Source organism: Megascapheus bottae, chromosome 1 (assembly GCF_031878675.1).
Source record: "Megascapheus bottae isolate mThoBot1 chromosome 1, mThoBot2.hap1, whole genome shotgun sequence".
Lineage (NCBI taxonomy): Eukaryota > Metazoa > Chordata > Mammalia > Rodentia > Geomyidae > Megascapheus > Megascapheus bottae.
In genome coordinates, this window is record NC_143509.1 from 76,399,170 (window position 1) to 76,471,258 (window position 72,089).

Genomic DNA, 72,089 nt, shown 5'->3' on the forward strand with positions numbered 1-72,089 from the left:
TTGACCTTGGAAGCTGTCCCTGATTTTTTGTGCTCAAAGCTAACTCTCTATCACTTGAGACACAGCTCCAATTCCAGCATTTTTTGTGGTTATTTGGAGATAAGAGTCTCACAGATTTTTCTGCCCTTGTTGGCTTTGACTCTCAGTCCTCAAATCTCAGGCTCCTGAGTAGCTGGGATTACAGGCATGAGCTAATAGCATCTCATTTATTCTGGGATTAAAAATAATTATTGTAATGTATAGAGGGGTTACAGTTACATTTGCCAGATAGTAGGTTCATTACTTCTCACACCACACTTGATACCCCATCTCTTGTTTTTGTCTCCATTTCTCTCCCTCAATCCCAATCATCCTGCTTTTCCCCCTTCCCTTCCCTATTTCAAATAAACAAATAAAGGTATGTACAATATGCCACATATCTAAGTCAGAAGGGCAACAAAAGAGAAGAGAAATAACATAGTTCATTAAGAACAACAATCACACAAGATAAAACTCATTTCCATGTCCTGAAAATCCTTTCATTTAGACTCATCCTATATGACCTATGTATCTAGGTTTTGTGCTATTGAAACCCTCTTCTAGTTTTTTTTACACTGAAAAAACTTTATAAACACTACAGAACAGAATATCTTTTACATCTTTTTAGAACTGCTAGTTGTTTAATGTTTTTAACCTACCACCACAAATGTAAAGGTATAAATCATTCCTTGTATATTAAATAACTTGTAGTATTTTTAACCTTGATGATCAAATAGACTTTGTAGATGTGATTAATGTTATGAAATTTTAGATGGCTTTTAAAAGCAAATAGTTAAAGGATAGAATAGGGCTGCACAGTGATTACAAGTGTGAAAAAGGCCTGGTCCATTGTGGCTTGAGGATTGAAAGTGTCACACCTTAGGTTTCCATCAAAGGAAGGTGTCAGAGGCTGAGAAAGATCCTGACCTAGAATTCAGTTACCAGCTTGACAATAGCACACACCCAGCCTACTAACAACTCAGTGAGCGTAGAAGCTGTGTTACCTGCACACGATAGCATTCTGGAGACTGCTAGATTGATTTTAGTTAGTAAGAACATAAAGGAAAAAAATCAACTGAGCTCAAATGCACTTCTAAAGAGTAAAAATATCTGACTTCAAAAGCAAAAGAAGAACAAGCAAAAAAGCAAAACTTTACCCCTGAGGATGTAAAGAAAAGATAATTCTTACACCTTTTGGTGGAGGCATTAATTCAGAAAGCCAATGTGGAAAACAGTGCAAGAGAACATCATCACAAAGTGTCCTTGGGAAAGTGGTGTACTTTTATTTCCATTATTTTTTTGTAATTAATAGAAGGGTTACATTATATTCACCAGATAGAAGGTGCATTATTTCAAATACATTGATACCCTCTCTTATGTCTTGGTCCCCATTTCCCTCCCCAACCACTGCCCTGTTGCTCCTCTCTGGGGCAGCAACATGGGAATGGGGAGGGACACACAGGGCCAGCCTGTAGTCCCCCAGGAGCCAAGGGAGATGGTAAGTGTTGATGACCCAGCCCTCCCCCAATTACTGGGGAAGAAAAACCATGCTTAGTCAGAAACAGTGTTAACCATGAGAGCGCATCAGATCTCTCTGCTGATCTCTGCTGATCTGATCTGCTGTTCTCTCATGTTCTCTGATGCTCTCATGCCTTTATTGCGTCAGACAATTAGTTATATACTGTTGGGGTAGGAGAAGGTGGGAACTGGGAAGCTAGCCAATAGGAAGGGGGCCTCTGTGCTACAACTAAGGGTCTGGGTGGGGCTTTCAGGTACTGGGCAGGATAGATGCAGGAAGCGCCCAAGATCTGAGCTGCTGCAAGACCCGTGAAGCTGCAGGGGGTTCAATCAAGTCACATACACAGAGATGCCTTAAGAGAGTTATGCAAAGGACCGAATGCCTGGTCAAAGCCCTTTAATTGCCGCTGAGCCAGAATCAGGCCTCAGAGATGGAGGTCAGGCCCCAACACTGCCCCTCATCTTGTTTTCCCTCCTTCTCTATACTATTTCAAATAACCAAATATGCATATATACAATATATCAGATAACAAGGTGAAATACTGTAACAATATGACAGAGCAAAGGAACAGCAAAAGAGATGAAATAACATAGTACATTAAGGACAACAATCACTCATTATATGGCTTTTGTTTCTATATCCTGGAGGTCCTTTCATTTAGTGTCATCCTGTATGGCCTTAGGTATCTAGGTTTTGTCCTATTGTAAATCTCTGCTAGGAGAGCCCATGGTTTCTACTGATTACGGTTAATGAGGGAAAGCATTGAGCCGATGTTCCTTTGAGTCTGACTTACTTCACTTAATATGATTTTTTTGTAAGTCTTTCCATTTCCTTACAAATGGGTCCATGTCGATCTTTCTGACAGCAGCATAGAATTCCACTGTGTAGAAATACCATATCTTGTTGATCCACTCATCAACTGAGGGGCATCTGGGTCAGTTCCATATCTTTGCTATGGTAAATAGTGCTGCAATGAACATCATTGTGCTAGTGGATTTAGTATGCTGTTGTTTCTGGACAATTGGATAAATGCCAAGTACTGGAGTTGCTGAAATAGGGAAGTTCTATGTTAAGTGTTTTGAGGAACTGCCATATTTCTTTCCATAGTGGTTGAAGGAGTTTGCAATCCCACTAACAGTGTAGTAGTGATTCCTCCTGGCCATATCCCAGCCAGCATCTGTTATTAGTTTTCTTGATCCTGGCCATTCTAACTGGAGTGAGGTGGAATCTTAGTTGCTTTGATTGGCATTTCTTTTACAGCCAGAATTATCGAGCATTTCTTCCTGTGGCTATACACCATTTTTGTTTCCTCTTCAGAGAAGACTCTCTTTAAGTTTTTGGCCCATTTTTCAATGGGATGGTTGTTACTTTGGAGATTAGTTTTGGAGTGATTCAAATTTTTGAGCTGTTGATATATTTTAGATATGAGGCCATTGTCTGTTGTATGGTTAGTGAAGATCTTCTCCCATTCTGTAGGCTTTCTACTTAATTTGCTAGCTATGTCCTTTGCCATACAGAAGCTCTGCAGTTTAATGCAGTCCCACTTATCCAGACTTTCTTGGATTTGTTGTGTTTCTGGGTCCTTGTTTAGAAAGTTTTGACCTTTGCCAAGGAGACCTAATGTGTCTCCTATTCCTTCTTGTAAAGTTTTCAATCTATCTGCTTTTACCTCCAAGTCTTTGATCCATTTGGAGTTAACCCTGGTAAACCCAGGGTGACAAAGAAGGATGCAACTTAATTTTTCTGCAGTTGATTAACTAGTTCTGCCAGCACCACTTGTTGCAGAGACTGTCTTTCTTCCATTCTATTTTTTTTGTCTCCCTTATCAAAGATTAGGGGACCATAGGTCTGTGGGTTAATATCTGGGTCCTCAGTTCTATTCCACTGATCTTCAGGCCTGTTCTTGTGCCAATACCAAGCTGTTTTGGTCACTATAGCTCTGTAATAGAGTCTAAAGTTTGGTATTGAAATTCCTCCTGCACTGTTCTTTCTGCTAAGTATTGTTTTTGCTATACAGGGTATTTTATTATTCCATATGAAATTTTGGATTGACTCTTCTATATTTTCAAAGAATGACATTGGGATATTGATGGGTATTGCATTGAAATTGTAGATAGCCCTTGACAAGATTGCCAAAAAAAAGAAAAGAAAAAAAGAAAGAAAAGTGTCTTTGAGGATGGGCAAGATAAAGATGACGAAAAGAAAAAAAAATATATATATATATTCACTTGTAATAATGTTGGTATGAGTTTAGTTTGTTCACCATTAAGGACAAATTTCTCCTCTACATGATTTAGTATTTTATACTTGAAAAGTACATTAATTAAATTACTTTATAATTATTTATGTGAAATATTTCATTCCAAATAATACAAATTTATTTCTTCTTTATTAAGGGTTATTTGCGCTAATAATTATTAGAATTTAAGGCATGCAATGATAAAATAAAAATGTACCTTGCTTGCAATTGTATTAGATATGTAGTGAATATCCCCAAGTGGAATTAAAATAAAATGATAATTTGTAGCATTTCAAGCCCTGAGCTTTTTTTATGCTTCTAATTTACGACTAGGCTTATGATTTGTTGTAGCACATTATCTGTTAGAATGGGATGTATTTAAACTAATTTGAACAAGATTTAAAATAACATTTAGAATACTGTGTAGATCGTTAAAACCATGCTTTTAACATGTTCATTAGCAAAAGTCCCTACAGTCCCCTTCTTTCGTGACAAGACCAAAATACCTGGTTGATGCTAATCTGGAAGGACATTCACAGCTCATGAAAGAATCATCACTGCTAATCAAATCAGAGAGAAAACCCACCACTCTGCACCACTGGAGACACTTCATATACTGAATATTTCATAAGAAGGGAGCCCTTGCTGATGGTGAAACTCTCAACAGCTTCAGGTTGCGTGCAAATATTTACTTAAACATTTCAGCGCAGTCCAAGTGGTGCAGCAACAGCACCAGGGAGCTGGGAGTGATCCTTATAAATTATGGTAATTACTTGTGACATGCTTTTTGCTAGGTCACAGAAGCTTGCCTTGGTCCCTCTTGCTTTGCCAGCAATTCTCATCCTTGCATGATTAAGTGGGCAGGATGCCACAGGAAACCGGATGCAAGCAAAATGACAAATGTCTGTTTTGACTGCTTAAAATGGAACTTGATTGTTAAGCTGCAGAAACATCAAAACACACTCAAGGACTGAAACCAAGCCCCTGAGTCAGGAGAATTGGCATTGGGTTGTACTTGAAGTTCTTGGAAAGGCTCTAAAAGTTTGACAAATATTGCAACATTAATTTTCTAGATATGCATTTCTATATTGCTGCTACTTATTTCTGTACATTTAAAGAACATTTTTGCCTCTACATATATGTAGAGAAATGTTTAACGATTCAGAGCAAAATAAGAAGTTTGTTTTCAAAAATAATTGTTTAGAATTTTAATTAAAATATTGGAATAGTACATGCAGTCGATGATTGAAATCATGACTTCAGACAATTGTAATTTTGATGAATTCATTCACATAAATATTATCAAGTAAGCCAACTTTTATTGCTAAATTTTAACAGTAAAGTCTACCTCATAATATTTTCTCACAATTCATTTCTTTTTTAAAAGTGATACTCATTGCGACCTACCATTATCAGAGTAACAAATAGAAGTTATGTGTGAATTATTTGTGCATTGTGGATTGAAATGAGGACCTGATGCACACAGTGAATACTATACTTCCAAACCACACTCCCAAAGAGCTTTTCTTCTGTAATTTTAGTTCCTTATATTAGCTCTCAGTGGCTATGCAATGCAGATGCCATTTAACAAAACAGTTTATGAATACAATGCAACTTGACCAGTGTCACCCCTTAAACGTTCTCACCTCTTGTCAATTCATGTCTTCCCTTACTTTTCTTAATTTTACTGTGTATGCAATGCATTCTTGATCGCGCTTTTCCCTTTCCCCCCTTCATTCAGCTCCTCTCCCCTTGCCACCCTGATCAAGTTTCACATGAACACCTTTCCTGGTGCTTACTTGGTTGGGCTTTAACCTAGTCTTTCTAAAACAATAAATATTATTTGAGCTCTCCATAGAGCCTACTTTACTTGTAATTTACTTTTAAATATTTAAATTTACTTGTATACATGTGCACAGCACCCAATATGTTTACTTATATAAGTGTATAAATACATTCTACCACAAGTGAAGAAAACACAAAACCTTTGTTTTTCTGTGTCTAACTCACTTCACATAAGTTTTTCCATTTCCTTTCTATTTTCGGTACATGTGGCAACATGTCATTCTTCCTAGTAGATGAGTAAAATTTCATTGTTTACATGCACCACATATAAATCCTCATATATCACGTTACCCCAACATAAATTCAAAACCCTAAATTGTAAGACCATAAGCCATGAAGCTATTACAGTAAAGCGTAAGGGAAAACCTAGAGCTCCTAGCCACAGGTTGAAACTTTCTAAGTAAATATCCAGAAACAACAAATCAAAGATTGCTTTGATAAATAAGATTGAACCAAACTAAAAAATTTCTGCAAGGCAAAAGATGTAACTAACAAGTTGAATAGAAAGCCCACAGGATGGGAGAATACTTTTTACGAACTATATATCAGAAAAGGAGCTATTAATTAGAAATGCTATTAAATCCTCAAAATTAAACCTATAAAGAAACAACCTAATTAATAAATGAGAGAAGAATTAAGAATGTCCAATAGATGCATAAAGAAACGCTCAGCATCTCTAACCATAAAGGAAATGGAAATCAAACAACCTTGCCCCATTATCAAGGAAACAACAAATGATTGCAAGAATGAGATGAAAAGAAAACTCTAATACAATGTTTCTGGGAAGGTAAACTTGTTCAAGTACTTTGGAAAGCAGTGTAGGGGTTCATCAAATTACAATGAAATAGTAATTCCACTCTTGGGCATCTTTTTTATGAGTGGATGAATTTAATTACATATAAATTAATTCATAACAAAGCATGTAGTGGGCATATATATATATATATATATATATATATATATATATATATATATATAAAGTGTGTGTGTGTGTGTGTGTGTGTGTGTGTGTGTGTGTGTGTGTCTTAGGGACTCTAAGAAATTAAGTTAGTTTAATTGTTGGATGCTTAGAAGTTACAGGAAAATGTGTGGCTTACTGAAGAGACAATGTGGGATTTTTAACCTACATCTCAGGGGTAAAAATTCCAAAAAGTCTCCTTCATTGAAAGAAGGGCTAGAGACTAGGAGCAGCCAGGGTTTGGAGAGATGAGATGAGCAAGGAAGGAAGGAGCCCAGGCCCAGTGGGTTGTGCAGGTCTGAAAGCATCATTCGGACTTATCCAGGTTCACTGCCATAAGGGCATTTTTTGAGGAGTCTAACAAGAGATTCTCAGGCAAGTTGGTCATGAACACCAAGCAGCAAATTTTTCATAAATATCAATTGGGTGATTGGCTGGAGGGATGGATGGATGGTTGGATAAACGGGATGAAAGGCTTAGTGAATGAGTGATTTTTCAACTCCTATTTCATTGTAAATATGTGGGGACCACATGCTGACCCCACATTCAGTAAGGTCCACTCCTCTTGACATAATCTGTTACAGCTCCAGGTGCTTCTCCTTAGTCCCTTTGAGCTTTTAGATCTTCTAGGGCAAGGTCTTGGTTCAGAACTTTAGCCTGGAAGCCCAGCAGTGAGGACCTGCTTCACTGGCCCATGTTCGACTAGAATGAGCAGGACCTACAGCTGAACATTCATCTTGGGCATTTATCCAGACAAGGTTACAACAACGCCACTAGCATAACCAGGCTCATGGCAGCACTGTTGACCATAGTCAAAGGATGAAATCAGCCCAGATGTTCATTAGGTTATTTTATTCCTGAGATGCAATCTTGGTAACTTTTCCAGAGCTAGCCTCAAACTCATGAGTAATTGGGATTAGAGACTAAATTGTGTAATTGTTTACACAAGTCATATGGAGTTCATTGTTCATTTTTGTACTTTTTAATTCCTTGTGACTTAAGTGTTATAATTCGGTGCTCAGCCTAGAAATAAGCTCTTAATTATTACTAAGAAGAAAAACTGGGGAGTGACTTGCACAGAAAGGAAAACAATATAGTAAATGGTGTGTGTCTGTGTGTGTGTGTGTGTGTGTGTGTGTGTGTGTGTGTGTTATGCCAGACCTGAGACTTGAACTCAGTCATAGTCACTGTCCCTGAGCTTCTTTTGCTCAAGGCTAGGTAAATATAAGCTAGAGAGGTAATAATAATTGTGGTTGTTATTGAAAAGATTTAAAATCAGACTGTCAAATTATAAGTTATTAAGAATAAATAAATTGTAAAAATGGAAAAAAATAGTTAGTTATACAAATAGGTTTTTGTCCAACATGTCAGTAAATGCATACAATGCATATTGATCAATGCACCCCTTTATTATGCTTCTTTTCATCTTGACTATTTTATAATGAAATTTACACATTTTACTATTTTGTGAAAGAAAGAGAAAACAAAACCACTAGGACAAAATACTATATCCATAAATATTTGCATAGGAGAGAAAATAGTGTTTTTTAAATATAAAGCTCATTTCTTTCCCCAACTATACATATTTTTTTGCCAGTCCTGGGCTTGAGCTCAGGGCCTGAGCACTGTCCTTGGACTTTCTCAAGGCTAGAGCTCTACCACTTGAGCCTCAGCACCACTTCCAGCTTTTTTCTAAATATGTGGTACCAAGAAATCGAACCCCGGTCTTCGTGCATGCTAGGCAAGCACTTTAACCACTAGGCCAAACTCCCGGCCATCAAATATACATTTTTTGCTTGTGCTGAAGCTAATACATTACAGTGAACCAGAAGTCACGGTAGGACTAAGAAAGGACCAATGCATCACTATTATATTTTGCAGCTACTATTTGGTTTGGTTTGGTTTTCGGTGGTCTGGCTATAAAGACAGTTGGGATAATTTTTAGGCAAAAATAGAAATCTTATACCCCATTAAAATCCTTTCATACCAGTTCTTTTCCCAGATTTCACACAATAATGAATTTCGTCTTTATGTGGAAGCCTCAGGATAACAAATGAGTGCATGTAAGTATGTATTTTACAAATGCAGAAAACAATCAACATATATTATTTATGTACACTTTTATGAACCCTGTAAGAGAAACAATGACTAGAAATGATTGTTTTTATTTGCTAGACACAGTTTCATTTACTACTGGATTTATTTCTGGACATTGATGATTATGTATGGATTTTTAATGTATGCATATGAGCTTGCCTGCATGCCTGCATATGTATGCAGAAAAAAAGATTTTATGTCAACACATAAAGCACATTTTTGCTTGTTGAACTACTGTAAATGCTTTAGATGTTTGGTTTTAATATTTACTTTGATGGAAGCCTCTAACCATATGTCCTGGGTGTGGTCTTGTTCAATATTTATACTGAAGACCTAGAGTTCCTGAGAATAAATGCACAGATTAAAAATACCAGTTGCAGGTAGAGTAAGGTGCAAACCTTTCCAAAAGCATAAGAAGAAAGAAAAAAATCAAAACAAAACAAAACAACCATAGCTATAAAAACTTAGAAATGAGGAAATAGAAACACAAATAATTACACGTTCTATGGGTATAAATGAAGACTTCAGCAATTTCTTTTCAATAATCCATCAAATGTATTAAAATTATATATAATGAGAGTGAAACAGTGCTGTGAAAAATGGGTTAATGATCCTTTTTAGATTATGACTTAGTAGTATTATATATTTGTTTTAATTATTCAGCTGAAATTTAGAGGATAAATCTCCAGGGTTGAATGGGATCTCACAGAATCATCTAACAAAGGGAAAACAGCATCCCTGTGGTCAATGTTATTAATCTACTTGTGAGAGCCCTAACACCAAGATAGGTCTATTTCTATTAGATGCAGGACTACTCCAAATCGATCATTCTACCTCATGGCTCTTACCTCAGAACCAAAAGCTTTCTATTCATTATCTTAATTCCTTCATTGCCTACTTAGGTTAATAAATGATACATGGTCAAGTAGTTTCCATTTCTTACAGAGAATAATGAAAGCAAATTATCTTGGGGTCCTGAACACAATATGACTTGTCTCTGATACACAATAATGGGTTGCTAAAGAAAAACTTAGTAAATGATGTGATTCATAAATAACAGCAATTAACCCATTTGGAGGCTAGAAATTCTGACATGAAGAATGAACTCTGTCTCTATCTTAAAATCAGTTATTGGTTCATAGATGATCTTTTACCCTGTAACTTCAAGTGTAAAAAGGAACAAAGTAGAGCCTAGCTTCTCTTTTGCAATGACATGTGTTCTATTCATGAACTGGCTCAAAAGAACCTCCTTTAAATCACATTATGATGGCCTTGGCCTGAGCTATTCAACATAACAATTTTAGGGAGCACAAATACTTAGACTAACATCCCACAAAATAATATTAAAAATAATGTTTCCCAAAGCAAAAATAATAATTAAAATATTTAGGAAGAGACTAACATAAGCAAAGTTATAGAATGTTTCTTAATATGTGTTTGTGTACATGTGTGTAGGTATTTGTGCTTGATAACTGTGCCAAGTAAAATTATTACAAACTGAACAAAACTAACTTTCATGAACACCTTTGCTATAAAATTTTATGAAGTGTTCATTAAAAGTGGAGATTTCTTTTCTGTACGATGACATTTTCTAGATGGTCCTGAAGTAAAAATGATAATAACTTGTTCATTTTTATCTACAGTCCATGGTCAGTGTCAAGAAACACTGTTCAAAAGACAAGCTATTTCTTTGTGAATTTTTTGAAAACTCATACTAACAAACCATGGAAAGAGGTAACAATGTACAAGAAACAATGTACCAAATATCTCACGAATGTAGCTATAATTTCTTCTATACATTATCTCTACAATAAATTACAGTGCTAAAGAAAGTTAAATTGAAAGAAACATTTTTGGAAACAAATTGTTATATTTTTAAAATAAAGTCCCAGTTTTCCAGCAGGATAATTTTGAAATCCCAGAATTCATAAACGTATGCACCCCATTCATATTTTTTCATATATTTTTATTGTAATTAATAGAAGGGTTATATTATATTCACCAGATAGAGGGTGTATTACTTCACAAACATTGATACCCTTTCTCATGTTTGTGTTCCCTTTTCACTCCTTCAACCACACCCCTCATCTTGTTTTGCCCCCTTCCTTATCCTATTTCAAATAACCAAATAAGCATATATACAATATATCAGATAACAAGGTGAGATACTGTAACAACATGAGATAACCAAGGGATAGCAAAAGACATAAGAGTATCATAGTACATTACGAACAACACTCATTATATGGGTTTTGTTTCTATATCCTGGAGGTCCTTTCATTTAGCATCATATGGCCTTATGTATCTAGGTTTTGCTTTATTGTAAATCTCTGCTAGGAGAGCCCAGGGTTTCTATTGATTATGACACAAGGGAAAATATTGAGTCTATCTTACTTTGAGTCTGGCTTACTTCACTTATTATGATTTTCTCTATCTTTCTATTTCCTTACAAATGGGGGGCTATCTATCTTTCTGACAGCGGCATAGAATTCCATTGTGTATAAATACCACATCTTAATCCAGTCATCAGCTGAGGAGCATCTGGTTTGGTTCCATACCTTCGCTATGGTAAATAGTGCTGCAATGAACATCATTGTGCTAGTGGATTTAGTATGTTCTTGTTTCTGGACAATTGGGTAAATGCAAAGTAGTGTAATTGCTGAGTCAGAGGGGAGCTCTATGTTTAGTGTTTTGAGGAATTGCCATACTGCTTTCCATAGTGGTTGAGTGAGTTTGCATTCCCACCAGCAGTGTAGTAGTGACCCCTCCCGGCCACATCCCCACCAGCATATGTTAGATTTCCTGATCATGGCCATTCTAACTAAAGTGAGGTGGAGTCTCAGAGTTGTTTTGATTTGCATTTCTTTTATGTCCAGAGATATCAAACATTTCTTCATGTAGAAGAATTTGAAAAATAAAGGCTTACGCATTTTTAAGTGTAACTTGCAATATAAGAAGTCTTCCTTGTAATTATCTGACTTTGTTACCTGGTATATTATACATATGTTCATTTGACAGGGAAGGGAAGGGGAAAAACAAGATGATTGGGGAATAGAGGGAAATGGGGATAAAACATGAAAAGGGGTATCAAAGTGTGAGAAGTAATTCACCAACTGCCTGATGAATGTAACTGTAACCTCTCTATACATTATCCCACCAATAAAATGAAATTAAAATATAAAATAAAATTATGAATAATAAATAGTGGACAAGGTCTGTTGAGTGATAGTAATGATTTACCAGTTAATTAGGACCTTTATTTATTAAAAAAAAGAATTTATTAACATCGATTTTTACATCATATTTCAAATGACAAGTTTAACAAACAAGTGTTCAAGAAGGGACTCTGTGTACAATCACTGGCACTTAGTTTTTAGAACTTAATCAAAATTAGGCTAAGGGTTTGTATGTCATAGATACATATTAGTTTTGAAATAAAACATTATGTCTATAGAGTCATAGATTTTTATGTCTATATAGTTACGTTTATATTTCCATTAACATGTTCTTAGCATTGGGTATGCAAATATTGAGTCCTTGCTCTTGTTCTCTTTAGATCTAATAGCCACATATTAAGGATACCATGCATAATTAGGACCTTTTTATATTTCTATTTATATACCCACACAATTAATTTTATTTATAATGTATATAACTTCTAGGGCAGAAATTGTTCCTTCTTGTGTCTTTTTATGAGATACGTTCTTTAGTTCACTTATTTAGTTTTGTTTATTTTTCATTAATGTCCTGTTAAATGTATTATCATTCAAAAGTAATAGCAAACAAAAGGAAGAATACATATTAAGGTGAAAAGTCAAATGCAAAGAGAAAAATAAGACAATGCACAAAGAATAGCATTGAATATATAAGTAACCAAAAAAAAATTCACAATTCTAAACAAGTCATTTAGAATAACATCTGAATTATTTTCCTGTTTTTCCTCTCTACTTAGACTTCCACAAATTTAAGTTATCATTAGTCCATTAGTCTGAGTCCTTCATAGTGATTTTGTGATAACATTTATTTATTCACTGTAATTTATGTAATTCTTTTTATCACAAACTGTACAAAATTAACTTATGTTTTTCTTTGAGAAGAATGTTGATTAGCAAATACATTGTTTGTGTCTCAAATATTTACTGAGTTTAGATGATTAAAAAGTAAGCTTTACTTTCAGGTAAGTCTGGTAACTAAAATTTCTCAGATAAATAAGCTTATCAAAGGAAATTATCTAGTTTGCCAAAATACTGACAGTACCAGCATTGAAAAATTTTAAATTATTAAAAGTTCATTATCACAGAAGTTTTAATTACTCTACACTTGTGATGAGTTCAAAGAGAAATGGTTCCGTAAGTTTTAATAATAATTTTTAAAGTTGTTCAAAAATAAATTATGATTAAAATTCTTGTAGCTCATTTTATTTGGAGAATTTGTTTTGGAGCACTTTTTCCTCTATATTTTTTGAAATTGTAAAAACTGAAAATATTATATATACCACCAAAGAGTTTCCCGATACAGAGATGTATTTATCCAAGAATTATTTGAAATATAGCCAATGATGAATATCCTTACTTCCTTTTCTGTGTATTGCTTTAGGAACTCTAAATTACATCATTTAAAAAAGTTGGAGGTTGGTTTCTTTTTTTTACATTTTTATCTTATATTTTTCCATTTATTTTTATTGTAATTGTAATTGATAGAAAGGTTATATTTTATTCACCAGATAGAATGTGCATTACTTCAAATACACTGATACCCTTTCTCATGTCTTGGTCCATGTTTCCCTCCCCCTCTCCCCCCCCTCATCTTGTTTTCCCCCCTTCTCTACCCGATTTCATATAACCAAATATGCATATATCCGATATATCAGATAACAAGGTGAAATACAGTAACAATATGAGATAACCAAGGGACAGCAAAAGAGATGAGAGATAACATAGTATATTAAGGAAAACAATCACTCTTTATATGGCTTTTGTTTCTTTTTTCATATATTTTTATTGTAATTGATAGAAGGGTTACATTATATTCACCAGATAAAATGTGCATTACTTCAAATACACTGATACCCTTTCTCATGTCTTGGTCCTCATTTCCCTCCCCTATCCCGGCCCCTCATCTTGTTTTCCCCCATTCCCTATCCGATTTCAAATAACCAAATACACATATATACAATATATCAGATAACCAGGAGAAATACTGTAACAATATGAGATAACCAAGGGACAGCAAAAGAGATGAGAGATAACATAGTACATCAAGGACAACAATCACTCATTGTATGGCTTTTGTTTCTATATCCTGGAGGTCCTTTCATTTAGTGTCATCCTGTATGGCCTTATGTATCTAGGTTTTTGTTCTACTGTAAATCTCTGCTAGGAGAGCCCATGGTTTCTACTGATTACGACTAATGAGGGAAAGCATTGAGCCGATGTTCCTTTGAGTCTGGCTTACTTCACTTAATATGATTTTTTCTAAGTCCTTCCATTTCCTTACAAATGGGGCAATGTCTATCTGACAGCAACATAGAATTGCATTGTTGATCCACTCATCAACTGAGGGGCATCTGTGTTAGTTCCATATCTTTGCTATGGTAAACATTGCTGCAATGAACATTGTTGCACTAGTGGATTTAGTATGTCCTTGTTTTTGGACCATTGGGTAAATGCCAAGAAGTGGAATTGCTGGGTCATAGGGAAGTCTTTTGAGTAAGTGTCATATTGCTTTCCATAGTGGCTGAGTTTGCACTCCCATCAACAGTGCCATAGTGATCCCTCCTGGCCACATCCCAGCCAGCATCTGTTGTTATTAGATTTCCTGATCCTAGCCATTCTAACTGGAGTGAAGTGGAATCTTAGAGTTGTTTTGATTTGCATTTCTTTTATGGCCAGACATGTTGAGCATTTCATGTGTCTATAGGCCATTCTTATTTCTTCTTCAGAGAAGGCTTTCTTTGGCCCATCTTTTAATGGGATGGTTGTTTCTTTGGAGATTAGTTTTGGAGTGATTCAATTTTTTAAGCTGTTGATATATTTTATATATGAGGCCGTTGTTTGTTGTTTAGTTAGTGAAGATCTCCCACTCTGTAGGCTTTCTAGTTAATTTGCTAGCTATGTCCTTTGTCAGACAGAAGCTCTGCAATTTAAAGTAGTCCAACTCATCCAGACTTTCTCTGAATTGTTTTTTGGTCCTTATTAAGAAAGTTTTGACTGTGCCAAGGAGATCTGGTGTATCTCCTCTTTCTTCTGGTAAAGTTTTCAGTGTATCTTCTTTTACCTCAAGGTCTTTGATCCATTTGGAGTTAATCCTGGTGCAGGATGACAAAGAAGGATGCAACTTAATTTTTCTGCAGGTGCTTAACCAGTTCTGCCAGCACCACTTGTTGAAGAGACTGTCTTTCTTCCATTCTATTTTTTTTTTGGCTCCCTTGTCAAAGATTAGGTGACATAGTTCTGTGGGTTAATATCTGGGTACTCAGTTCTATTCCATTGGTCTTCAGGCCTGTTCTTGTGCCAGTACCAAGCTATTTTGGTCACTATATCTCTTTAACAGAGTCTAAAGTTTGGTATTGAAATTCCTCCTGTGCTATTCTTTCTACTAAGAATTTTTTTTGCTGTAGGGGGTAGTTATTATTCCATATGAAATTTTGGATTGCCTCTTCTATTTCTTTAAAGAATGACATTGGAATATTGATGGGTATTGCATTATATTTGTAAATAGCCCTTGGTAAGATTGCCATTTTCACGATGTTGATTCTTCCAATCCAGGAGGATGGGAGGTTTTCCATTTCCTCAGTTCTGCTTTAATTTCTTTTTTCGGGGTTTTAAAGTTTTCATCAATAGATCCTTTACATTCTTAGTTAATGCCTAGGTACTTTATTTTCTTTGAGGCTATTGCAAAAGGAGTTGCTTTCCTGATTGTTGCCTCTTTCCTCTCATTGTTGGCATATTTTAAGGCAGTTGATTTTTGAGGGTTAATTTTATACCCTGCTACCTTGCCAAAGTTTTGAATCAGCTCAAGCAGCTTGGGAGTGGAGTCTATAGAGTTCTTTAAATACAGAATCATGTCATCTTGTTGCTTGGTTTCTTATCACAATTTTTCAAAGCCAAATATATTGTACCATTCTCTGAGTGCTGTGTCATTAGGTAATACCTGATCATTTCACAATGTTTGAAAAGGACATGTTGGTGCCATGGCAATATCAACAGATTTCTTAACTAATTTGCAGTACTATTTTGTATAATCAATAGTCTTTATTTTTATGTAATAACATCAGTCTTAGTCATGTCTTGATCCATAGTGAATCTCTAAGAGCACTGTATTTCTTAACGTATATATATATATATATATATATATATTTGGTGTCAAAATTTCATGTATCTGCAATTTAAAAGATGTGCTTCTTTCATAATCTTTTTACATATATAGAACTGACATCTCTTTCTGAATGGCTAGGAATAATTTTAGCAGTCAAGTTATTTTGCATTCAGTCATATTTTGGAACAAAACAACTGAACTGTAAATAGAACTAAACCTAAATTATGGGTTTTGTCAGAATAAGGGGCTTCTCCCTGTTTGTGCCTTTATGCTCATTTGATTTCACATGTTTTCCCAACATATTTAAATGAGCTTCACTGAGAAATTTGATTATGCTTGCTATGGAAGATTCTGTTCTTAAAATCAGTATGAGTATATATCTCTATAATTTAAATGCTGGAAACATAATTTTCATTTATAAAATAGTGGCAAAGTTCATGACATATTAGGAATTTAGCTTTATTTTAGCTATATTGTATTTTTACTAGGGCAATAAATCAGATTTATTACAGACTGAAAATAGAAGGAGTAAAATGGACAGAAACAGAACAAAATGTTGTTTAGTTCATATTTTACTAGCTACAGGTACATTGGAAAAGATTAATGTATTTGAGTAGTCTAAAATGACAGTTTTTCAGAAAGCATTTTGGCATAAATATCCATTTGCAATCATGTATGGGTCGTCTCTAAAACTAGTTGTGTGGATATATAATAAATTAAATTATAAAACTTAATTGTTTAATGATAAATGTATATATATACATATATTATATGTACACACACATATATATGTATATATATATAAAATCATAGGGCTTGAATTATGTCCTCTGCTCTTTCCTTGAACTCTTTTGCTCAGGGCTAGCACTCTATCACTACAAGCTACAGCTCCATTTCTGATTCATGAGTGGTCAATTGGAGATAAAGAGTCTTACAAGCTGGTAGGGGAGACCTTTTATTGTAGGGAAGGCTCTGAACTGTGATTTTCACATTTAGGCCTCCTCCTGAGCAGAGAAGATTATAGGCATAAGCTACTGGTACCCAGCACTGAAATATCTTATTAGGTAATAATATGTCAAAATTTATAAAATATTACAAATAAAAATAGTGCATGAATTGGTTAGAAGTAAGTTTGAAGGTCAATTAAAAGTATTCACTCCCATCTCACATTTTTATGCTCCTTTTCAATTTTTTCCCAATTAGCATAGTAAAACATGTCATATATGAAATAAAATTTTTAGGAAATGGATCACCTTAAAAATGATAAATATAATACTCCTTGAAAATGTTTCCATTTTATAGAATTTTAAATTCAATTAAATTTAAAATAAAATTTAAATTAATATTGTTTTCATATAGACTGATAATACAAGGATGTCCTGTATCATTGTATGACAAATTTTGTAAAAAATACAAATTAGTATTTGAAAACATAACTAATGTGTTGATTGTCTTTCTCCAAATGGATATTATATGTTGGACAATAATCATTATCACTTTTGTTCATTTTAAGTATATAAAATACTGAGAGAAATAACTTGTTTATAGTTTTAAGTTGAATGCATTTATCACACTTCATTGGTTGCACATTTTATACTTAGCAAAAGTGTTAAGTCTTTTTTTTTATTGATTCACAGCCTAAGCAATTTCATTTTTTTGTTTTGTTTTCATACTTTGACCTATAACCCCAGGATCCATTAGGGCACTACAATAGCCAGTTGTAGACACATCAACTACAAAGAAATAGAACTAAAATGACACTGTCTCCTGCTTGGGATGCATTAATAGACCTGAGAATTCAAACGTAGAAAAGGCAATTTTTTCCTGCTGGGAAGTGAAGCTCTCCAGAGAGCCATCTGAGACTGAAGAACATGATATGAAAATCAATAAAGGCCCTATTGTGCTACTGATGTGTCCGGTAAGTGTCATTTTATATCTTGCTGGCGGATATCTAAAGGAAGTGAAAGCTGCTTTGCTCATTGTAATTGAACGACTCCTCAGTCATCAGTGGTCTATTTTGCTAGTCCAGGCAAAAATAAAACACACTGTGTGGTCCAGTTTGTATCAGGAAAATAAATATGAAAACTGTTTTTACTTTCACAGATGTAATAATGGATTGTGGATGTTTTCCTTTTTCAAAATTCTTGTAATTACACATGAATTTAAATGGATAACTGTAAATACTGAGCTAATTGACAGGAATTGGTTGGGGAATCATCATATTGGTTAACCAAGGAAAGGAACTTAAAGGCATCAGGATGATTTGTGCAATCTGAAGGGATCAGCTGATTAAGTATGTATTACATCAGACTGCAGAACTTACATGCTTAGAAATCATTTTGAAATGAATTATTGGGTCTTTTTCTTTATTATGTATGTGACTAAATCCTATATATTTTTTCAGATAGCTAAAATTAAAGTCTGGTAAGTTCACTGGTAACTGTCTTTGGTTCCTCCAAAGTCACCTGCCAATTTTACCTATCGTTTTACCTTTATTTCATGAAAAGGTACTATATGATCTGATTGTCATAATTTAATGGCTCAAAAAAGTTGTGCAAGAGAAATTATTGAAGCTTGAATTTTTAAATATTGTGATTGTAAACGTTTCTCTGTCTTAATCTGTAGTTTATTCTACAAAACTCTACTTCTTTCAATAGCAAAATAGCTTTCATTTAATAACAGTTATTGTCATGCCAGATAATAATTTTAGCTTATTTTGGTTTGCAATCCAACACTAATTTCTCAATTTTATTTTTAACCCTCTAGTGCTAGACATTTACAGTTTCTTTGGTTTTGAAAATAAGATTTAAATATGTAACATATATATAGAGAGTCATTTTTACTTTTGTAATAAAACTTTGCTATGACTTTATTTGCCTTGCAACATATATAGAGATTCCTACATCCAAACTGAGAATAGTGAAAAGTATAAGTGCTACAGCATAATAATTCCATTACTCAGTACCTGAATATAATTAATTTTCTAGTGAATCTTATCTTTCTCCCTTCCTCCTTCTCTCCCTCCCTCCCTCCTTTCCTTCGTCTTATCTTCCTTCCTTCCTTCCTTCCTTCCTTCCTTCCTTCCTTCCTTCCTTCCTTCCTCCCTCCCTTCCTTCCTTCCTTCCTTCTGTTGTTTTTTCCTTCTTTACTTTCTCCCACTCTTCCTCTCTCATTTTGTCCCTTCCTATCTCCTTCCCTTCTTTCCTTTTTTCCTTTTTCTAGTTTCGTTTCTTCCTTGACTCTTTCCTTATTCCCTTCCTTCCTTTTTTCCTTGCTGGAGCTTGAATTTAGAGACTGAGCACTGTCCTTGGGCTTTCTCAAGGCTAGTACTCTACCACAGGAGCCACAGCACTACTTCCAGCTTTTTTTCTGTGTATATGGAACTGAGGAATTGAACTCAAGGCTTCTTGCATGCTGGATGAACACTCTACCACTAGACCATTTCCTTTTTTATTCATCCTCTTACATAACTTTTAATTTTTTTCAGCTAGTTCATTCATCAATCTATGCATCTATTCCACCATTCATCCTTTTGTTCATCCATTTTTCCACTTTCCCTAACTCCTTTCCTCCAACTACCTGTGAGGCATTAGGCATTAAACTTTCTACCTTCAAAAATACGGTTTTGTCAGGTGTGGTAGTTCAGGCCTGCAATCCTAGCTCAGAAGGCTGACATCTTACGATCGTGGTTCAAAGCCAGCCCTTGCACTAAACACCACGAGATTCTTACCTCTAATTAACTTCTAGAAAATGAAATATGTGCTTTGGCTCAAGGGGTAGGGCAGTAACTTTGAGCTGAAGAGCTGAGGGTCAGGGCAACTTAGAAGGGTGGGGGCCAGGGAACTATTTTATGTTTTGAATATTATTTCATTTTATAATAATTTCAATGACTATATAGAAATTATCACTGTAATAAAGATGAAATAAATTAGACATATAGGATTATATTTGATGTGGAACAAATAAAATAAGTAGTGGGGACTTGAAAGACAGAAAGGCCTTTGTATTGAGCTGGCCATGGTGCATCATGCAGCAATTAGAGCTATTTGATAGTCAAAAGCAGTTGATAGCAATTCCAGGGCCAAATTATGTGAAGTTAACAAAACTCTGCCTCAAACAGAACATAAACATAGAAAAACTATATTTAAGTGCTTGCATATCAGAAAGGAGAACATGGGTTAATTATCTGTATTGCTAAATGGGATAAATTAAATAAATAAATTATGTTGAATATCACTGGCTAAAGCTGAATTCTCACTTTTTGAAATTGTGCTTCTTTAGACATGTTAAGAAAGTATTATAAATTATTATTGTTATTATTTTTTTACTCCTTGAGAATATCTCAAGGTATTAATAAATTTGTCATCCCTTCTGGAAGTATGAATACCAAACTTAATCCTGTTGAGTAAGGCATTAAATGTACTAAATGCACTTTTTGTATAATATTAGGAATGTTTCTTTAAGCCCAGTGCAGGTGTCTCACACTGGTAATGCTAGCATCTCAGGAGGCTGAGATCTTAGAATCACGGTTTGAAGCCAATGGAGGTACAAAAGTCCCAGTGAGATGCTTAACTTCAATTAAAATTAACCACTCAAGTGGCTCAAGTGGTAGATCTCTAACCTTGTATACAGTAAGGCTCAGGGACAGCACCCAAGCCCTGAATCCAAGCCTGCAATACACATACACACACACACACACACACACACACACACACACACACACTCACATACATATGTATATGTACATATATATGTATATATATCACTTTAAAATAAATCTTCAAGTGTTATATTTGTGCAATATTAACTTTAGAAACTCAAGTTTTACTATCCATAGCAATAAGATGTCTTGAAGAGTTCACCACTATATTTAACATGTGAAAATGAGCTTTAAAAGTTAATATTTCCTTTGTAGTAATAAGATTATGTGTCTAAATCATAATTATAGTTCAGTTTGTGTCATCTTAAGCTATTCAACTGAATACAAAATTATAGTTTCTATTTAATAGAAACAACAAATAAAAATAGCACTGCTCCTGAGCTTCACAATATAGCAATTTATCAGGAACATTTGGTAGACATGAAAATCATTTATCCAATAGAATTTGAGTAGAATATAGGTTACTTCTCTTGTCAGTGTTTATATCAAGTAGTCAGGAAGAAAAATACTTTGTCAATTGTTCAAGAGATGTTTTTATTCATTATTGTTAGGTTATTGAAAGGTGAGTAAATATAGAATCTTTTCAAACACACACACAAACACTCATACATGTTTTTCTTTAATGGCTCTGTGGTTTGAACTCAGTGCCTTTCACTTACAAAGTAGGAGTTCTACTACATGAGTCATGAATTAGAACTGCTATATATATTTTTTTCAAAAAGACTCTATCAATTTTTTCTGAGCCTATTTATGAACAAAGACTTCCTACCTATTTCCTGCATAGATAAACTTGGTGACTGAATTGATGTTTACTAAATTTTAGCTGCACTATCTTTGAATCAATCTTTGAATCTGACCTTTTTTTTTGTTATTAGATGAGTTTATAAATGTGGGCGACCATTAATGTTTTGGGATTTGTACCCAACATTGGTGGTATACCAGATCATACATTAGACTTCAGAGAGTGCCCACACAGGTTTTCATAGTGGCTGCAGCAATTCATATTCTTATTAACAGTGATAATTGCCACCATCCTCATTATTTGTTGCTACTTGTGTTCTTGATGGTTAACATTCAGACCTTGATTGAAATTTTGATGTTATTTTATCAGAAATTCCTTTACCCATATATTGCTCATCCTTTCTTTTATCTAGCATTGTTTGTTTTATTTATTTGTTTGTTTACTAATTGGGATATAAGTACTTTTGTAGTTAAGTTTTGAGTTCCTTTTATAGGTTGGTTATAAATCTCTTACCAGCCAGGCCACACCTGTAATCCTAGCTACTCAGGGGGCTGAGATCTGAGGATCAAAGTTCAAAGTCAGCCTGGACACAAAAGGACCTTAGACTCTCATCTCCAATTTAACCTCTAGAAAATAGGAAGTGAGACTTGGCTCAAGGGTAGGGTGGTTGCCTTGAGCTGAAGAGATCAGGGACAATGCTCAGGCCCAGGGCTAGCATGGTAGCTTGAGCTAAAGAGCTCAGGGACAATGCCCAGGCCAAGTTCAAGCCCCATGATCCACTAAATAAATAAATAGACAGATAGACAGACAGACAGACAGACAGACAGGCAGGCAGGCAGGCAGGCAGGCAGGCAGGCAGGCAGGCAGACAGGCAGACAGACAGACAAAAATCAATCTCATATTGAGAAGTATTGAAGTCTCCTCAAGGCTCAGTGAAAAAGATTGTCACGATCGATTAGTATGTTTCAGATAAGCAAAAAAACGATCATAGTCATATGAAACAGGAAGTTCAATCACCACTCTTTAGATCTCTACCTATACAAAGTGAATACCCATGTGTACATATCTGTAAAAAAAAAATTTAGAGAAAACATCTTGTCAAGTAGTAAGAATGATTTTTTAAAATAAGATTTTGATAGATTTTTTATCTTACAAATAGAGATACTTGACATCTCCTGGAAAATAGAAAGAAATTCTCTCAGACAATTGTCTTCCTGCGTGTTCCCACCTTTTATATATATATATATATATATAAATATATATATATATATACTTTATATATATATATATTCAGTTTTGACTAGAGGATTAGAGAATGATTATCAGTTTTCAGTTAATTCACAAAGAGGCTCAATTACGTGTGCAACACAGATAAATTATTAGCCATCCATTTATAAAAGCTTATAAGCTCTCCCTCCCTTCCTCCCTCCCTCCTTTTCTCTCCCTCCCTCCCTCTCTCTCCCTCCCTCTCTCTCTCTCCCTCTCTCTCTCTCTCTCTCTCTCTCTCTCTCTCTCTCTCTCTCTCTCTCTCTCTCTCTCTCTCTCTCTCTCTCTCTCTCTCTCTCTCTCTCTCTCTCTCTCTCTCTCTCTCTCTCTCTCTCTCTCTCTCTCTCTCTCTCTCTCTCTCTCTCTCTCTCTCTGTGTGTATTTGCCAGTATTGGAACTTGAAATTGTTTGTGGAAGCAAGCATGTACCTATAAATAAATAAGTACAAATAATGGATGATTTGAAAAAAGGGGGGGGATTACAAATCATAGACTTTAAGGCAGAGGTCAAAATGCTATTTATCATTTCTTTATATTTGGAAATCAGCCAGTACCATTTCTACTACATTTAATTTATCAATATCACTACAAAAATCCACCAGGTTTCAGGAGTGAGCCTACATCTCATCTCTTGATGGGAAAATATTATATTCTATACCAATAGACAGAAAATAATATTGTTTTGGTATCTATAGTTTTGTAAAAACAGGCTGATCATGTCCTTTCTCTGATCATGTCATTCAAAATCATGTCACCAAAATAAAAAAGAAGAAACTTCAAATTTTCCAGCCCACAACACCAAATCTCATATGCTAAAGTCACCCTCTTGGATCTGCAGGTACAGTTGATAAGAATAAATCTTCTCAATCACAAGAAGTGAGAGCTAAGAAATAAGTTATTCACAAATGACATATAACAAAGACAAAAAGCAAACATATAGCCATTCTATGCCTCTTATTCAAGAACTAAGAAAATTAGAAAGCCTGGATGCACCATGGATCCAGACTGGTGATTTATCTTAATTATTTCAGTTGAAATTCTTGGGATTATTATGCTGGTGTCTTGGGTCTGTTCCTGGGCATTTGGTACCATTATCTAAAGAGTCTGATTTTACACAAAGGAAACCATATAGCTCAGAGGTTTTTTTTTCTATACTGGTTTCTGTTCATAAAGATGTAAGTATTGTTCATTTTGTATCTCTCTTGCTATTAATCTACATTTTATGAATCAATTTATAATTTTATTATGTAACTATTATTATATTTTCTTGTGAAATCCTAAAACATGGAAAGAGTTAGCAATGTTCAAGAAGTAATGTACCGACTATCTGATGAATGTAACTCTAACCCCACTATACATCACCCCACAATAAAATACAATTAAAGAAAAGAAAAAGAAAATTTCACAAAGACTGGCAAAGAAAAAGCTTTGACTATTCCAGAATGCCTGTTCTTTATTAGATAAAAATCTGATTTGTGCCTTAAACAATCTCAGAGGTTTTTTTTTTTTTTTTTTACTGTATGGTTCCCTAAAGCCCTTATAGACCTTCTTGATGCGTAACTGAGATTTTATAGATTCACCTTGGATTTCCTTTACTCACTGGAGCCAATAATGTTCGTAATCTTTTTGTTACCACAAAATAAAGATAGCTCCTATCATCAAAGAATGCTTTCTTCTTGTTTCTTTAAGCTCCCAAAGACATTTTTCATGAAAGATATCAAATTCCACATGCAATCTTTTTGAAACTGCATCACCACCATAGAAATATTTAGTTCTAGAGAAGATAATATTTTATATTACTATTTGGATAGTATACATGTTACTTAAATTATGAATTGCTGAAAAAATTAAATGTATCTCAATGTTTAGTTAATTTATGTCAGCATGTAGAAATAATTCTAAAATACTGCAATAGAAACTCTGAAAGTATCTTTTTTCAATAACAAGAATATTGTCAAAATTACCTGAAACAGCATCTTCTAAAATGTAAGGGGCTCAGAGCATCAGTTGAATCTCTGTAAGTATAACTGAGTCTTTTGCTAATTTACCTTACCAGTACATTACCTGAAGAAAAATATAGACTTCAGAGTGTATAATATTATATGAAAAATTGTAAACATCAATAATTAATACTAAAACATAAAATATCATTTCTATATTTCATAATTGAACCTCAAATTTCTTTTCTTTTCTGGTGAGTCTTTGTGCTTCAATTCTGCCTGAGCATTATCTCTGAGCCCTTTAGCTCCAGGCTACCGCCCTACCCTTGAGCCAAGCCCCACTTCCCATTTTCAACAGGCTAATTAGAGATGAGAGTCTCAGGTCCTTTTGTGTCCAGGCTGGCTTTAACCATGATCCTCAGATTTCAGCCTCCTGAGTAGCTAAGATTATAGGCATGAGCCACAAAGGCAGGCATAAAATTTCTAATTTAATAAAAAAGGGTAAACGATTTTAAAATGCTAATGTTTATATTCAATTGCTCTTCATTTTACATAGTTCTTGAAATATTATTTTAAGCCAAAAAGAAAAAATAAAATTAATTTAAATACAAACTTTTAAATACATTTTGGATGTAATATTTAGGTTAGTGTGAATTTAGCAAACACATATATAGAATAAGGAGTAATAAAATAATAAACATCATAAATTTTTGTGACTTCTATAAAACAACTACTCAATTTCATGGTAGACATAATTTTGAGCCAAATAATTTTTAAGACAATAATTCCTTATGGTAAATAATTTTAAACCAAATAGTTTTAAAGACAACAAATAATGTAGTACTTAGACATAGCAGTATGCATAACCTGCTTACAATTGTAATAGAATTCCTATAACTATTTTGTCTTATGTGTATTAAATTGGCAAAATGTCTAGGAAATCAGAAAATGACTTTGGAAGAATGACATGGTTGTGAGTGTTACAGCTTAAGTGTTTTTGCCTTCTATAACATTACTTGGGCTCTAGACTTTAGAATTCTTCAAATTGCTTTCATGTATGCAAAAACTAAAGCTTATTTTTAAAAACCTAGCATGACTATGAAGAAAATGAGATTTATCTTTAAGATAGAATATAGCTTGTATTTTGCTATATATTGTGTGTTGTTATATATTCAATGGCAATACAGATCTAGAATGATAGTTGTTAAGTAGGTGAAATAAGAAGTAATTTGGATTCGGGTACTATGTCTGGAGGACACATAAATAGAGCCTTACAACCTTTCATGTGTATACCAGATCTTAATTTGCTACTTTAACATTTCGTGATTGTAATTATTTGGATTGTGCTACCTAATACATAAAATTAAAGTCAGGACTGTTTTCTTCCAGTGCATGGTATGGCACATGTATACATGTTAATGTAGATGGATGATGTTTGACAAGTGATACTCCAAACTTACAGTTTTACTTCATATCACATTGAAACCATAGCATCAATTAAAATTTAAATTGCAATTTCTGCCTTTCCACAAAAGCACTTAAAACAATGAATGTTTATTTTAATTGATGGCAGCACTTAATATGAATTAATAAACAGAAACAATTTGTCTGATTGCAGCATATAGATACTGACTCATGAGAAATGTCTTCTAGAAAGATTTGGTGATAAGGGAGATGGTTAAGTAGCTTTTAAATGATTCATTCCTATTTCTGATTGGGTACTTCAACAGCCATTATGCTTCTTTAATTGAAAAAAATATAAAACTTTACCATTTCATGATATACATATAGAAAAATGCAACTAGAAATTGATCATAGCAGTAGCTATAACATCTAAACCGATACAATTCTTACAAGGTAGCAAAAAAAACCTCACTGATTTTAGGCAAAGTGATGACATTTTAGATGCAAACTCAAAGGCATTTTGTATGAAAGAAATGAGTATTTTGTCATTTTAAAGGATTCTATTATACATAACATTTAGTCTGCTCTAGCATTTCATTATATGCTTTATGTTGTAATTTTATATAAATATTTATATATTATTTTACATATTATTAGACATTATATTATCTACATTATATATTCAATAAGTTCTCTCTATATAATTATATGTATAATTACATATGGTCAATTCAATATTGCACCCAGGTTTTCCTTCAAAGAATTGCATTTGGAAAAATGAATTAATAAAATATACAATGCTAGGCTCCCATTCTATATAGAAACACTAATGTTGTCTTTGCCATAAAAGAAATGTAAATCAAAACAACTTTGAGATTCTACCTCACTCCAATTGGAATGGCCATGATCAAGAAATCTAATAACAACAGATGCTGGCTTGGAGGCCGACAGGAAGGATCACTACTACACTGTTGGTGGGAGTGTATGGAAAGCAGTATGGCAGTTCCTCAAAAGACTAAACATAGAGCTCCCCTATGACCCAGCAATTTCACAACTTGGCATTTACCAAAATATCTAGAACAAGGACATACTAAACCCACTAGTACAGCAATGTTCATTGTAGCACTATTTACCGTAGCGAAGATATAGAACAAACTCATATGTCCCTCAGTTGATGATTGGATCAAGAAGATGTGGTATTTATATGCAATGGAATTCTATGCTGCCATTAGAAAGAATGGAAGAACTTGGAAAAAAATCATATTAAGTGAACTAAGCCAGACCCAAAGGAGCATAGGATCAATGGTTTCCCTCATTTGCAATAATTAGTACACATCTAGGACTCTTCTAGCAGAGGATTACAATAGCTCAAAACCTAAGTACATAAGGTCATATAGGATGAGACTAAATGAAATGAACTCTAGGACATGGAAACAAGAGCTTTATTTGTGTGATTGTTGATCTTAATGTACTATTGTTATTTCTCTTCTCTTTCTTTGTCTTTATGGTTAATCTCATGTTGTTACTGTATCTGAGTTTGTTAGCTGGTATGTTGTATATATGTTTATTTTTTACTTGAAAGTGGGAAGAAAGATTATTGGGGGAGAGAATGGAGACAAACAAATGAGAAGGTATATCAATGTGAGAGAATTAATGCACCTACTACCTGATGAATGTAACTGTAACCCCTCTATTTATCATGATAACAAAATAAATAAAGAAAAGAAAAGAATAAAGAAACACTAATGTTGGCAAAGGAGTATAGAATGAATTAACTCAGAGTTAAATTTTTTATTGTATTTTTAGAAGTGATAAACAGCGCGGTTAACTTTACATCAGAGGTACATGTTTTTTTTTCTCCAGTTCTGGGCCTTGAACACTACCCTTGGGCTTTCTCAAGGCTAGAGCCCTACCACTTGAGTCACAGCACCATTTCCAGCCTTTTTTTCTATATATGTGGTACCAAGGAATCAAACCTGGGTCTTTGTGCATGCTAAGCTAGCACTCTTACCACGAGGCCAAATTCCAGGCACACAGAAGTACATTTTTGATTAATATATGATGTCACGATTTCAAATAAGTTGTAACAATAGTAAGAAATACCCACTGGATACTGCTGACAGGTATAATGTAGCCACTGTGTTTTTCCTTGAGGTTGCTATAACCTTAGAGGAGTGACAGTCTGATACTTCAGGCAAAAGTTAATGCAAAAGGTCTTATCAAACAGACTGAATTCCTCGGGGAAAAACGCTTCTTGTATAACTCTACTTGAGTTTTCCTTCCAGGCATAATTAACTGAATGAACTAGAAAAATGTAATATTCACATAAAGGGATATTTTTACTATGACTGAGATGTAGATGAGAAGGTTGTTTTTTTTCTACAACTGAGAACAGATGATAGTTTTGCTTCATTACTTAACTTTTTTATACTGTAACCTATTTTTTTCATTATAACCTATTTACGTTAGTGCAACCTATCCAAATGTTTAATGATAAGTATATATTAGAGTATGTATCTTGAACTATGTTTTCTAAAGTGTAAATTGGTGGTCTACTTCAAGAAGTCTTTGATCTTGCAGAGAAATTTCAGAATAATCCATCTTTTAGCACCATGATTTAATTGAAGTATAATACATTCTGCTTAGTAGGCACTAAAATTAATCACTGGTTTAATAATGTTTATATGAAAATGTACTCATTTTCTCTATTTTGGAGCAAGAATCTACTTATATTAGCATTAAGGATTTGACAAGTTTAGGAGATAGTCTTATAGACAGTGTTTAAATTTGAACTAAAGTTTAGGGGGAAAAATCATAAATATTCACATATTTTAAGAGGTGAATGACTAATAATGCATCAAGAATTACTAAGCAAAATGAACTCCAAAATATGTAAGCAAGGTATTTTTTTCTTTGTGGTTGTTATTTGTAATGTACTTTTTGAAGTTATTTCTGCTTTCTTTAATTTTTCCCCCTATGGTTTATTCTCTGTGTCAGTGTATTTTGATTTCCATTCCATTTGCATTGCAGATATGTTTATCTGAATTAGGTGGGAGAAAGAAGCAGGGGAGAGCCAATACAACAGTGATAGTCACAAGACAATATGTTGGAAATGAATTTTATAACTTGTGGAAGCTGGGGGGGAGGGAAAGTGGAAGAAAAAGGAGGAAGGGGGTAACAATGTTCCACAAGAAATGTACTCACTACTTCATGTATGTAACTGTAACCACTGTCCATCACCTTGACAATAAAATTAAATAAATAAATATTTAAAAGGATGTACTAATCCTTTCTTGTATTAGGATTACAAAATTTGATAAAATAACAAAACTAACTTATTAAATGCAAGGAAACTTTGTATTTCTCATTTTTAACTATTTAGATGTTTTAAAATGTATAATACCAAAATAAAGAATTCAAAGATATTACTAGAAAAGTCACTCTGCAATTCCAGAGAACCAAATAAATGAAGGAGCAGAAAATACATTATTAATGTGTCTTCAATTAGTTGAGAAAGCAGATTATAGTATTCCTTTTGACTTACTATCACTAGGGTTAAGTGATTTAGACTTAAAACCATTAATTATTAAAGTAAAAATAGGCTGTAGACTTAGACATGGAGTACTTGTCTGTTGAGATGGCCTTCTCCACTTATTTTCTTAATGTATTCAGTTATACTTATTTTTGAAAGTGAACTAAATATTCTTTGCCTCCATAATTTCAGATAGACTATGACTGTAAAAATGATGAGCTGTCCACAAAGATGAATTATATGTATATCATTTATTTATAGGTGTTAGATATTATACAAAGTATGTTGAAGTAATTACAAGCATAATTGATATCAGTATTATATAGCATAACTTCAAACATATGTACTATATACTTATAATTTGAGTTTGAATAATACTCTAGAAATGAATTTAAAATTATAAAATCAGAATACTAAAAGCATACTTTGCGAAATTTTGTATTTGGCGTGGAATGCATATTGAAAGGCAATTTTACAAACGCCTCATTTAATAAATCACTATACAATTTCATGTCTCACTTTACTTGCTTCCTTTATTTTCTTTTGCTTTTTAATTTTATTTTCAAGGTGATGTACTGAGGGGTTCCAGTTACATAGTAAGGTACTGAGTACATGTCTTGTGGAACCTTGTTATCCGCTCCCTTGTGTTTCTCCCACTTTCCCTCCCCACCCTCTAAGTTGTCAAGTTGAGTTACAACATATTGTCTTTAGAATATCACTCTTGCATGGGCTCACCTTTGTCTGTTTCCTCAACACTGTGTTGTTTCCGTTCCCTTCCCAATTCAGGTAAACCTACGTACAAGACACAGGGGACAAGAGATGATTACGCAATCCAAGTTATTCCAAATGCTTGCTCCTTGTGCCTTTGCTTCCTGAATGGTATGATTATAGGAGTGCACTCCCACACATGGCGCTATCAAGATGTCTGACACATGCTGGCATCTGTACAATCAGTAACTGCCATTTGGTCAACACTTCCCTCATCCAGCTAAACAGCCCAGATATTAAAAAATAAAGAACAGAGTGTTTGTCATTTCTTTTTAGTTTTGGAGAGGAATTTGGAAAATTTGTACGTATGCACACACTCTGTGTCTAAATGTATCCATGTATAAGGTACAAAAATATATGTATATAGGCCCCTTAAGCTTTTCTAGTAGTTCTTTGGAGGTTTCTCAGGGACTTTGCTGTCCCTGTTGCTTTAAACAATCCTCAGATCTCACCCTTCTGAGTAGTTCAGATGACAGGTATGAGCTTAATTTTATAAATTTTTATTCTAAAACTATACAAATGTTGATTCTAGTTCTAAAACTTTATTTTTGTTGCACTAGTTCAGAACTAAACTAGCAAACTCATTTTGACTCATTTGAAGCTGAAAGGCAAGATAAGAATGATGTTGACCAGGATTAGTTTTGGTCATGTGTTTACATGAATATTGTATCATTTCACCTCTGAAAAGCTCTTTCCATTGTATAAATAAACCCAGCCTGTAAACTCTGTCTGGTTCTCAAGATTCACTCATCGGATGCCGAAATATAAGATGACTGGCTCCTATTACATACAGCCAAACAATATATCATTTTTGGCTGTTTTCTATTAAAATATCTTATTATATAAACTGGCATTTTCAAATAAATATTTATTTATGTTTTTATGGGTCATGGGGCTTGAACTTGGCCTGGGTGCTGTCATTGACCTCTTCAGCTCAAGGCTACCACCCTACCCTTGAGCCAAGCCCCTCTTCTCATTTTCTAGAGCTTAATTGGAGATTGGAGTCTCAGGTCCTTTTGTGCCAGGGCTGGCTTTAAACCTTAATCCTCAGATCTCAGTCTTCTGTGTGGCTAGGATTACATGTGTGAGCCACTGAACTGGGCTATTTCTATTTATTTTTTTACATAGACAACAGTAGGCATGTTGATATGATTTAATGCATTATTTTTAGATAAATTACATAAACAGTTATTTGAGAAAATTATTACTGATATTTATGTTAGTTTTAAATTCACACATCATTTTCAAATATTTAATTTAAAAAGTGATACACTCTGAAATATTTTACAGCAATTTATCTTAGCTTAATTTAACATAGCAAACTACCAAATATTTGTTTTGCTCCATTTACATGAACTAATAATATTTCAGAAAGTTTACATATATTTTAATTTATATATGATTCCTGAGAAGAAACTTTAATATGCCATGAAAATACACGTATATAAGTATCAACTATATTTAGTAAAATATTAAAAAAAATAAGTGAAAAATGCCATTTAAAGATGCAAGTTAAACTAATTTAAAGGCTTATATATATTAACATAGTTTTACTTTGACTATAAAGCTCTGTGAACATTTGCTTAATTTTATCCAAAACACTGATTATTAAATCACATCCCCAACCCCAACATACAATTTCTAGAATATAAGAATGCAATTAAGTTCTAAAATGCCATAATACAGTCTGTGTATCTCTCTGTGTCTCTGTGTGTGTGTGTCTCTCTCTCACTGATTCTCTCTTCTCTCTCTCCTCTCTCTGTCTTTCTCTGTCTCTCTGTCTCTCTCTCTCTCTCTCTCTCTCTCTCTCTCTCTCTCTCTTTTTCTATTTCTTTCTATCTCTTTCCTCTCCCAGAACTTGTTTTTATTTAATAAATGACGGTCAAATTAATAATCTTAATTCTTCTAACATAGCCAATAGCAACAAGGTACGATTTTTTTTATTGCAATATATAGAGGGGTCACAGTTACATTCGCCAGACTAGATATGATGTTTTTTACAATTAAATTTAAATTCATTTTTCTTTCAGTTTTGAATTGTCATAGTGTACAGGGAAAAATAGCTGTCTGTACTGATATCACTACATGTCCATCAAAAATGTGAATTAAACTGTGTGTGTTTGTGTGTCTGTGTGTGACTGTGTGTGTCTGTGTGTGTGTCTGTGTGTGTGTAGTCTATTGAGTGGCTTTTAAAAGGCTCTTTAAAAATATCCATTTGGTAGATCAAGAAGATGTGCTACTTAGACACAATGAAATTGTATGCCGCTATCAGAATGAATAACATTGCCCTATTTGTAAGGAAATGGAAGGACTTGGAAAAGAAATCATATTAAGTGAAGTAAGCCAGACTGAAAGGAACATGGGCTCAATAGTTCCCCTCATTTGTAATAATTAGTACACACCTAGGACTCGCCTACAGAGGATTGCAATAGCTCAAAACCTAGGTACATAAGGTCATAGGGGATGAGACTAATTGAAAGTGTCTTTAGGATATCAAATAAGAGGTATATCTTGTGTGATTGTTCTTAATGTACTATGTTATTTCTCTTCTCTTTTTTTGCCCTCATAGCTAATCTCATGCAATTACTGTGTCTGACTTTGTTACCTGATATATTGTATATACGTTTATTTCAAAAATTTCCCTATTTCAAATAAAATAAGGAAGGGAATGGGAAAAACAATCAGATTGTGAGGGGTTGGGGGAGGAGGACAAAAACATGAGAGGGGATATCAATGTTCAAGAAATAATGTACCCACTACCTGAAAGAACATAACTGTATCACCTCTATACATTACCCCTACATTAAAATACACAAAAAAGTACATTTGATTACAAAACAAGTTTTGCTAGTGAGAATTGTAATAAAAATTTACCATGTGACCAGCACAAGAATAGGCCTGAGGATTGATGACATAGAATTGAAGATCCAGAAAATGAACCCACAAACCTATAGCCACCTAATTTTTTATATGAGAGCCAAAATCACAGCCTGGAAGAAAGACAGGCTCTTTAAAAACAAATGGTGCAGACAATCCCAATATAGATGAAAATCTGATACAATGGAGAGAGCATGGTATATGGCTGGACCTCTAGCATCAACAAAAATGATATTGTGTCTGAAAAAAAAAGTAATAAAGGGGTGTGGTATGGCTCAAATGGTATAGCACCTGTCTTAGTAAGTTAAAATAACTGATTTTGAAACACATAGATGCAAAAACAAAACAAAGCACTACTAATGGTGTTATAAACAAATGTACATCAGATTATTAATTCAGAGCGAAGTGAACAATGCCAAATGAAATTTAAATAACTCAAACAATTTTTGATAAATGAATAGTGAGAACACATTAAATATGCATTAACCTTTAAGTCTCAAATATTTTATGCAAATCAAATAATTACTATACAGACATCATTTTGCTTGCAAAATGGCAGGAGCATATGTTAAACAATGAATGTCTGTCTTTGTGAAATTCTAGTAGATCAAGAAAAGTTTAGCAGCTATGCTACCTCTAATATTTGTAAATGGCATAGTCCTTTCCTTACAATGAGCTCATTGCCTGAACTTCTAGATATATAAAGACTTACAAAGAATTCAGAGGTAATTTCCATTTAAGGGTGAGTCTGTTGAAATTATCTGCCTTTCACTTGCAATTGTATTGAGCTGTCTCTGGAGTTCTGATTGGGTGGAAATAAAGACAAAGCAGATGTAAACAAAAACTTCGAAGAAGTAATGCATGACACTGTAGATACTCCTAGCAAATTCATATAGCGTTGTCAGAGTTGTTGCAGTACTAATTACTAAATATTAGATACTTTGTTTTCCATTTTCTAATTAATTCTGGGATGGTCCCTTCTGAAGAACAAATATTGGTCAAAGGTGATTTGAAGAAAATTATGGGTCCTTTCTGGATTTTCCTGACTCTGTGAGTCAACTTTTGGTTGTGATTTGTATTCTTCAGTGTTATTGCTCCTATTCGAATGATTTGCTTTAATTAACTTGTGATTTTGCATTTCGTCAATTGTTTATCAATTGAAGGGTATCTGACAACATCAAAAGCAATTGCAACTTTAAAATACTTTCTAGTGAACACTTCCATTTCAAATGTATTTTCCAGTTGTGCCTTTGAATATGAATTTAGAATATAAGTAAAAAAAGGAACACGAAAATGTTTTCTTTGAAATTCAATAAAAAATTTAAAATGATTTTATTAGATTTTGGTGTATAATAATTCAATGTTAAAACTTACTTATTATGTATTTATGCATCTTTGAAGAAAATTATAAACAAGAAGCTTTCAGAAAAGAGCAGCAAATATCCCAAATTTAGAGATGTTACACTTCATTGTGAACAAAGGAATCTTTTTAGAAAAATATTTTGAATCATTTTAAAACAAACATAATTTGGAGTTAATCCTGGTCCAGACTGACAAAGAAGGATCCAACTTTAGTATTCTGCAGGTGCTTAACCAGTTCTGCGAGCACCACTTGTTGGAGAGGCTGTCTTTCTTCCATTCTATTTTATTTTTGCTCCCTTATCAAAGATTAGGTGGCCATAGGTCTGTGGGTTAATATCTGGGTGCTCAGTTCTATTCCATTTGTTTTCATTTCAGGCCTGTTCTTGTGCCAGTACCAAGCTGTTTTGGTCACTATAGCTTTGTAATAGAGTCTAAAGTTTGGTATTGAAATTCCTCCTGCATTGTTCTTTCTGCTAAGAATTGTTTTTGCTATACAGGTGTCAGGGTTTTTAGTCCTAAGTCCCTCCTTACCTGCAAAAGGGATAGAGAGAACACACCCAGACCAGGAGGAGTGGAGAAAGGAAAGGGCCTACTGACCGCCCTCACCCAGCCATCCCTCACCTGAGGACAATCAGATGCATCAGGGAGGCCTTTCAAGGCAGGAACTCCTTTACTGAGGAAGTATATTTAGCTAACATAGGATGCAGGAGCCTATCAGCACAAAGGTGGGCAGGGTCGGGGGAGGTAGGTAAAGAAAGGGAATCATGTGCTGTCTGAGAGGGTGGAAGGTTTCCAGGCCTCTCTCAGAGATAGCTTTACTTTACATCACAATCCACAGCCACACCTTCCAACAGGGCAACAGGCAGGTTGGGTCCCAAAACCAGGAAATGAGCACTGAGATATGAATTAGGCCTCTTTACTACAGCAAAGGTTTCCATTTCCCTGATGTGATTTGCCCCACATACGGCATCTTTTATTATTCCATATGAAATTTTGGATTGCCTCTTCTATTTCTTTAAAGAATGACATTGGGATATTGATTGGTATTGATTTGAATTTGTAGATAGCCCTTGGCAAGATTGCCATTTTCACCATGTTAATTTCTCCAATCCATGAGCATGGGAGGTTTTCCCATTTCCTCAGTTCTGCTTTAATTTCCTTTTTCAGGGTTTCAAAGTTTTCATCAAAAAGGTCCTTTATACACTTAGTTAAGTTAATTCCTTTGAGGCTATTGCAAAAGGAGTTGGTTTCCTCATTTTTCCTCGTTCCCCTCATTACTGGCATATTGGAAGGCAGTTGATTTTTGAGGGTAGGGAAGGGGGAAAAATCAGTAGTAGGGGGAGGGAAATAGGGACCTCAAGACATGAGAAAGGGTATCAATGTATGTGAAGTAATGCACCATCTACCTGGTGAATATAATGTAACCCTTCCATTACAATAAAATATATATATAAATAAAACAAATATCAACAACTATCAGGATTATTAAAATATCATGAATGAAGAGAAAAATAATAGAGAGATATTAAAATAAATATTAAAATAATAACAGAAATACCAACCTATATTTGATCCTGGTTCATTTACAGTTTTCTTAATTCTTGGTTTATAAAATTTATTTTTTCAAATCAACTCATATTTTTATCAATACTAAATTAGAATATTGTTTGCAAATGTGACTTCTGCTGATATATATATAAATATTTTTTAGCATTATGAGCATTTTGTAAGCCTAGAAGTATTATATGTAGTGTCAATGAATGAAGAAAAGAGAGATGGAGTGTGTTAAGTTTTCCAGTAATATGTCATATAATTATCACTTCTCATTAACAAATGAAGCATGATAATCAGGAACTGAAGACAGTAATTTTTACTTATACTTCTATTACTTCCTTTCAGACTTTGGGTAAATTATTTTCTTAGAAAATTGATTCATTTTGTAAGAATTACTAAAATGTTCTGAGGCATATTTTTAATATTAAATAGATTTACTTATAAAATATGTTCATAAGACAAATTATTGTAAATGAACTTTGCAAACTTGGGAGGGATAGAGGGTGGGAAATTGGGGGAAAAACATGGGAAGGGATAACAATGTTCAGGAAGTAATATACCTATTACTTTAACGAACATAACTGTTACCCCCTGTGCCAGGGCCAGCCGGCAGCGAACCAGGGTTCGCAGATTGGGATTCCTGAAATAGGGGGCAGGGACTAGGAAAAAATAGAAGAGAGACAAATAGATGGGGTTCGGGAGGGCTACAGCCCAAATCAGGAGCCACAGCTTAAGAAGCCTGTATCCCAAGACCTTACCCCAGTTTATTTCCAGTTCTGACCTTAAATACACTTCTTTAAACTACAGAACTGCCAGGGACTACATACGTACAAACAGTATCAAGCCTCAACTAGGTTAAATGAGAAGCGATCAAGTCCCAAATAGGATAAATGAGAAGTGATTGACACAGCCCAAAATCATGATAAGAGCTTACTTCCTTGTTTACTCAATTTTGCGGGTCCAAGGTCATTGACCCCACAGTCAGTCCCCAACACCCCTGTACATCACCCTAACAATAAAGCAATAACAAGAAAAATGTACTCACTAACCTACCAATGAAACTAACCCATCTATACATCACCCTGATAATTAAATAAAAGATGCTAAACATAATTTAATTTTGAAGCAACTCAATTTTGAAGTTCATGACATCAAGGATTCACTTTTACTATATCTATAAACATATTGACACTTTTTTATTATGAAAGAAACAAAATACAATTCTAAAGCAATTGTATAAAGAGACAAAAAGATGTGCATACTATATCAAGGGGACTGCAATAAGGAAATCACTGGGCATTCATCATTATGTTCAGATGCATTTAAGGTAAAGTGTATCAATAAATATTAAAAAGTACTTGATGGTATAAAAAGAAGAAATTTTAAATTTGAAGTTTGAATAACTTTATATGTTATTCAGTTTGAATACCTTTTCAAAAAGGCCTTACATGTTTACATGACATTTTTACACACACACACATATGCTATAGCCATATTAACAATATGAGGTTAGAAGTGTCACCCTTCGAAATTGCTCATTCTCATGACGTTTCCACATAATTGAAGTAGCATACTCTCTGTAGGTGACCAATTTATTAAATGCTTATTTTGTTACATCAGTCTACAAAATGTTAAATGATAAGCAAATACTTCCTGAAACTATATGAAGCAAGTCTCAATTAGCAAGAGTGAGACTTTTCAAATTGCACTGCTGATTTTTCCAATGTGGATTTTGCTAAAAACGTGTGAGGTAGGGAAGATGGCAGCGGTTCAGGGTGAGACGTACTGAGCTCCTGCCAAGATTCATGTACTGGCAATGCAGGAGACAGTCCTCTACCAGAAATTGATCCTAAGTAAGCTTTAGGACCACAGAGAACTCAGGCAGAGAAGAAAAAAAGGAAAAAAAAAGGAAGAATAACAGCACAAAAAGTGAACGGGGAGCTCCGCCCTGAACGGAGGGGAGACAAAGGCTCTTCTGAATCAGAGCAGAGAAAGTGCTCCACAGCAGCACAGACTCGCCGGCTGCAGACATAGCCACTCAGAGCCTGCGCGAGCCCAGAGCCGATACCCGGCCGTGCGTGGACCTGCCAGCTTCATGGAACCTGAGAATCCAGCAATTTAACAAGAAACTCAAGAAAAATGTAAAATCAATGAATAGCATCTCCCACCCAACATAAACAGGCAATGGAGCAGTCAGTGGCAAATCTAGAGGAGAGCCTTCCAAGTGCTATACAAGTGCAATTGATAAACATCATTAATGAAAAATGTGAAACATAAAGAAAGAGAGAAGGGAGGAAGCCACAGCTAAACAAGAGGAAACCATAAACAAGGTGATATGTGAAAAAGGGAAAGCCATAAAGGAGGCCATAAAAAAGGTTTTTGAAAGAAAAATGGACGAATTCATAGAAGCCACAACGAAAGGTGACTGAACTCCAACAAATGTCCAAAGAGAATAAAGCTACTGAGCTAAAAACTCAAATGGAAATCAAGGAGCTAAAGAAATCCATACATGATCTAAAACAAGAGATGCAAGGCAAGAAAAATGAGCAATTAGAAGCAACATAGATGAAGAATAAAGTAGATAGCTTTGATAGCAGGTTAGACAATGCAGAAGAGAGAATTTCTGGGGTTGAAGCTAATGTAGTTGTTATAGAAAAAGAACAGAAAATGAGTCAATTCAAATCTAGGAAATATGAGAAAACACTACAGGAGGTCTAAGATACAATTAGGAAGCCTAATTTAAGGCTAATTGGTATTGAGGAGGGTCTAGAGAAAGAGGTCAATGGTAGTGGAAATATACTTCAGGGAATCATCTCAGAGAACTTCCCAAATATCCAGAAGGGCAGGCCCATCCTGATACAATAAGCTTTTAGAACCTCAAACAGACCTGACCAGAAAAGGACATCCCACTGCCACATTATAACCCGAACTGGATCAATAGAGGCCAAAGATAGGATCCTAAAAGCAGTCAGGGAGAAGAGAACAATCACCTATAAAGGCAAACCAATCAGAATAACCCCCGATTTCTCAGCAGAGAACATGCAAGCAAGAAGTGATTGGAATGATATATACCATGCCCTGAAGTCAAATAACTACCAGCCAAGAATACTGTACCCAACTAAGCTCTCATTCATAACTGAGGGAACAATAAAAACATCCAATTCCAAGGAAAAGCTTCAACATTATGTAGCAACAAAACCAACCCTACAGAAAATTCTCAAAGATGTTCTGTACATGGAAAACCAACACAAATGTAATACAGAGAAAGACAAGGCACCTAAAGCTCATAACAACTAAGTACCACAAAAACTATCAAGACACAGGCCCTAATGAAAGCTTGTAAAAATGGCAGGAACTAATAAATATTTCTCAATCCTGACTCTCAATATCAATGGACTTAACTCTCCAATTAAATGGCATAGATTATCTAGTTGGATCAAAAAACAGGATCCATCGTTCTGCTGTCTTCAAGAGACACATCTTACCCAAAAAAACAAACACTTTTTGAAAATAAGAGGTTGAAATAAACTCTATCAAGCTAACGGCCCCCATAAACAGGCTAGAGTTGCCATCCTCATATCAGATAAAATAGATTTCAAACTAAAATTAGTGAGAAAAGACAAAGAAGGTTACTACATACTACTAAAGGGATCTTTCCTCCAGGAAGACATAACCATCCTAAATATCTACACACCGAATCCCGGAACCCCGAACTTCATCAAGCAAACTTTACTTTCACTGAAACCATATATACATCGAAACACACTGATTGTTGGTGAATTTAACACACCACTCTCACCTTTGGACAGATCAACAAGGCAAAAACTCAACCTTAGAATTGAACAACTATATAGACCAACTAGATCTAGCAGACATCTGCAGATTATTCCACCCAGCAACAAAACAATATAAGTTTTTCTCAGCAGCACATGGAACATTTTCCAAAACAGACCATATTTTAGGCCATAAAACAAACTTGGACAATTCAAAACACAGAAATTATTCCCTATACTCTCTCAGACCACAAGAGAATCAAATTGGAACTGAACACACAACTCCACCAAGAAAACCCTGTAACTCATGGAGATTGAACAACACATTGTTGAATCACCAATGGGTCATCGAAGAGATCAGACAGAAATCCAACAGTTTTTGAAATTTAACAAAAAAGAGCACACAAAATACCAGCTATTTTGGGACACGGCAAAGGCAGTACTCAGAGGAAAATTTATAGCTCTGAGTGCCTACAATAACAAATTGGAAAATAACACACCAACAATTTAATGTGTCACCTTAAGCTCCTGGAAAAAGAGCAACAAACCAACACTAATCCCACTAGAAGGAAGCAAATTATGAAAATCAAAGAAGAATTAAATGATTTGGAATCCAAAAAAAACTATAGAAAGAATCAACAAAACAAGGAGTTGGTTCTTTGAAAGAATTAACAAAATTGACAAACCCTTAGCAAATCTTACCAAAAAAAGAAGGGAGTATACTGAAATAAACAAAATCAATCAGGAAGCCTACAGAGTGGGAGAAGATCTTCACCAACCAAACAACGGACAAAGGCCTCATATTTAAAATATATCAACAAATCAAAAAATTGAATCACTCCAAAACTAATCTCCAAAGTAACAACCATCCCATTAAAAAATGGGCCAAAGACTTAAAGAGAGTCTTCTCTAAAGAAGAAACAAAAATGGCCTATAGACACATGAAGAAATGCTCAACACTCTGGTCATAAAAGAAATGCAAATCCAAACAACTCTAAGATTCCACCTCACTACAGTTAGAATGGCCAGGATCAGGAAAAGGAATAACAACAGATGCTGGAGGGGATGTGGCCAGGAGGGATCACTACTACACTGTTGGTGGGAGTGCAAACTCGTTCAACCACTATGGAAAGCAGTGTGGCAGTGCCTCAAAAGGCTAAACATAGAACTCCCCTATGACCCAGCAATTCCACTACTTGGCATTTAACCAACCATCCAGAAAGAAGGACATACTAAATCCACTAGCACAACAATGTTCATTGCAGCACTATTCACCATAGCAAAGATATGAAATAAACAAAATCACAGACGAAAATGGTAATATCACGACAGAACTTACCATGATCCAGAGTATCATGAGGGAATACTTCTCAAACCTTTATGCCAACAAATTTGAGAATCTAGAAGAAATAGACGAATTCCTAGGCAATATTAACATACTCACACTGAACCAAGAAGAACTTACCCAACTAAACGGCCTATTTCAAGCTCTGAAATAGAAATGGCAAGAAGAGAACTTCCACCTAAGAAAAGTCCAGGGCCAGATGGATTCACAGCTGAATTCTATAAGGTCTTCAAAGGAGAGCTCACACCAATACTCCTCAGGCTCTTCAACGAAATTGAAAATGAAGGTTGTTTACCAAACTCATTCTATGAAGCCAGTATAACCCTCATCCCCAAACCAGACAGAGATTCATCAAAGAAAGAGAACTATAGACCTATTTCTTTGATGAACATCGATGCAAAACTTCTCAACAAAATACTGGCCAATCGTCAACAACAACTCATCAAAAAAATTATATACTATGATCAAACAGGTTTCATCACAGGGACGCAAAGCTGGTTCAACATATGCAAATCAATTAATATAATTAAACACATCAACAGGAGCAGGGACAAAAATCACATGATTGTCTCAATAGATGCGGAAAAGGCATTTGACAAGATCCAACACCCCTTTATGTTAAAAGCTCTGGAGAAACTAGGATTCCATGGAACATTTCTCAATATAATAAAGACTGTGTATGACAAACTCACAGCTAGAATTATACTTAACGGTGAAAATCTAAAGCCATTCCCTCTAAAATCAGGAAGGAGACAAGGATGCGTACTCTCTCCACTCTCCTTTAACATAGTATTAAAATTTCTAGCCAGTGCAAAGCAAGAAGCAAGCATAAAGGGAATCGAAATAGGGAAAGAGGAAGTAAAACTTTCCCTCTTTGAAAATGACATGATTCTGTATTTAAAGAACCCTATAGACTCTACTCCCAAGCCCTTGAGCTGTTCAAAACTTTGGAAGGGTAGCAGGGTTTAAAATTAACCCTCAAAAATCAACTGCCTTCCTCTATGCCAACAGTGAGAGGAATGAGGCAACAATCAGGAAAGCAACTCCTTTCACAATAGCCTCAAAGAAAATAAAGTACCTAGGAATTAGCTTAACTAAGAATGTAAAGGATCTTTTTGATGCAAACTTCAAAGCCCTGAAAAAGGAAATTAAAGCAGAACTGAGGAAATGAGAAAACCTCCCATGCTCCTGGATTGGAAGAATCAATATCGTGAAAATGACAATCTTGCCAAGGGCTATCTACAAACTCAACACAATACCCATCAATATCCCAATGTCATTCTTTATTATTTATTTATTTATTGTATTTAATAAAAGGGAAACATGATATTTGCCAGATAGAAGTTACATTAATTCACATACATTGATACCCTTCCACATGTCTTGGTCCCATTACACTCCCTCCCACCCCCTCTTGATTTTCCCCCCCTTCCCTGTCCAATTTCAAGTAACCAAATACAAATTTATCCTATATATCAGATAACAAAGTGAGATATTGTGTCAATATGAGATAACAAAAGAACAGCAAAAGAGATGAGATAACATAGCACATTAAGGACAGCAATCCCAATGTCATTCTTTAAAGAAATAGAAGAGGCAAGCCAAAATTTCATATGGAATAATAAAAGACCCCATATGGCAAAAACACTTCTTAGCAGAAAGAACAGCGCAGGAGGAATTTCAATACCAAACTTTAGACTCTATTACAGAGCTATAATTATCAAAACAGCTTGGTACTGGCACAAGAACAGGCCTGAAGACCAATGGAATAGAACTGAAGACCCAGATATTAAACCACAGACCTATGGCCACCTAATCTTTGACAAGGGAGCCAAAAAAAATAGAATGGAAGAAAGGCAGTCTCTTCAACAAGTGGTGGTGGCAGAACTGGTTAAGCACCTGCAGAAAACTAAAGTTGGATCCTTCTTTGTCACCCTGTACTAGAATTAACTCCAAATGTATCAAAGACCTGGAGGTAAAAGCTGACACTCTGAAAACTGTACAAGAAGGAATAGGAGATACACTAGACCTCCTTGGCACAGGTCAAAACTTTCTTAATAAGGACCAAGAATCACAACAAATCAGAGAAAGGCTGGATAAGTGGGACTGCATTAAACTGCAGAGTTTTTGTATGGCAAAGGACATAGCTAGTAAACTAATTAGGAAGCCTACAGAGTGGGAGAAGATCTTCACCAACCATACAATGGACAAAGGCCTCATATCTAAAATATATCAACAGCTCAAAAAATTGAATCAATCCAAAACCAATCTCCAACATAACCATCCCATTAAAACATGGGCCAAAGGCTTAAAGAATCTTCTCTGAAGAAGAAACAAAAAAGGCCTATAGACACATGAAGAAATGCTCGACATCTCTGGTCATAAAAGAAATGCAAATCCAAACAACTCTAAGATTCCACCTCACTCCAGTTAGAATGGCCAGGATCAAGAAAAGGAATAACAACAGATGCTGGAGGGGATGTGGCCAGGAGGGATCACTACTGCACTGTTTGTGGGAGTGCAAACTCGTTCAACCACTATGGAAAGCAGTATGCCAGTTCCTCAAAAGACCAAACATAGAGCTCCCCTATGACCCAGCAATTCCACTCCTTGGCATTTACCCAATCATCCAGAAACAAAGACATACTAAATCCACCAGCACAACAATGTTCATTGCAGCACTATTTACCATAGCAAAGACATGGAACCAACCTAGATATCCTTCAGTTAATGAGTGGATCAACAAGTTGTGGTATTTGTACACAATGGAAATCTATGCTGCTCTCAGAAAAAATGACATCTCCCCATTTGTTAGGAAATGGAAAGACTTAGAAAAGATCATATTAAGTGAAGTAAGCCAGACTCAAAGGATCTTAGGCTCAATGGTTTCCCTCATTTGTCATAATCAGTAGAAACCTTGGGCTCTACTAGCAGAAATTTGCAATAGAGCAAAACCTAGATACATAAGGCCATATAGTATGAAGCTAATTGAAAAGACCTCCAGGATATAGAAACAAAAGCCATATAATGAATGATTGTTGTTCTTAAAGTACTATGTTATTTCTAATCTCTTTTGCTGTCCTTTGGTTATCTCATATTGTTACAGTATCTCACTTTGTTAACTGATATATCAGATATATTTGTATTTCGTTATTTGAAATTGGATGGGGAATGGGGGAAATCAAGATGAGGGGTGGGGGTGGGGGGAGGGAAATGAGGACTAAGACATGTGAAAGGGTATCACTGTATGGGAATTAATGTACCATCTATCTGGCAAATATCATGTAACCCTTTTATTAATTACAACAAAAATTATTTAAAAAAAGAAAAAAAAGCGTGTGAGGTAATAGGAAACTAATAAGTCAAACCTGTATGTAGCTAAAGCTCAGCAGTAAAAATTGTAGATAAGAACTAATTGATAAAACTTCATTTATATTGAACATATATAGAAGTATTAAAATCAATCAGGTTATAAACAATGCAAGCATTGAGTTAACTCCCTAATTCTTTAAGCCAAAATAGTTTTTTTTCATCTTTATCTATTAAAATAAGCAAGCACCATTAACAAAATGATATTTTGTATTAGTAATACAAAATAAAGAAAAGTCCAACATGTGATTTACCATAGTGGTAGATCATTTGGCTCAGCATGCACAAAATCTCAAGTTCAATTTCTGGTATGATAAATTAATTCATTATTTAATTTAAATATTTTTATTTGCTACAACAACAGAAACAATGCACATTTAAACCAGTAGTGTGCAAACTGTATTTTTACATAAAAATGTCAAAGCAAAATTTCAAATTCAATATACTAGGTTTTGTTTTATATAAATTATAACTAGGCACTAGTTTATTCATATTGTACCACCTCATAAAAGAAATGTTCATAAAAGGGCATTTTCAATTTATTAGCACAACAATGATCATTTGAATATTATTTAACATAGCTAAGATATGGAACCAACCCAGTAGATGATTGAATCAAGAAGATGTCGTATTTATACACAATGTAATTCTATTCTGCCATCAGAAAGTATAGCATCATCCCTACCATTTTCCTTTCTTTTCAAAAGGAAATGGAAGGATTTGGAAAAAATCATGATAAGTGAAGTAAGCCAGACCCAAAAGAACATAGACCCAATGGTTTCCCTCATTTGTAATAATTACTACACATTTAGGACCACACAGCAGAGGATCACAATAGCTTAAAAGCTATGCATATAAAGTTTTATAGAATGAGACTAAATGAAATGAACTCTAGGATATGGAAACAAGAGCTTAATCTTGTGTAATTGTTGTTCTTAATGTACTATGTTATTTCTTTTCTCTTTTTTCCCTTAATGGTTAGTCTCAGGTGGTCACTATATCTGACATGTTACCTGATATATGTGTATATATATATACATATATATATACATATATTTGAAATAGGGAAAAGATGATTGGGAGTGGATGTGGTAAGGAAAAGGGAAAACAAACATGAGAAGTGATAACCGTGTTAGAGAAATAATGCACCCACTATCTGACTAATGTAATGGTAACTCCTCTATACATTACCCCAACAATAAAAAAAATGTTCATGTATTTCCAAACCAGTACATATATATCATATCCCTGCTAAAGAAGTGTGGTTGAAATAGTGTGGCTAGCAGACCAAGAAGAGGGAGAAAAAGAAGACCATTGTTTCTTTTTTTAAAGGAAATTGTCTACAAGGTAATTTAATATGATTCTCATGTTTTAAAACAGAAAAAGGTCCATATTTTCATTCTTGCTTTATTCTGACATATGTAAGAGTTGTTAAATTACCATATGTTAATTATATAAGATGAGATTTAGTTTTGTTTCTAGCCATATATATAACATATGCCAATCAAATTCACTTCTCCATCTCTCTTCCTTATATCTTCTATCCTCTTCTTCAAACACAAAATCGAGGGAAGAGGTGACACTATTTATTCAAAAACAGAAGTACCCATTCCCTGACTAATATAATTGTAACCCTTCAGTACATCACATTTACAAAAACAATCCAAATTATATTTTAAAATAAAAAGGTTTTATTGTTCTATTTTCAAACATTTTTTCATATTTTATTGTAATTAATTGAGGGGTTACAGTTATATTTGCCAGATAAAAGGTGCATTCCTTCACTAACATTGATGTTTTTGTCCTTCCTCATGTTTTTGTCCCTCCCCCCACCCCTTCCCTTCATCTTGTTTTCCCCCTTCCCTTTCCTATTTCAAATAAATAAATAAACATATATAAAATATACCAGATAACAAGGTAAGATACTGCAACAACATGAGAACAACCAGGGGACAACAAAAGAGATGAGAATAACAGTGCATTATATACCTTTTGTTTCCGTATCATGGAGGTCCTTTCATTTAGCCTCGTCGTATATGGCCTTATATATCTAGGTTTTGAGCTATTGTAAGTCTGTGCTAGGAAGTACTCAACTGTATTCACCGTTCCTCTTCCTCTATGTTGACCCTTCTTTCTCCCACTACCACTTGGCATGTAAAATACTTTGCTGTATAATTTAATCTTTGTTCTTTCAAATAATCTTCCATAAGACACTAGTATCTCCTTTCTTTCCTTGGGAATTTCCTAAGTATTTTGCTTTCTGGATTTTATTGAGTACTAGAGATTATTTCAAATATCAGATAAGCTATTCCCATCACTACTTTCAGCACACACATGACTGGGATTTATTTTTCTGCTGGTAGTTTGACTTGAACACATAGAGCCCTATCTTATAGCATTTGTGAATATTTTATCTTTTCCTTGTACTTTTGTGACTCCACTATCACTTGTGTTTAAGCTTTTAATGCCAGTAGATAACAACTCCAAAAATATACTTACTGGAAAGATAAATTTACTGAGAAAAAAAACCAGAAAGGATGGCATTTTCAGAGCAGCTATCTTTCATTCTGTATAACAATTAGGAGGACTGATTATTCCAGGAATAGTTTTCATAATTAAAGTTTATTAACCCCTATATACTAAGTGAAATAACTAGATATTGATTGAATTAAATGAGTCAGATATTGGACATCAACAGACAAAAAGACTTTACAATACCCAAAGTTTATCTATGTAAAAAAGCTAATAGGCTTTATTGCTTTCATTGGTACTAATATTCAAATAGATTTTTCTCAAAAATATTTAAGTGGTATTTGTACACAATGGAATTCTATGCTGCTGTCAGAAAAAACGACATCTCCCCATTTGTTAGGAAATGGAAAGACTTAGAAAAGATCATATTAAGTGAAGTAAGCCAGACTCAAAGGATCTTAGGCTCAATGGTTTCCCTCATTTGTCATAATCAGTAGAAACCTTGGGCTCTACTAGCAGAGATTTGCAATAGAGCAAAACCTTGATACATAAGGCCATATAGTATGAAGCTAATTGAAAGGACCTCCAGGATATAGAAACAAAAGCAATATAATAAATGATTGTTGTCCTTAATGTACTATGTTATCTCTCATCTCCTTTGCTGTCCCTTGGTTATCTCATATTGTTACAGTATCTCACTTTGTTATCTGATATATTGGATATATTTGTATTTGGTTATTTGAAATTGGATAGGGAAGGGGGAAAACCAAGATGGGGGATGGGGGGAGGGAAATGGGGACCAAGACATGTGAAAGGGTATCAATGTATGTGAATTAATGCACCTTCTATCTGGCAAATATCATGTAACCCTTTTATTAATTACAATAAAAATATTAAAAAAATAAGTAATCCATAAGAGGAAGCTAGCTAAGTCTAATAAGAAAATTGACAGGCAGATATGTAAATTATATATATTATACAGAAACATATAACAAATCTAGATATAATTCATATGTTTGACATAGGATTCAAACATGTCTGAAAAATTAGAAAGAAATGAAAAATGAAAGACCATCCAGCTTGCATGTTTCACAATTTTCTGATGATCTGAAAATGTTTACAGTACTGAGAATTGAATTATGTAAAGTTTAATACAATATTGTAGAATTATAGACCCATGAAATAAGTCATTATGAGTCATTACATCAGTCGTCATGACTCTTGCTTTAAGTTTAATACCAAAATATATAGGATGCTTTTTCTTCTTGTTTCATACATCAGAGCTTACCATTTGAAGGCTTATGTCTCATAGAGCTCTTCTCAGAGGGCATTACTTGAGGTGGACCTTTGAGATCTTCTGTTAGTGTTTTTTCTAAAGCACATTTCAATGTGTTTCTGGTGATATGATTTCCAACATTCCTTTCATGTTTTCAGTTCTTAATTAGGCTCCAATTTCCTTGAAGTAGTTTTAGTTTTCTATTTTTGTTTACTGTAATATAGTTAGGAAGAGCTCCATTTGTCTCTTTTGGCTTGATTTACTTAGGATAATTTTCCCCAGTCCTTTCATTTATTTGTAAATGATGCAGATTCATCTTTTCTAATGGATGAATAAAGTTCCATTGTGTTTACATACGCCATTTTCTCAGATCCACTCATCAACTGAGGGACAACTGAGCTGCTCCCATACCTTGACTACAGTGACTAGTACTGCAATAAACAAATGTGGTTGATTATTTACCATTGCTAAGATGTGGAACCATCCTATATGACCCTTGGTACATGAATGGACCAAAAAATTTGGTATATGTACACAATGGAATTCTATGCTTTCATCAGAAAGAATGAGATTTCCACATTAGTAAGGAAATGGAAATACTTAGAAAAAAATCATATTAAATGAAGTAAGCAAGACCCAGAGAAACATGGGCTCCACAGTTTCCCTAATATTTAATAGTTAGTATGCCTCCAGACTCCTGACTAGCCCTGGCAGAAGAACACAATAGCTAAATAGTCATATATATTTGACCATATAAAATGATGTTAATCAAAATGAACTCCAAGAAATGGAAAAGTGGTTTTTTTCTTAATTTGTGTTTTTGTTTTTAATGTATCATGTGAAGTTATTTCTGTTTTCTTTTTTTTTTTTTTTGCATTTTTATCACTGGTTTTGATTTTGGTACCCGTGTCTTGCATTCGTTTGTTTGATTTGGAGAAGGGAAGAGGAATAACAAAATAGAATCACAGGACAAAGTGTAAGCCAATGCAACAGCGATACTCACAAGACACTAAGTGGAAAATGAACTTTATAATTTGGTGGGGAGGGAATTATGGGGCAGGGAAATATGAGAAAAATGAGGGAGGGAGCAACAATGTTCAACAAGAAATGTATTCATTCCCTTACTTATGTAAGTGTAACTCCTCTGTACATCAACTTTACAATACATTAAATGCAAAAAAGTAATGTTTGTTTTATTGTATCATAGTTTAAAGGATATGTTTAGCTTCTGTATGTTTTCTCATACATGTGCATGATAGAATTTATTTATAATTATATACATATACACATCTAAGTAGTATTCAGGTGTAAAACAGGAAAATAATAAATTTCATAGATTAAGGAGAAGACTCCAGTGATTTCATTTCTTAGCTAATGGGATTGAATGCAATCATAAAATTTGTGCAAAATGAATAAGACTGAGGAAAGGATTCATTTGGAAGGGTTGGGGAAAATGATCAAAAGTGTGAAACTGATTAAGGTTCATTGTATTCTTATACAACTTTGTTGAATGTCAACTCATTTGTACAACTAGATAAAAATAAATTTTTAAAAAGAGCTCTTTTTTAAAGTTTACTGGTAATATCTGGTTAAAATATTTTAAATTTTGTTTTGTTATTTATTTCAAAAATATTTATATAATATTAGAATAAAAATTCATTATTATTTTAAGTAAATTTTCAAGTGAATAGGTAACATATATATATACCCATATATATACCTATATATATATATACATATATATACATACATAAATACATGCAGCTTAAAGTTTTCTTAACACAGAACCTAGTTGATTTTATCAGTAGTAAAGAAAAAATATAGGTAAAATAATGATTATTGTTTGATCTCATTTTCCTTCTAAATTCTTTCAAAATATATTCACATGGAAATATTACTTTAGCTCAAGTTGTAGAATGCTAGCCTTGAGCACAAAAGCTCAGAGAGAGTGACAAAGTCCTAAAATCAAGGCCCAGGACAAGCACCAAAACAAAACAAAACAACAACAAAAAAAGACTTTCTATTGTTGCTTCTAAGAAAAGTAAGGCCGACCAAAAAAAAAAACCAATAGGTTGCCTGTTTTCCTTCATTTGTAATAATTAGAATGTGCCTATAAATCTACTAGTAAACACAATAGACTACTCTTGGACATAATAAATTAAAAAGGACTCAACATTTACACAGTGCGTCAAGCGAAGGATATTCTTAACATCACAATAACTTAATGATGCTTATTAAAATGGACTCCAAGAAATGGAGACAAGAGTTTGTTTGTTTTTGTTATTTTACTTATGTGGTGGTACTCTACCTGCTCCTTTGTTGCTGTTTAAGTTTTCAAAATTTTTCATCTTGTATCTAAATTTATCTCTTTGAGAGAGGCAAAAGGGAAGCATAGAAATGGTGGGACAAGGGTGAAAATTTTTAGCAGTGATTCTCACTAAACACTAGAATTAAACAATGAATATCAACTATACAATTTTTGGTAGAGGAGAGTTGGAGGGAAAAAAAAAACAAAGGAAGCAGTAACAAATACAACCTGACTTATGTAACTAAATTCCTATGTGTATTATCGTTGAATAAAATTGTGCTAAAAGATTGAGTAAGAAAATGAATTAAATAATTGTATAAAATACACTAGAAGACAGGTGTGGTGGCTCACACCTGTAATCCTAGCTACGCAGGAGGCTGAGATCTGAGGATCAAGGTTCAGAGCCAGCCTGGGCACAAAAGGACCTGAGACTCTTATCTCTAATTATCCTCTAAAAAATGGGAAATGGGGCTTGACTCAAGGATATAGTTGTAGTCTTGAACAGAAGAGCTCAGGGACAGTGCCCAGGCAGACTTCAAGCACCATGACCCAGAAAAAAAACCCCAAAAAACAAAAAAACCACTAGAAGATAAGGAGTCCTTATGAAGAGATGTTGGATATTTTCCTCAATTTGTGGAGTGTTTTTCATTATATTTTATACTAAACATAAATTTTACCTCTGAAAATGGTACAAAATTTGTTCATACTATTGGTGATACTTCAATTTCTTACTTAAATTTTATTGTAAAGGTGATATACAGAGGGGTTACAGTCACCAAAGTTGAATATACATGATTAAAAAAGTACGATGACTTCCAAATACATCTTATTTAGCAAATATAATTACCTGTGCAATAGCATTTTCAGATATTAAGTAATTTTAGAATGTTTTTGAAAAGGATATTATTATGTTTGATAATAAACTGGGATTTCATTGCTTTATTAACTTTAATCTCTAATTGCATGCATTTCTAGTTATTTTGATATCAAGTAAATAAGCCTTAGTATTTCATACTTAAACAGAAATAGAAATGAAGTTTGTAATTTCAGTATAAACTTGAAATTGGTAAATTATGGCTTCTATACTTTTTTTTCCAGAAGATTAACTTTGTCAAAAAACAAAACTATACAAATATATTGACTACTCATTTTATAATAATATATGTTGAAATTTAAGTGGTAAATATCAGAAAATGTATTACATATATAATCATCATTGGCTTCAAAACTCATTTTGTTGGGGGTAGTGCAAATGATTAAATTAGTGATAGTTTTAGAAACTGCTGACTCTACAAAAATTCGGATTCTATATATATATATGACTGTTTAAATTTAGCTTCCAAAACAATACTTGTGTCTTACATCCTGGTTTTTTTTTTCCTGTTTTGGTGTTTTCTTTATTCAAAGTTTACTTCTTGACAAGTTTTTGCCTTTTAGACATAGGATTAGGGAAGCTTGCAGCTTGATGACAATTGCATGCTTGCCCAATTAGTGGCATGATTGTTTTTCACAGGAAATTGAGTGTGCAAAGACTTTCATTAGATTCACATTCTTTAGGCTAAGTTCTCAAAATCTATCATTGAAAAAATAAATTTACATTTAAATGTACCCTTGCTACAGCTACAAGCTAAATCCCAATTTAGCCTTGTCAACAAAAATTAAGGTTATATATGTACAAAAGAATAGTCTGGTGGAGTGACAATCAGGTATGATGTATATAACTTTGAATTTGATGTTAGTTAATGCTTTCTGAAGAGGCAGATAATTATAAGTTTCAGATTGAAGGCTTAGAAACTTGAATGCTGTTATATAAAAAGTTTTAAATTGAGTTTCCAAAGTTTGTGATGAAAAGCTGCATTTGATTACTAAGTGAACACACTGAGAAAGTTGAAGAGAAAAAGAAAATGGTGAGGAATGCCAAGAATAAGTGACTAAAATATAGGGTTTTAGACCACTATGTTGTATGGTTTCTGTCAGTAAATTATTATAAAATATTGTTGGCTTGTATTTCTATGTGTTAGTGAATACTTCAAATTTTTACTTAATGAGAGATCCTAAAACACATAAAAACAAGAAAGCATATGTAGGCCTAGGACAGGCTTATGCCTGTAATCCTAGCTATTTCATGAGGCTGATATCTGAAAATCACGATTCAAAACCAGTCCAGGGTCAGAAAATCCGAGATTACTCAACAAGAAATTCAAAAGTGATGCTGTGCCTCAAGTAGTAGAATGCTAGCCTTGAGCACAAAAGCTCAAGGACAGTGGTTTAGACCCTGAGTTCAAGCCCAAAGACAAGCATAAACAAACAAATTAACAACATATGTAATATAATAAATTATTTTTGTCTAAAATGTCTTTAAAATATGAATAATCCCTAAAAATACCTTATTAAACAATTGTTTCTAAATCTATAAACCCATATAAAACTATATTATTGAACAATATTATTATCTTATAAAATTATAATTTGAGAAACTTTCATTTTGAACATATTCATAAAAACATGGCATGAAAATAACAAACTAAGGTAATTTTTATGTATTAAAGGACAAACAAATATACAAGGAAGAAATACAAATGATGTCAAAACTAAGGGATACAACTGCAGAGATTATAAAAATTGGGATTATCTCTTCATGCTTTGGAATGTAGTAACCAAAACAATTTCATAAACAGCATTGTTCAAATACACCAGAGTTTATTTCTCACATTTCTGGATGTTAGGAAGTTGTTTTCTTTTGGTTGTTGTTTGTTTTTATTTACTTGTCCTGAGGCTTGAACTCTGGGACAACCCACTGTCCTTGAGCCCATGTATAGGCTCTTAATACATACCAAATTACAAGTGGTGTTGTGGCTCAAGTAATAGTCTTCTCATTATAGTCTCTCAGGAAGAAGGGACCAGAACCTTTGTGAGTGTTCTTTGTCACAGTCACCGATCACATTTATGACAGCTTTCCTCTTGTACTCGATTCACTTCCCAAAGGCATCACCTCCAGCAAGAATCACCTTTGGCAAACCATAGCAACTCTGGTGAGTCACAGAGGGAAGTTTTGGAAATGATCCTTTGTGGCATTTCTGGATAAGAGCACTGAGGAGAGACTATAATTTGCACTAATATTAATAGCAAATGACGAGGGCAAAAAGAATTCAGATACTTAATAGGATATTAGAGTCAATTCTACTTGATTGACATAGGATTTATTTCTCAGTGAAGCAGACAGAAGGCTAGAATAAAGGGAGGATAGATAAGATAGGAAGTAAAAATTCAATAATGATAATTAGCCGCTGTATGTCCATGAAGTGCACAAGGAGAGCCTGAAGGGAATGAAGGCAAAAATCAAACCTTGCACAGAGAGATGAAATATGCAGATAGAAATACTTAGGGTATGATATGGATGGAGGATTAATAGTAGGTAATGATTGATGATTTGTTGCTTGTATATATAATTCTAAGGGTACAAAATATACAATTGTGGAACTGTATATTCCTGAGGAAAATATAAAAAACTGTAAATGTGATTGCCATTCTTGGTGTTTACATATGAGGTTGAAAAGCTGTAAACACATAGAAACTGACATATTGAACAATTATTACCAGAAACTTTGGAACTATAATGTATCATTTAGTAAGTAAATGAATACACTTTAAAAAATCAGGAATGTCCCAAGAGACAGGATAGATGGGATCTTGGTTACATTTACAAGGGCAATTGTTCACGTTTTTAGAGAATTTTAGGAGACCTACAATCTGTTATCTGAATGCTGAATATCTTGGAATGACAATATTTTACTTAGTTCAAGCTCAAAAGCATAGGAACCAGCGAAACTGATTGTAATTCTTAGTCTCAGATAAAGTTTTGAAAGCATTAAAATTTTTTTAAACTTAAGCTTTGAAAGTTTTTGTTTATTTGTTTGTTTGGTTGGTTATGAGGCTTGAACTAGGTCTAGTCGCTCTCTCTGAGCTATTTTCTCTCAATGCTTTACAATATAGTATATAAAATCCCACATACAATATACATATATGTAACTCATCCAAAATTATGACAGTTTTACACACCTATCACAAAACTGAACTTTTCTATTTTTTTCTACTAGCACGTTCTCAATAGCTATTGATTAAATGCAGATAACTTAAAATCTGCAAATATATAACAATTCTATTTCATTCTTCTCTTTTGAGAGGGACAGATTAGGATGTATTTCATATAAGGCAGGTCAATTCTTTTTGTTCATTTGTAAACTGGTTCAAGTTAATAGCTTCAATAAGTCATTCTGTGAAAGTAAGTTATTCATTTGAGAAGGTATCTTAACCCTTTTGGTACATAGTGGAAAAGTGTTGCATAGGAGATTGCATTTTCAAAGTCATTTAAGTACAGGTGATGATAACTTGATGACAATGTTAAGTCCGTGTTAGACAACACATGATTGTAACATTTATTTAAGAAGTTAACAAATACAGATCTAGCACTGAAATTAAAATTATTTCCTATTATCCACATGTGAGAAGATAAAATAGACCAAAATGTACCAATAGCCTAATGTTATTAGTGAAAAAAAATCTACCAATTGCAAAAAGATGTATATTACTCACATTACTTTATAGAATGTAGAAGATAAAGCAAAAGCTAAGTAAAACATATTAGTTTATAGTTCACTGTTTAAAGATAATTTAGTATTTTAATGCTGAAAGAGATATATAATGATTGTCATGGATTAGCCCTAATTTCTCCCTGCACATAGATAATCAACACTAAGTATCAAAGGAGTTGAGAAATGGGGGGGGGCATAACAATTTAATCCTCTAATTGTAAAAGAACAAAAAACGTGTCAATTTACGTCTTATAGACAATTTCAATATAAATAACACATTAGTATGGTACTGAACATGTCATTTTTATCTTTATATATATAATTTCTAAATTACTGTTTCCATCCAGTGCTATTGCATCTACCCATTCTTCCTTGAATGCATTATTCCTGAATTATTGCAAATCCCAAGGTTTTCTGTTTTCTTACTTCCAATGCTCTTCTCATTGTCTCTTCATTTTTTACAACATAATTCAGCACTAGTACTCTGTCCATATCTCCTGTGTACAAATCACAAGCTATAAGAGCATATCCACTAACTATTATGTTGGCTCAACTCATACATTAGCAACTTTGTAACACTTTAATTATAAATAAAATAGCAATAACAAAAACAAAATTGTCCTTTCCCTTTTGAATCTATCACTACCCATGCATGTAAAATGCATTTATATACATAGGTAGAGAAATATATGTATGTGTGTATTTGTACAAATATACACATATGTACACATATATGCATATATATGGATATGTATGTTTATACATGTATGCATGCATTTTATATTCATATATTATTGCAATGTATGCATACATGCATATGTAAAATAAATTGGGATTATTTTATTTTAATAATCTATTCAAAGATATAAAGCAAAAAAAATGCTGTTTGGCACCATACACACAGGTATGCAGATAAGATATTCTTTGAAAAAACATAAAAGATGAGCAAAGTGGACTACACAGATAAAGTAAGTATATTAGTAGCAAAGAACAAAACCAAGTGCAAAATCATCACCAAAAAAGCAGACCTGGTCTATTTCAAATATGTGAGAATGAATCACTTAAGCACAAATACAATATTATTTGTTATTTCAGATTATACTATTGCCTTGAACTGGATTGATAGCACAGACGTGCATTTAAAGAAGTAGTCATGTGTACCAAAGGAAATAAAGATAGAATATCTGATAATCTTGTTAGACCTTGAAATTCAATGTCTTTTTTTTTTTTTTGCCAGACCTGGGCTGGAGCTCAGGGCCTGAGCACTGTCCTTGGGCTTTCTCAAGGCTAGAGCTCTACCACTTGAGCCTCAGCATCACTTCTGGCTTTTTTCTATGTATGTGGTACCGAGGAATCGAACCCAGATCTCAAGCACTCAACCAATAGGCCAAACTCCCAGCCCTAAATTCAATGTCTTTTAATTTAAATTGAGTATCAAAACTTACTTCTTACCTCTTAAGATTCTATTTTTTCATTGTAGTTGACCTTTAGCTTATTTGACATGAAATACAAAGAACTGATCTAAAAAGACAAATTTTTTAAATGTTTTAATTAAAATACTTTAGGCACCAAAGAACACTATCAGTAGTCTCCCCCAATCCACATAGAGAAAATGTATATTTTTGAATCATGTACATCATAAAATACAAATGGTAAGAATACATATTTTCAAAATCCTTCAGCATAAAATTAACCAAGAAAAATGATTTAAAATAGGCTACAGATTGCATGAACCAATATCCAAGGAAGATGCAAGAGTGTTTGTTAAATATGAAAACAAGTCAGGCAATTGGAATTTTAAGCAACAATGAATAACAATTTATAGATGATATATGTATTTTTTCTATTTTTTTTGTCAGTTGTGGGTCTTGGGCCTGGGTGCTGTCCCTGAGCTCTTCAGCTCAAGGCTACTGCCCTACCCTTTGATTTTCAGTGCCACTTCTGGTTTTCAATAGAAAAATTGTTAATAGAAAAATGGTTAAATATTGTTAATTAGAGATAAGAGTTTCAAGGTTTTCAGTGCCCAGGCTGATTTTGAACTGTGATCCTCAGATCTCCACCTCCTGAATGTCTAGGATTGCAGATGTGAGCCACCACACCCGACATTTTGGATTTTATTGAAGGTGTACAGGTAAAGGTTGGAATGAAAAAAGGTTGAAATATTACATAAATAAGGATACTTATTCATGATTATTAAATGCACAATTGAGTATTTGTATGTGTATCCAAATTTAGTGAAGACAAAAAATATGCAGAGTGAAAGCATGTGTCATAATAAACCAAAGGTAGAAAAACTCAAGATTTCAGTGGACAAATAAAGAATGGATAAAATAATTTGCTCCATCCAAACATTAGATTAATATTGAGCTTTCAGGTATTCTCTTTGTATATACTAATGCTGTTCTCAACACTTTGATAAAGAATCAAGAATGGTTGTTTCAAAGTGTGAGGCAAAGGTTTAGAGGGAATACACAGACAAAACATGATGCTCTTCATGAATAATCTCATCAAATAAGGTCTTTGTATCATTTAATTAATATAAAGTCCCCGAATATTATTCTTCTACAAGCACATAAAATGTTGATATGTTTCCAACTACAAAGATGGCTAAATATTTTCATATATGACTACTTCTTACACATGGCACTTTAGTATCACATTGTTATTCTGTTTCCTAAATAGAAAATGCTAAGGCAGCCAATGCATTAAGAGTTTTTTGTTGCTATGTTAAAATGTCTGCGTCATAAACAATATAAGGGAAGGAACATTAATACGGGCTCCTGGTTTCAGAAGGCTGAGTTCATAAACCCTTGGTCTCATGCTGCTGAGACATGATGGCTGCAGATGCATGTGGCAGAAACAGTTCTTCACATATGGCCAATAGAGAAATACACAGAAAAGAGAAAGAGAAGAAAAAAGAGAGAGAAAAGATTGGCTACAGAAAAGATGAAGGCCAAGCTATAGATTCTTAAGACTGTGTCCCTAGCCACCTATTTTGTCCAACTAGTCTCACCTTTTTAAGTTTACAGAAGTTTCAGAAAGGATTCCAGTTGAGTATCAGGTTTTCATTCGTTCAGTAGCATCTAGGGAGAATATTTCATATCCAAAGCACAATATCTAACTACAGCATTATCTCTTCTCTGAAGTAAACTCATTTACTATATAGTCCCACGATATTATGCTTTTAAAAAGTATCCCTATACAACACAATAGACTATAAAACCCTTTCCCAGGTCTGTTGTTTAGAAACTACATGATGCTTGTATTGTATCTTCATGATCTTTGCAACAAATTGGAAAAACCAACTATGGGAAAGCATGTTTCTCCTGTCATTTTGAGAATGACTCTATTATCAATATAGATAAATCTAAAAGAATTGGAAGGAATCTGGGAACAAAGGAAGTGCAGGCCGATAGGAGCACTAAATGGATGTTAAGGATAAGTGGACTTGATATTTTAAAATTTTAAAGCCCACACAAACTCATATTCATTGTACTTCTTTTTTGTCGCCCAGAACAAAGACAAAATGTTTACTTTTGTTACGTCACATAAAAGGAAATAGCCCCTTTCTTCCATCAGGGTACCCACTGCCACTTCTTGGAAGGTGAAGCCTTTGCCAAGACAGTCAGGCATACCAGGCTTCAATTTTATACTAACAAGATCTGCCTTTAAGGAAATGAAAAGTTGTTACTGCAGTTCATATGATGAGAGTGTGGAGAATTTATTTTTCAGTAAATTAGTTATTCAATCAATATTCAATTTTGCTGTGTCAATCAAAATAAATGCTATGCTATGTTGGATACAATTGCAAGCAGGACCATAAATAATGCTATGTTGGACACAACTTGAAGCAGGACAAAATTCCTGTGCTGTAGAGGAGTATGTGTTGTAGAGGAGGGAAGAGTAAACAAGTAAGTATGTACATTTCATAGTTTCCAATGTGAGATCTATAAAGAGAAAAATAATAAGAGAACTCAAGGTGTGTTATTTTAAGGTATCCTTTACTTGGGATGTGTTATGTTAGCTGTGAGTAAAGTATAGTAGTGTTGTTCTGTATAATTTTTGGAAACGAGGCATATTTATTTCTTAAATATAACATTAATTATAAGGACAACTAGAATTACATAGCTCTATCATTTAGATTAAAGTATGTAGTATATTTCAGATATCTTGTTGGAAATTCTGTACCTTTCTCATAACCTCTCACTAAAAATTGCTTAGTAGACTAAAGAGGTAAATGTGCACCTAAATTCTAATTGTGTATGTTAAAAACACTAGTAATTTCTCTAATTTCTTCTAATTTTCATTCACATGAACATTCCCCCACTGAACTTCAAATACGTCAATTATAACCCCATCCATGGCTTTCAAATTCCTGATCCCTTTTCTTTCTTTTTCTTTTCGGGTTTTATTTTTTTTTGCCAGTCCTGTTCTTGAGCTCAGGGCCTGAGCACTGTCCTTGTTTTTTTTTTTTTGTCCTTGGTTTTTTTTCAAGGTGAGAACTCTACCACTTGAACCTCAGCAACACTTCCAGCTTTTTTCCGTGTATGTGATACCAAGGAATTGAACCCAGGTCTTCATTCTTGCTAGGCAAGTACTCCACCACTAGGGCAAACCCCCGGCTCCTGATTCCTTTTCTTAAAACACTATCCTATTTTCACATCTGTCTTCCTTATTCCATTCAGGATTCTGCTCAAGTATAACTTTCTTGATGTTATTTTTGTTACGTAAATATCCTACAATGCCAGAAACTTCAGATTAAATTGTGGTTCTTTAGCATGCATTAAATTCTTTGGCATAAATAGTTAATTTTATTTCTACTATAAACTAATATATATGCTATACATATATTATAAATGTTTTTCACTAATGAAGCTGATAGCCTTGTGTTTCTATTCTGAGTGGGAAATGCTGAATAAAATTGAAAACTTTCCTAAATTTAAACTGTAAAGACAAAAAAGATGACTAAACAATTGTCAAATTCTTTAAATTCTATATTTTTCAAAATGAATATGTGAAAGCTAATAGATATCTGAACTTTAAAACAAAATGCTCAAAAATGTTAATGAAAGATCACAGCATCAAAGTGAGTATAGAAATTATTATTAATTAATTATGAAAATTCAAACTTTACTAGTATCAGAAGGAGGAGGAGCTGTTGACAAGATCCGAATGATTTTAGATATTCATACATATTTCTGTTCATAGATATTTTACATTTATTTAAGTTAATAAACAAATTAATAACTTAGTATCATATTATATTACAAAATAAATGGAAGAAAATATGTTCTCCTCCCTGATGGGGTTCAAACATGATAAATAAAAGGGCCAGACAATTCTAACAAGTGCAAAAGCTAATAGCCTATTATTTCTACTTCGTATGTGATGTACCATATTAAGAAAGATTTTTCTGAAATCTATTTATTTTAAGCTTTCTTCACTACCTTTGACAGCTGAGAACAGTAAACTTTATGCCCTATAACCAACAGTTAATTTAGTGGACAAATAACCTCATGTGTCATGAAGAAGAGAGGAGGAAATTAGTTGAATCAGTGTACTCTTATATAGTAACTTCACAGAATGAACTTGCTTAACAAAAACACATGTATGGTATATGGATTTATTTACAATATTTATATAATGTTTCTATGTAGTTCACATTTATATTAAAGCTTTAACCTGTTGTTTCCACTGACTTATAGTAAGAAATTATACCATGACAGACAAAGCAATGTAAGTTCAATATGCAGTAATCCAATAGAGTCAAATTTTGATGTACCTATATACTTTGAGCAATGCCCTAATATAAAATGAACTGAATCAGAATTTCTATTATGAGATTATTTTAGAAGTTAATTGTTTATTTATTTCATGCATCATTCATAGCAAATACCTTTATGCTTTAAATCTCATGATGACAGTACTTGCATTATTTTGCATAGAAAAAATTAGTTTTCTTTCACTTTTCCTGAAATTTTCCACTGTTTAAGTCTCTAGAATTCTGATACTATTTCTATTTATTCTGTAGTAGTATCTATATGTTTGTTAAAGGCAATGAATAGATTCTGAGAGTTAAACTTTAAAAATCTGCACAGAAAATATGGTTAGTTATCCAATTGGCTAAAGATAATTTTAAAGTGTTAGCATATCAAAATTCTATTTCAGATAATCTAATTTAAATGACAAAGAAGTGCCATTTGAATGCAATCATACTGTTGCACAGGAAACTTAATTTACTCTGCTAACATAGATTTCTTTAAATGAATATGTGATCAAAAGCAGTTGGCAAAATGGGTCATAGAAAGAGGAGGCTTAAAAGACAGTAGTAAAAATGTATTCAACTAGTCCAATATATTCTATTATGAAAGCCTTCTGAAATTCTGATATGTCCCACAAATTTTCATTCACTTTTGCTCTACATTGATGCTTTATAAGCCTCCTATTCATTATCTATGTTTTCCATAGACTGTGACATTAACAAGGCTTGTCATTTTGGATATTAGAAACACTGCAATTTATAGAAATGTGTAGGCAAGTCAAGTATTTAGGTCCCTGCCATACTTATAAATTTAACTCGACATTATAGACCTCCTGATGTCCACACTACCAGATAGTATCCATGTACCAAACAATGCTGTAGCTACCTTCCTTGCACCATAACATTTTTGTTAACTATCCTTCTTAGAACTTAAGAAGCCTAGAGGCAAAGCTGCTTCTCTTGCACTTGATGCCAGTGTTATAAGAACCTTCAATAAGATGGTTGGGTACAATGGAAAGATGCAATAAAAATGGACCTATTTAGTCCCTCCACTACGTACTACCAGGTGTTCTGAAAATAGTGAACAGTTGCAGTGACCTTGGTAGTTTGAAGAAAATAAATTTAAAAATTTCAGTGACACAGACTGCTACCTCTCAATGAAAATCACTTACTCTAATGAATGGCTTCCATGTCCATAGTATAGCTTCTGTGAATTGCTTTGGTTGGTATCTGGCACCGTGTCATTTACATTCCATGATAAATAATAAAACATCTCTAGTGGCATAGCAGTTCCATTACTCTTCCTATTACAGGCTGTGACCATGTGGAAATTGAATTTCAAATTTAAAATCTACCCTGCCCTGTTGCAATTTTACAACTCAACTTGAATTATTCAAAGTCTTTCAAGAGCACTTTTCAAGATACAAATCTGAGCTTAATTTTTAAAAGTTAGATATTGTGTCAGAAAAAAAAGAATTAAAATGGATTAAAACAACAGTTTTCTAAACAACTAATCAGTTAGTTAATTCTTCATATATAGGTTATTCGATATTCTTTCCAATGATAAGTAAAACTGGTTAAATATTATATTTATTGACTGCCACATTGAATTCTGTTCTTTGATGCATAAAAATGTCATTTTTTTCTCATTTTGAGTAATATTTCAGCCCTATCCAATTAGACCAAAGAATTTATGTGATCCAAATAAACTACTTGCATACAGGAGAAGCAGTATTTCAAAGAAATATGCCCTCAATGATTTTTCAAGAAGCCTTGTTAAGTTGCAGTCATGATTCATAGGCTACTGTGCTCACAACAAAGCTGAGCATGTGCGCAGACTATATTAAGGTGAGATTCTGGAAATTTCAGGGTTTTAGTGTCAATCAAACTAATTCTTTAACCTCTTTAGTTATGGAAATATTAAATATGAAACTTGAAATATACCACAGAATGCCCATCATTTATGTGTAATGACTTAAGATAGGTATGAAATTTGTGACCTATATTAAACATCATTATGAGTAGAGTTTTAAACCTCCAGCTTTTGTTGAAATCCTAACATCAGTAATTGTATGACATTGTTTTGGTATTTAACTTGTAATGAAGCTGTGAGAGTGAAGTATAAACCATAAAAGGGTAACCTTACAAAGATGGGGGTTGTTTGGACAAGAAGATATGCAAAAAGAAAAACAACACACACACTTGTGGACACACAAATTACTGATGTATCTATAATCCAAAGGAAGTCAAGGTTTAATTCTAGAAGCTACCAGACAATCCAGAACCAAATTTGTTCTCAAATAGTCCTCAGAAGGAGATTATTTGTGTCAAAGGATTGATCTAGGAATGCTTTGTTGGCAAAAATTTTAATAATTTGTTTTCTTTATGTCATACACTTGTGGCTTTACCAAATAAAGGAGTTAAATATATACTGTGGGGTGTTTGCATGATGAAACCATGAAAAAAATAAACAATACCTTAGGGAAATAATTGAAAAATAAGTAATTGGAGACTTTTGTTTCCCTCCTTGTTTTTTTGTATACTCATTTTAGGGGTCTATAGTTCGATCTAAATTTTGTTGCATGCTCTGAAATGTATATTGCCCTCTGAAGTGTATTTTTCTCAGTTATGCAAATTGATACTAATTTTAAGGATGGCAAAGTGGTTTTGTGTATTTACAAAAGTTATTCAGAGATGGATGCTACATTATCACATGATTGTCATGCTAGGTACTTTGGAGAGTGAAAACTAGCATCAGAGGACACCAACCTGAAGCCAGCCCTTGCGAGGAAATCCTGGAGATTCTTCTACCTCCAACTGACCACCAAAAATCTGGAAATGGAGCTGAGGCTCAAGTGGTAGAATACACAGCACAAAACAAAAATTCCGGAACAGCATCCAGGCCCTGAATTCAAGCCACAAGACCATCTCACACACAATCTCTGTCTCTCTGTCTCTCTGACTCTTTGTACCTGTCTCTGTCTCTATCTCTCTCACCCTGCCCCTGCACACATACAAAATGTTATTCAGAGAATGTATTTATGAAAAAATAATTATAAAAATTACAATTTATAGAGGAAAGTTATATCTGATTTCTTTGGTAATTTGCTTACTAACTTTAAATATTTGGCATTAACCATTTAGCTTTAGAGATTTTATGATTCGTGTACTCAAATGACTGAAAAAAACAATTTTTGTGCTTTCAGTGTACTTCAAAATAAGATCTGGTCCTTTTTATCTGTTTAAATTATCCACTACAGCTAAGTTTTATACAACAACTCAATGCTGAGAATGGTGATGAGAATGTAGGCGGAAAATAGGATTAAAAAAAACTTGTTTTTTCTAGTATGCATATCAGCATTTCTGTGTTTGAGTGTGAGAAAAATGCTGTGATTTCCTGTCACAGATGAGTTACACTGAGTACAGCCAGGGAAGAGGAAAAGCTTAAAAATCATTAATGTGCTAACTTGAAACATGTGTTCCCTGTCAGTTTCATGATGCCATTCAGACAACAGGACAAAATAAACTTTAATCCAGAATTTATTACAAAAGTAAGGTAACATTATTTGTATGCATAACTATCAATGGATTTATCAGATATAAAGTATATTCCCAGCATATGAATTTTTCCATAAAGTGACATTCTTAGATAATATGTCATTATGCCAAATGAATATTTGAAAAAGATTAGACATTTCCACATGTTCATTTATATTTCAGTTTGAATAACAGTATATTTAGAGAGCATAGAACTTACAATACCTATTATATAAGATTCCAAAGGAATAAGACCGTAGTTATTTTTTAATGCATTAACACAAAGGATTTCATGTACATGAAAATATCAGAGTAATTTTCAATACTTTCTTCAGTGAAGAAGTAATAAAATAGCACACAACTGAAGATGCATGTCTTATTTCACCAAGTACTTCTTGTTATTTTTTTATGATAAAAAGCCAGTCAACCTACTGTATCTCATAAGACTGAATTTATTTATTAGAAAAGAAATCATGATTGCATCAGAAATCCTTGGTCTTCTAAGTTGAAAATGAAGGCCGATTTATGCATTTTTAGAAGAGTCCTATTTAGGATAAAGTTGAATGTGTGATCAATTCTTATTTGTCATATGTTCAAGAGAAACTTTCATTGCTTTTTTCTCTCTACATTCATAAATTTAATTAGATAGTTGAAAGTACAAATATCCTTCTCTTGAAAATTTCATGCAATGTTGACACTTTGGACATAGCTGAACTAATGAAATTAAGAAACTGAAGTTAAAATGAACACTTTGGTAGGCAACTTTCAAATTATGCAAAATAAAATAATAAGGATACAGTACTTTTTATATTTAATTTCCTCAAATAATCACAGTTACAGTTTGGTACTGTGGAAAATAAGCTTCTTTTTAAAAATTTAATCAAGTTCTAGACATTACTTCAGCAGTTATATTGGCCTGGAAAATATACTGTTTTAAAAAATTTGTATATTATGCATTCTTTCAAAGAAATCATTCTCATCTGGGAGAAAAACACCAAAATCCAATTATAGTACCTTGATCTGAGGGCTGTAATACAGTATGAACAAAATTATGATAGAATCTATACTCCAAAAGCTAATAGCTTTTTCTAGGAACATAAAAGTTGCTCAGCTTCCTGATTTTGGGGGTTTTTAGTCCTCAGTCCCTCCTGACCCGCAGGAGGGATAGAGAGAACATGACCCGACCAGGACAAGCCATCTATGAATGGTTCCTTCTGATTTTGTAGTTGAAGAGACATCTCAACAGCAGTTATTATCAGACAGAATCTGATTCGGATGATCCCGAGAAAAATGTGTCCCCTGAACCTGTTTCCTATAAAACTCAGCCTTTTCTCGCAGTTCTTTCACATGACTTGGCATGTTTTTTGCATCTCAAGCCAGTTGTCTGCTAACAGGTAAAGTTGGGAGCATGGGACATTGTCCAGATTCTCTGTGGCATTGTGCTGGGACAATTCTTCTGAGATACCTATTTGATCTGATTTAAGCCCGGCAGAGAAAGGAAAGGACCAACTGACCGCTGGCACCCAGACCACCCTCACTGGAGGACAATCAGACATGTCAGGGAGGCTGGTCAAGGCAGGAACTCCTTTATTGAGGAAGTACATTCAGCTAATATAGGAAGCAGAAGCCTATCAACACAAAGGTGGGCAGGGCGGGGGAGGTCCACAAGTTTACTCTCACTGTAGGTCTCAGCAGAGAGTGATAAAGCACCCAATGGTAGTCATGTCTCAGCAGAAAGTGATTCACAATACCGACGATATGGCTCAAAGTTAGGCATGGTGTTCATAGATGACAGCTCATTTCTTTGTGTGATTATCTTACTCAGTGATGCCGATTCATGGGCCAGCCTGACCCTGCACTCGGCTCCCAACACCTGATAATACCATGTTAAAGATTATTTAACTATATATATATAACACATTTATTTAAATCTACATATATCTACTATTATCTTTTGAATAAGTGCCTTTCTTTTTCTTCATTGTTTTGTTTACTGTGTCATTGTAATCATTTCTCTGTAGCTTTTACAACCAATTTCAAATGCTTCTGTACAAATATTTCACAATTTTTTTTCTCATCTTGCATGTGCTTTTAGAAACATTTCTTACTAACATGTATAAGATATAGTAATTGCATTTATTATTTTAAAATCATGCAACTGAATTTATATTAGACATCAATGAGACACTAATTCTCTTATCTGCCCCATCACTATCATATTTATGCAGAATGAAATCTGTGCATTCATGATTGCCTGGATGTCATTAATAGCAGTATAGAAGTAAGTTAATTTTTTCATGAATGATGCTCTTGCCACTTGCTCTATTTCTCCAGAAATATTTGTATTTCCTAAAATATAGTCTGCAATGATCAAGATATATTGTGTCCATAACTATTTTGTTAAATGGAAACTCCTTTGTACTACTACTTAAGGACAATAATAATAAAAAACAATAAACTAGAACAAAAGAAAATAGAACCTGCTATTACGGAAGCCAGAGTTTGACAGTCTGTTATGTAATTGGTTGCTGCTATTTAAATATTATTTCTTGAGTAAATTTCACTTACTGTTTTAAGAAAAATAAAATATACGTGAATAAATTGGGTAAATGAACAGGTTAACAATGACATATTATATCCTAGCAGCCAGAAGTACAAGAGTCATGATATAAATGGTTTATCTACTACACAAGACCATAACTTTTAAATTCCTGGAAAAATTCCAAAAATGATGGATGTATTAAGCAGTAGATCTATGAGAGCTATGTTACAGAGATGAAGATGCTTCCAGTCAGGTAAATAGCTTGTTTAAAATCCTGGTTCATTCATGTATTAAGAATGTGAATAAGGGACTACATTTTCTTATCTTCCATTTTCAAATATAAAAAGAGACCTAAGATGGGATTTATGAGAATATTATGTATTATAGTCACTACACTGTCTGGAACACTAGTTTAGCCATTGCTATAATGACAAACATATTTATTTTGCTTTGTTTTGTTTATATTGAATAATCTACAAGGAACAGATGATTGGCCACCAGGAAAGAATCCAAAGAAGCATGTACAAGCAGAATTCTAATGATGTTACACTAAATTCTTATTGTTTCTTTAACAAACATCTCCAAGTTTAGTTGCTAAAAATAAATAGAATTTATTCTCATGCTCCTGCAGGTCAAATGAATAAACTGGGTTCCACTGTGCTAATATGAATGTCTCACAAGTGGGAATTTTCTTAAGAATGTTTCCAGAGAGTTAGATTTTATGTTTGACAGCTTGTTGAAGTGTCTGAATTCATCTTTTAACGACTTCTCCAAAGTTAGCTGTGTAGTATTTTTAAGTCCCTATGATTCTGAACCCTGATTCTTTCTTTTGATAATAATGACTCAACTCAAAAAATCTTCCCTAAAAGACAAAAAATAAATTTTCCATATTGTTGTTTCAATCATATCTGCAAAGCTCAATTTCCTTGAAGTTTTACAGGATTAAATTCTGTCAAAAACATGTTGTCCAATCTAATCACATGTCTACACATCTCTACTAAATATTTTTGTGAAAGGAATTACAGCTAGTAATTAAAAGAATATTAATTGAATTCCTAATAGGGAGATAATCTCATTAGTGAAGAAATGGGGAAGAAATTGCAAGCAGAGAGGGAAATACCTTATTGTTTGATTGATGTAGGAAGTAAGACATATTTAAGGAGCTGATGCTCTTCAAACTAATATGATATGAAATTACTAGTCATCTCTTAGAGTGGAAGCATTGTGGAAATGTTTGAGAAAATGATACAGGAGATTCCCTGTGGAAAATTTAAATGGAGATATGTATGGGTAAAAGAAAAAATGAAATAGTGAAACAGCTGGAAACATTAATTTTAAGAGTCATGAAATGAATACTTGTCATATACTTTTAAATGTAAAGAAAGCTACATGGCCAAGAAGAAGCAGGGAAGAATAAGTAATATTGTATTAATTGTGTGGTGAAAACAAGGCTATGACTTATTCTCTCCTTCACTGTCATGTTAAGGTTAGTTTAAACAGAAATTTGAATTTTTTAAATGTTTAAGTGTAGTATGCTTGACTAGTTTTTTGTCATATGAAAATTTATTTTTTCTGTTTATGACTTTTTAATTTTTTTATTGTCAGGGTAATATATTCAGGGGTTACAGTTACATTCACCAGGTAGTGGGTGCATTATTTCCCATACATTGATGCCCTTTCTCATGTTTTTGTCCCCATTTACCTCTTCCCACCCCCTCTCAGTCATTTTGTTTTCTCCCTTCCCTTTCCTATTTCAAATAAACAAATAAACCTATATACAATATAACAGATAACAAATTCATAGTAACAATATGAGATTAACTGAAGGGCCCAAAAAGAGAAATAACAGTACATTAAGAACAAGAATCACACAAAATAAAGCTCTTGTTTCCCTATCCTAGAGATCCTTTCATTTAGTCTCATCCTATATGACCTTATGTACCTATGTTTTGAGCTATTGTAATCCTCTGCTGGGATTACAATACAATTGTACTAATTAGTACTAATTATTAGTACTAATGTACTAATTATTACAAAAGAGGGAAACCATTGAGCGTATGTTCCTTTGGGTTTGGCTTACTTCACTTAATATGATTTTCTCCAAGTCCTTCCATTTCCTTACAAATGGGATGATGTCATTCTTTCTGATGGCAGCATAGAATTCTGTTGTGTATAAGTACCACATCTTCTTGATCCTATCATCTACTAAGGGGCATCTCAGTTGGATCCATATCTTTGTTATGGTAAATATTGCTGCAAGACATATGAATATATTTAAAGCATTGTGTACTAGAAGCATCAGGTATTGTATTTTAACATGATCTCAAGACAAATGAAAATAGACAGATGCACATACTGAACACTTTCTGGAAAACAACTCAGAAGACATAATTGTCTCAATGAAATGTGATTTTTATAAGTGTACACACTATGTGAATAGAATCTCAAAATGCAAATGTGCAGAGATGAGTGCATTCACTGTCTACATTGGACACACCTCCATTGAATGGATCCTTACCATAAAGTACAGCTGTTCCCATGGCATTCCCTAACAAGAGAATGACTAAAGCATCAAATAAAGTTAGACATTTAAAATTACTTGTTTTTGCTTTTCTCAAATCATAGGAAGGTTTTTTTGAACACTTGGTTTTTAATAATTCTAAATAAAGATTAAATGAAGGTGATACCTTCTTTAAACCATCCATGCCCTATGGTCAGTGGTATTTTACAATAGTCTTTTTCTAACAAAAATTAGGTTTATGCACAAAAACAATCCATTGTGCATATCACAACCTACATGCTTAAAGTAGAAAATTAGAGAGAAATAAATCAATTCACAAGTAACTTCTATGATGCCTTTCTAATAATAATGCTATTTTTCTGATTGTCTTTTCCATTTTGATTTTAATTACTAACAAAACTTTATCTATTTAAGTACAGACTAAAAACATTTAGATTTATGACAAAGGACAGTTGCTTCATTTTCCCTTCTCTTTACATACAGTCTTCTCCACAACCAATATTCCATGCTAAGGATCCACGTTGACCTGCCAATCATTATCACCCAGCAACTAAAATGACATCTGGCTTTACACTAGGCCTTGAATTAGTATGGCCAAGATAGAAATCTCATATTTCCCAGTGAACAAGTTCCAGAAGTTCAACTTTATAACAATTATAAATAAAACTGTTAAATATTTCTGGACAATGCCAGCATTTGTTTTTTTTAATAAGAAAATTTCTTGTTGATGGCAAAAAAAGAAATCTCATATTGCCCTCAATTCCCTATATTCTGTTCATTCTTCCCTCCAAAAACTACTGTTTTCCTCTGTAACCATGAGTTTACTTCTCCAAAGTTATATATTGTTTGAATTAGAAAGTGTGAAGCCTATTTACACTCCCCCGCATAGTACTATGTATTTTAGTTTATTCCATGTTTTCATTGCTTGATAATGCCTTTCCATTTTCAGTATAGACCTGTGCCACAATCAATAGGAGGATGTTTTTTCACCTCTTGGGGGAATATTTTAAAAAGTCTAACAATGATTCTTACTGATTCAAAATTATTTCTATAAATCCACACAAGTGTCTCTGGCCAAGATACCTTGTTAATATGGTCAGATTTTATTGAATGTAAAGCCTGCATTGTAAGCACTTGTAACTTGTAACTTGTAAAAGTAAATGTATGGTATGAGTGCATTATTTGACAATATTGTAAAATATAAGTATATTTGTTATATAATATATATGTATTTATATATTACTACAAAATAAGAGTAGCTGATATATATATGTGTATGCATTAGTAATAACTCCCTATTTTTAGAAAATATATGACTTTGCATGAGATTACTAAAGTTCTTGGATATCTTCTATAACTTCATTGAATTTTTAATATAATATTTTTAATCAATCATGTGTAGCTTATCTAACCTGAATTCAACATTTGAGGAATTTTTATTTGTGCACCAAAACTTTCTTATATCCACTGTGGTTACATTTTGAGGAACTTCACTGTGTCCTTTAAGATTCCATTAGATAAGACAGGTTACAAGCTATCTGCCTGAATCATAATTATCAGATAGTATCATATACAGTAATACTTGTCTCAAGTTTCTTAATGCTTCTTCATATTACCAACATATTGTACAACTATATATTGGAAAACATAAGCCCTGATTTCCAAAGGAGCTCATGAATTTAATTTACCTTCTAAACATTATAACACATTTCATAAAAATTATGATACTTTTCAGCTAAACTTCAAAATGCCAAGAAATTATTTAATTACTGCTGCATAATCATGTTTTCTCCTTCAGGTTCAATGAATGTGAGTTGAGAGTTTTATAACACCTTGTGAAACCTTCTTCAGTGAAAATACCGTATGAAGTACCAGAAGACAATGATGTTTTTCACCCCAGGCCCAGTGATTTGCAATTCATTTACAACTCTGTCTTTGCAAACCTTCAGAAATTGGTATATTACATCCATTTAACAATAATTTATTAGTAGAAAGGATACCAACATGACTCTTGAAATATGAATGTTACCTTAATTAAATTGGTGTTCTTGTACTGCATGTACATTGGGACTTGGGAAATAGATGAATTCTGCAAATCAAAATATTAGTAATATAAATGAATTTTAGATCAATATGCCTAGATAGAGAATGCAGTACTCAACAAACACAGTTTGTGTTTTTATTAGAATGTTTGATGGCCTAACCTGTGGTTTTGCTCATAGCTATTTGAAACAATTCCAGGTTTACAGTAGTCCTTGGCATTGCTTGTATTAATTTTTTAAAACTCAATGCTTTCAGGATCAAACAGATCTTGAAAATCAGTGGTTTGCCCATGAATGTGTTCATCTGTTTTGATTATGTACCTCTTATTTTTACATAAATATTTTGTTTTCAAAGCTTTTCCAAATAGGGAAAGAGGAACTGAAACTTTCCCTCTTTGCAGATGACATCATTCTGCATTTAAACAACCCTATAGACTCCAATACCAAGTTGCTT

The 72,089-nt window shown here is 33.6% G+C and overlaps 1 long non-coding RNA gene across 1 annotated transcript; it reads left to right on the forward strand.

Moving 5' to 3' along the window:
- Positions 1 to 4,241: 4,241 nt before the first annotated feature.
- LOC150069492 (uncharacterized) lies at positions 4,242 to 30,541 on the forward strand. The gene is made up of 4 exons (XR_016535516.1): positions 4,242 to 4,449; positions 8,582 to 8,642; positions 17,685 to 17,911; positions 30,323 to 30,541. It is a non-coding gene; the product is annotated as an uncharacterized LOC150069492 (long non-coding RNA).
- Positions 30,542 to 72,089: the final 41,548 nt, after the last annotated feature.